This window comes from Primulina eburnea, chromosome 12, assembly GCF_022965805.1.
Source record: "Primulina eburnea isolate SZY01 chromosome 12, ASM2296580v1, whole genome shotgun sequence".
In the NCBI taxonomy this organism is placed as follows: domain Eukaryota; kingdom Viridiplantae; phylum Streptophyta; class Magnoliopsida; order Lamiales; family Gesneriaceae; genus Primulina; species Primulina eburnea.
Window position 1 is genome coordinate 11,992,366 of NC_133112.1, and position 72,089 is coordinate 12,064,454.

The following is a 72,089-nucleotide window of genomic DNA, read 5'->3' on the forward strand; positions in this document are numbered from 1 at the left end:
TTTGCTAAAAGTATTTCGGTTGAAATCTGAAGTCTGCTTGTTCTTGCTACTGGTTTCTGCTGCTCGAAAATCAGCACTCTCTTAGCTCAAATATTTCAAGTGACAACTCAAGATTTTGGTAAACCAATTCAGGTGTTTGAGGGTGATATTTATAGGCAACGTTTCTGACTGTTAGACTCCCAATTAATGGCCATAATCTGCCATTAACAGCCTTTATTCCATGTTAATGCTTCAGTTACAAGTCTAAGCTGAATCAGTAACTGTCTGCTGGAATCTTGCGCTGCTGAATTCTTCTGCTGCTGGATTCTATATGTTGGAATTCTGTCGGCTGGAATTGTGTCTGCTGAAAAATATCATCTTCTGAATTATTGACTGCTGCTGGAATTGTTAGCTTCTACTGAAATTTTCCATTGCTACTGAATAATGCTAGCTGCTGGAAATTTCAGGTTCTCACAGACCGTATGGATGTTTTTATTTAAGAAAATTTTTAATTTTTCCGCATATTTTAAGTATGAGAAGTACGGTTCGTTACAGTTGGTATCAGAGCGGTGTTCTTGTAAAGGGTCACGCCTACTGCCAGTCGCAAGAAGCTCACGAAGTCACACCTCAAGTCTGTAAGTTTAAAGTTTTGCATTATGTTATGTAGTAAGCATCAAGTTATGATTTCAGTATGTGCATGTTTTAAGTTTGATTTACGTGCATCATAAAATATGGATATATGTTCATGCATAATGGGTTTACGTGTTGGGTGAATTATTGGAACAGTATGCCTCCTAGACGTTTGGTTAACCGGGAAACAAGGGATGAGAACAGGGAGCATCGAGTTGAGGACAGAGAACATCGAGATGAGGAGAGGGCCAATCCTCCACCACCTCCACCACCAGATATGCAGGCACAGATGCTTGCTGGTATGACGCAGTTCTTCGCACAGTTTGCGGGGGACCAGGCAGCAGCAATGGGTGCAGGGGCGAGGCCCCAACCAGAGGCAGTATATGAGAGGTTCCGGAGGATGAGTCCGAAGGAGTTTTCGGGTACCACTGACCCGATGATAGCTGAGAGATGGATCAAATCCATCGAAGTAATTTTCGACTTTATGGAGCTGACGGATGCTGACAGAGTCCATTGTGCCACCTTCTTATTAACTAGAGACGCTAGGCTATGGTGGGAGAGTGCGTCAGTGGCAGTCAATTTACAGGTGCTGCCTTGGAATGGTTTTAAGGAAGTTTTCTACTCCAAGTACTTCACTGAGGAAGTACGAACCAGACTCACCAACGAGTTAATGACGTTGCGGCAGGGGGACAGTAGCGAGGCAGATTTTGTTAGGAAGTTTGAGAGGGGATGTCACTTCGTGCCCCTCATTGCTAATGATGTCCAGGCGAAGTTGAGGCACTTCTTAAATGGTTTTCGGCCGATCTTGCGCCGTGACGTGAGGGTAGCTGGCCCTACTTCTTATGCAGTTGCTGTCTCTAGAGCTCTGGCTGCAGAGCAAGACCAGCGGGATATTGAGGCGGACAGGCAGGGCAAGAGGCCCTATCAGGCTCCACCGCAGCCACACCATCAGCAGCAGAATCAGCGACCCCACTTTAAGAAACCGTTTCAGGGGCCGCCAGGAAAGAAACTTTTTCAGGGACCGCCGAAGGGCAAGGGTCCCGTTCAGCAGCAAGGGGCGCCGCAGAGGCCCGTTGTTTACCCAGTGTGCCAGAAGTGCAACCGCCAGCATCCCGGACAGTGCCTATGGGGATCCGGGAAATGTTTTAAATGTGGGGCTACAGATCACGTGCTGAAAGAGTGCCCACAGTGGAAACAACCAACCCAGGGCAGAGTATTCGCCATGCATGCACAGGAGGCGGACCCAGACACCACCCTACTGACTGGTAAACTTTTCTACCTAAACTCAGTATTATATTGCCTTGCATGTAGAATTTTTCTTCTTGGGATTATTAACGTGCTATTCATATTTTGTGTACCTAAGGTTATTGAGTTCTATTGTGCTTAAGGTTTACGTTAGAAATTTTGGGAATATAAGTTGTGTTGTGCTAACGCATCTCAGGAAACATTTTTATTAAGAGATTATCCACAACTGCACTGATAGACTAATGAGCCACTCACTCCTTCATATCAGAATCGTTTGCTAATCATTTGGACCTCAAGTCCATCGGCCTAGACGTGAACTTCTCGGTGACAGTCCCGTCAGGGGAAAAACTGTTGGCTACCAGTGTGATCAGAGACATTGATCTAGAACTACATGGCCACCTGGTATATGCAGATTTGATCCTATTGTTGATTCCAGAATTCGACATTATCTTGGGCATGGACTGGCTAACTAAGAATAGAGTTCTGATAGATTTTCAAAAGAGGTCATTTTTGGTTAGACCGCCGGGCATGGAACAGTTTCTTTTTGAACCAGCCAGATGGAGAAGCTTCCCTCGCATGGTCTCGTGCATGCAGGCGAGGAGGTTGATTTCCAAGGGGTGTCAGGCCTTCTTGGCTAGCATTATTTCAGCGCCTGACGTGCCCACTCCATCTTTATCAGATGTGCCAGTAGTCAGAGACTTCCCAGACGTCTTTCCTGATGACGTCACAGGCCTTCCACCAGAGAGAGAGGTGGAGTTCGCAATCGATCTCGTGCATGGCACAGCGCCAATCTCTAAGGCACCATACAGATTAGCTCCAGCCGAGATGTTAGAGCTCAAACAGCAGATCCAGGAGCTCCTCGACAAAGGATTTATCCGCCCTAGTTTCTCACCGTGGGGCGCACCAGTGCTCTTTTTAAAGAAGAAAGACGGGAGCATGAGACTGTGCATCGATTACCGAGAGCTGAACAAGGTAACGATCAAGAATAAGTACCCACTTCCAAGAATCGAAGACTTGTTTGATCAATTGCAGGGAGCTACAGTTTTCTCTAAGATAGATCTTCGATCAGGGTATCACCAGCTGAAGGTTAAGGAAGCAGATGTTCACAAGACGGCCTTCAGGACCAGGTATGGGCATTTCGAGTTCTTAGTAATGCCATTCGGTCTGACGAATGCTCCAGCAATTTTCATGGACCTCATGAATCGAGTATTTCAGCCCTACCTTGATCAGTTCGTCATAGTGTTCATTGACGACATTCTCATATACTCGAAGAGCCATGAGGAGCATAACCAGCATTTGAGGACAGTTTTACAGACCTTACAGAGCCGTAAGTTGTTTGCAAAGTTCAGTAAGTGTGAATTTTGGCTGCAGAAAGTTGCATTTTTGGGGCATATAGTATCTAGCAGTGGCATTGAGGTGGATCCAGCGAAGGTAGCAGCCGTTAAGGAATGGGTTGAGCCAAAGAACGCATCAGAAATCCGCAGCTTTTTGGGTTTAGCCGGTTACTACCGTAAGTTCATTAAGGGATTTTCGTCCATAGCAGTGCCGCTCATTTCACTAACCAAGAAAAATGCTAAGTTTGTGTGGAGTGAGGAATGCCAGAAGAGCTTCGACACCTTGAAGCAAGCTCTTATTTCAGCTCCAGTGCTAGCCATGTCGACAGGAGAAGGTGAGTTTGTGCTTTATACCGATGCATCTAAGCTCGGATTAGGCGCAGTGTTGATGCAGCTAGGTCGGGTAATAGCTTATGCTTCCAGACAGTTAAAGGTGCACGAGAAGAACTACCCAACGCACGATCTTGAGTTAGCCGCCGTCGTCTTCGCACTGAAAATTTGGAGACACTACCTATACGGCAAGAAATGTCAGATTTTCACCGACCACAAGAGTCTCAAATATTTCTTCACACAGAAAGAGCTGAATATGAGACATAGACGGTGGTTGGAACTCGTGAAAGATTACGGCTGCGAAATTAGCTACCATCCGGGAAAAGCTAATGTTGTCGCAGACGCTTTGAGCAGAAAAGTGGCAGTGATAGCTCAGTTGTCAGCTCAGAGACCGCTACATTCGGAGATTCAGAGATTTGGTCTAGAGATTTATCGTGAGGGCAGAGCTCCTAGACTGTCTAATCTGACAGTCAAATCTGATTTGCTAGACCGAATCCGAGCAGGTCAGTCTTCAGATGAGCAGTTACAGAAATAGAGACTGAAAGATGAGGCCAAGGGCAATGTTCTTTATACAGTGTCAGATGGTATTGTGAGATACAGAGGTAGAATGTGGGTGCCTAGTGTTGGTTCGATCAGACAGGATATTTTGACAGAGGCGTACGCATCTCTGTATTCTATCCATCCGGGAGGTACCAAGATGTATAAGGACCTCCAGATCTTGTATTGGTGGCCAGGGATGAAGCGAGACATCCGTAGATTCGTATCAGAATGTCTCACTTGTCAGCAAGTAAAAGCTGAACACCAGAGACCAGCAGGGTTGGTTAAGCCACTCCCCATTCCCGAGTGGAAGTGGGAGAACATTACTATGGATTTCGTGGTTGGGTTGCCTAGATAAGTCAGAGGTTTTAATACTATTTGGGTTATAGTGGACCGACTCACCAAGTCAGCGCATTTCTTGCCAGTGAAGACGACTTTCTCCATGACGCAGTATGCGGAACTTTATCTCAGGGAGATCGTTCGTTTACATGGATTCCCAGTTTCAATTGTGTCCGACAGGGACCCAAGGTTTACGTCGTCCTTCTGGAAGAGCTTACATGCGGCCATGGGGACGAAGTTGATTTTTAGTACAGCTTTTCACCCGCAGACAGATGGCCAGTCTGAGCGAGTGATACAGATTTTAGAAGACTTGCTAAGAGCTTGCATGATTGATTTTCAGGGAACATGGGAGTCTAGACTACCTCTAGTGGAGTTCACATACAACAACAGCTTCCAAGCATCTATTGGTATGGCTTCCTATGAGGCGTTGTATGGTCGGAAGTGCAGATCACCAGTTCATTGGGATGAAGTGGGTGAGAGATCAGATCTAGGTCCAGAGATAGTTCAACAGACTGCAGACGTGGTGGTCAAGATTCGTGAGAGAATGAAGACTGCCCAAAGTCGTCAAAAGAGCTATGCTGATAAAAGGAGAAGAGATCTCGAGTTTGCCGTAGGAGATCACGTTTTAATCAAGATAGCACCTATGAAGGGTGTTATGAGATTTGGAAAGAGAGGCAAACTGAGTCCGAGGTTCATTGGGCCATTCGAGATTTTGGACAGAGTTGGAACACTAGCCTACCGTGTTGCCCTTCCGCCGAATCTGGCCGGGGTGCACAATGTGTTCCATGTCTCGATGCTGAGGAAATATTTGGCTAATCCTTCGCACTTTCTGAGTTATGAGCCTTTGCAGCTTGCTCCAGATTTGTCTTATGAGGAAAGACTGACTCAAATCCTCGACAGACAGGAGCGCAGACTCCGGAACAAAGTGACTAAGCTAGTCAAAGTTCAGTGGCTGAATCAATCAGTGGAAGAGGCCACTTGGGAGTCAGAGGCAGATATGAGACTTCGCTACCCGGAGTTGTTCGGTAAGACTTAATTTCGAGGACGAAATTTTTATAAGTAGGGGAGGAACTGTAGTGCCCAAATTCAGTACACGTATAACCCATGCATTCATTTAATTATTAGATCATTTAATTATTTTTAAATGAGTTTTAGCCATGCATAATTTATGAAAATGCATTATTTTAAATTAGTCAAGTTTATGAGATGCACGTTAAAATGTCTTTTTCAAGTTTCATGATTCAGGCGATTATTCGAGGCGGGATCGAGGAAGAGACCGGTGACGATTGTGACAATTTAAAACATGGTATTTTATTCCAAGTTGAGGATGAGGCATTTTAATAAGTTATTAAGTTTTAATATTTTAAAGCCTTATTTATGTGTTTAGTGAATTAAGAGTTTAAAACTTTTAAAATTAGTAATTGGTGTGTGTTATTTTAATTAAGGAGTTTATTTAAAATTAGTGTTTTAATTGGTGACTAATTATTTAATTAAGCAAAGTTTTAATCCCCTAAGCTAGCCAAACACACACACTACACGATTTACACGCTTTTACACACACCTGTACATGACTAAACACACACACTCACCTTACGTTTCAGATTTAATTATTTTGAAAGATAGAAACCTAGGGTTCTCCTTCCCTAGAAGCAGCCGCCCCCTTCCCCTTCTTTTCCAGCACGTTTTCGTTAGTTTTCTTCAAGGAATTCAGAGCCACGTTCGTCCCGGATCAACCTCGCTTCTATCTCCGCTTCGGTAACGTCGTTCGGTAACGTTTAAGATTCAAAAGGCACGTATATTCTGTTATTTCTGCATCGATCTTGTCATAGTATGCATTGTGTATTTTTATGCGTGAAAATCCATGTGTGACGTTCGTCGTTTGAGCGGAAAATGGTTTGAATGCGTTTGAAATACTTTTTAGATCTGAAATCTCGTAACTTACTGTCCTGATGAAAACTGCGATTTTACTGTCGGGATTTTGAGAAAACTTTCAACTAGAAAATTGTAGAACTTTTCGATACCTTCGATTTGATATAAAATTCGAGAATGTTGGATGAAAATTGAGTGAGTTAAGATGTTTTTCGTGGGACTGCTCAAACTGCGACTTTTACGAAAATTGTGTTCTTGAAGTTTTGTTGCAGGCTTCGTTGGGGATCGACGGGTGATCGTTGCTGCGTCTAGGTATGATTAGTATGATGTTGGGATGTTATTTGATACGTCGTATAATGTCGATAGGCACTCGAATGCGTTAGGAGTCGTAGGAAACGAATTGGTGTCATTTGCTATGCTTTGAATTGTATGTGTTGTAAGGTGAACTCATTGCTTTGGGTGTTTGTACGAATTTAGTTGATGTTATGGCATGCTAAGGTGAGTCTCGAGGTGTCGTTTCATAGTCCATGCAACCGAGTCTAGAAAGTTGAGCGAAGCATGTACATAATTTTCGTAAGTTCGCAATTACAGTGGGTATACGGACCCGCACACGGACCCAGTCACGGGGTCCGTTCCTTTGTTTCTTCTCGACGTCTTTTTTCAGTATCTACACGGACCCCTACACGGATGAGGGCACGGGGTCCGTGCCTTTGGGTTCCACTTAGTGTATATTTCCAGTACCTACACGGACCCTCACCCGGACCCTGACACGGGGTCCGTGCCTTTGCTTTCCTTCGGTGTCAATTTCCAGAGCCTACACGGATGTAGGTATGGGTCCGTGTCCTTCATTTTTGGGGAAAAATAATTTAGTATGCTTTGAGGTTAGACGTCATGGGTTAGTACAATGATTTACAAAGTCGAGTCATGGGAATTGTAGAACGTCCTAAGGAATTGAATGAACTCGTAAGTGAGCATGATTACCTACGTCTAAGTATGCAAGTTAAGCATGTCAATTCATGATCAGTATGTGCAGCAACGGCCCCGATCGAAGTCCAACGAATCCCTCAACGCCAAGTAAGTATGTATGACGTGCAAAGAAAATATGTTTAAGTTTTGAGGTATGCTAATTGACTTGTGACCAAATTATGAAGGGGTTTGGAAGTCGGTGAACGTGGCCGAGGACCTCTCCGCCCCGTTAAATTATGAACGGGTTAGATCGTGGTTGGAAAGCGTTAAATTATGAACGGGGACCAACCAGCCCGTTAAATTATGAACGGGGATCTCATGTATGCGACAGTGGACACGTCCCTGTCAGCCCAGTACTGTGGTGTGTCTGATCAGGCATTTATTATGTATGGGTCACTTGCTTTGAAACATCCTCTATGCAAAATGAAGTCATGTATGTTTTAGTATGCTCAAGTATTCAGTTATGATCATGAAAGTTTCACGTTATGGCACGTCTATATATGTATGCAAGTTCAAGTTATTATGCAAGCTCAAGTTTCAAATTATGTACGTTCTATTTTTAAGATGCATGCGATTTTATTATTACAGTACTCGTTATCCCAGTTTATACGTGTTGAGTCTTTAGACTCACTAGACTTGATCGATGCATGTGACTATGTTGAGGAGACAGGAGGTGATGACCAAGGGGCAGGCTTGGGCTGAGTGGCAGGCTAGACCCGAGGACCGCAATGTTTATGTTTTTATGCAAGTTTAAAATACTCTGATTTTTAAATATTTGGATGCGAAATATTTGGAGACAGTTTCTTTTAGCAAAGTTTTATTGGTGACGGATGATTGTGAGATTTATTTTATGAATGTTGAGTGACGACCGTATGGATGTTTTTATTTAAGAAAATTTATAATTTTTCCGCAAATTTTAAGTATGAGAAGTACGGTTCGTTACACTCATGATCTTGAGCTAGCAGCGGTAGTATTTTCATTGAAGATTTGGAGACATTACCTATATGGGGAGAAGTGCAAGATTTTCGCCGACCATAAAAGTTTGAAATATTTCTTCCCCTAAAAAGAGATAAAGAAGGATAGAACTCTTGAGAAGACACAGACAAAACAAGCCTGGCATTTGAAGTGGGAATAAAAACCTTGTGGTACCATTTCGATGTATTTCGATTCTTGTTCGGAAGAATCGAAACATGAATATGAGACAACGAAGATGGCTTGAATTGGTGAAAGACTATGACTGTGAGATTAGCTACTATCCGGGAAAAGCTAATGTAGTGGCAGACACATTGAGTCGAAATGCAGTAGTTATTACTCAATTATCGCTTCAAATACCACTGCAGTCCAAGATTCAGTGGTTTTAGCTCACAGTATATGCTTGGGACGAGGCCCGTAATCTTGCCACCTTGACAGTACAGTCGACTTTGAGAGATAGGATCTGTGTGGGATAGTCTACTGATGAACAATTGCAAAAGTGGAGATTGACGAATGGAGCCAAGGGCCGGAAGTTATATTCTGAGGTGGATGGTATATTTCGATATCGAGATCGTTTATGTGTTCCTAGTGATAACTCTTTGAGGGAGTTCATTATGAAGGAAGCTCATGACATGCCATATTCCATTCATTCTGGAAGCACGAAGATGTAAAAAGATCTGCAGTTGTTATATTGGTGGCCGAGCATGAAGAGAGATATCCTGCGATTTGTATCCGAGTGTTTGACATGTAAACAAGTAAAAGCAGTGCATTAAAGGCCAGCAGGAAAGCTTAAGCCACTTCCTATTCCAGAGTGGAAATGGGAAAATATCATTATGGATTTTATTGTGGGATTATCGAGGACTATAAAAGGGTTTAATGCAATATGGGTGATAGTGGGTCGTCTTACGAAATCAGCGCATTTTCTACATGTTAAGACGACATTCACCATGACACTCTATGCAGGGTTATATATTCAAGAGATAGTTCATCTGCATGGGATTCCTGTATCTATTGTATCTGACAGAGATCGGAGATTTACATCATCTTTCTGGAAGAGTATGCATGCAGCGATGGGGACTAAATTGTTATTCCGCACAACACTCCATCCTCAAACCGATGGTCAGTCAAAGAGAGTTATTCAAATTTTAGAGGTTTACTTTGAGCTTGCGTTATTATTTTCAAGGAAGCTGGGAATAAAAATTACCTCTAGTTGAGTTTACCTATAATAATAGTTATCAATCATCCATAGGAATGGCTCCTTACGAGGCACTATATAGAAGAAAATATAGATCACCTATTCATTGGGACGAGATTGGTGAAAGAAAGAAAATTGGTCCTGGCGTGATCGAGCAGACAGCCGAGCTAGTAGTCAAAATTCGGGATAGAATGAAGACTGCACAAAGCCGACATCAAAGTTATGCCGACAAGCGACGAAGAGAGCTAGAGTTTTCAATAGGCAACCACATGTTTGTGAAAATAGCACATCTGAAGGGTGTTGTGCGATTTGGAAAGAAAGGAAAACTCAGTCCAGGATTTATAGGCCTGTTTGAGATTTTGGAGAGGATTGGAACACTAGCCTATAGATTGGTACTGCCACCGATGCTATCGGGAGTACACAATGTGTATCATATCTCAATGCTGCGAAAGTACATGTCGAACCCATCACATGTACTAAATCATGTACCTCTGCAATTTACTCCAAATATGACTAATGAAGAAAGACCTGTCCAAATATTGGGTATGCAAGAAAGAAGACTCCGAAACAAAGTCATTCCAATGGTCAAGGTCAAGTGGCTGAATCACTCGGAGGAAGAAGCTACTTAGGAAACCGAGAGGGACTTAAGGAGTTGCTATCCGGAGCTATTCGGTAAATTGTAATTTCGAGGACGAAATTTTATTTAAGGGAGGGAGGAATTGTAAGGTCCAAAATAAGACGACATAATCCAACTTCATGCAAATCTAGTGAAAATGGGAAATAGCTAATTAAATTATTTTAATTGCTTAAATTGATTATGTTTGTTATGTATACATGATTTTAAAGTAGATTTTTTGTTGGAAACTTAATTCCGGCGTTTGACAAAAGACTCAACTGAATTCAGCAACTAAAAGCTACCAGCTGATCGACTTAACTGAACCTAGCTTAACTGATATTTCAGCAGATATTCTCGCCAGTTCATTCTCGCCAACTGATTTGTTATCAGCTGATCTTTCAGCTGTACACGTCATAAAGTGAAAACGACAACCGACAAATAGTACAGTCTTCTGCGAACTGGTAGTGGATCGCCGCATTTCAGAAGTTGCAGTGTACGATCTATCAGGGAATATTGACGTGGCAAACAACGGCTGTTATTCAAATAAATGTTACCGTTGACAGAAGCCTATAAATAGTCGAAGAGAGCAGCTGAAGAACTACCGATTCTGAACTACTCATTTTACTTGCTGTTACTCTGCGAAAATATTCTCTCAACTTCGTCAAATCAAAGCTCAAGCTTATCAGTTTTATCAGTAGCATTCAGGCTACGTTTTGAGCTAGAAAAAGCACTTTGTAATCTTTGATAAATTGTACAAGTTGTGCTAAGATCAGTTGTGATCTGTAAAAGAGTTGTTAACTAAGAGTTTCAGTTTTGGCAATAGATAAGTCCAAACTGAAGTGGGTCAGTACACGTTATTGTATTTGATCAAAGTCTTTTAGTGAATATCCTATCTTTGTGATAGAAGGGGTGACGTAGGAGTTATTCAAGTCTCCGAACATCCAGAAACATTTCCTGTGTTATTTACTTTCAGTTATTCATTCTATCTTTCAGTCAGTTAGTTTTCCGCAACTGTTTTATTCAGTTTAACTGATTGTTATCGACCGACGAGATACTTGAGTCAGTTTGTAACAAAACTGTACCCAACCTTTCGAAGAAGTTTTAATCTAGCAAGTGTTTATTCAACCCCCCCCTTCTAAACACTTTCACGTTGAGTTAACCGATCCTATCAAGTGGTATCAGAGCGAAGTTTATCTTGTCGTAGAACATATTCTCTCAACTGATTCAGTATGTCTTCTTTCAACAAAATTCCTATGTTTTCCAGGGAAGACTTTGATGACTGGAAAATCAGAATGCAGGCTCATTTAGCTGCACAAGATGATGATATGTGGTACGTCATAACTGACGGGCCAATGAAAATTTTGAAAGCAAACACAGCAGTTGCCATCACCGAAGGGGCACCTCATAGAATTGAAAAACCCAGAGATGAGTGGACTGCTGAAGATAAAAGAAAAGCAAACCTTGACAATGTAGCCAAGGACATACGGTATAAAACACTGGACAAGATAACGTTCAGTAAGATCAAGATGTGCAAGACAGGAAAAGAGATATGGGAAAAGCTGATTCAGTTATGCGAGGGAAATGAGCAAACAAAGGAAAACAAACTTTCTGTTGCTGTACAGAAGTTTGACAACATCAAAATGAAAGCTGGAGAATCAATGCTTGAATATGATGAAAGAACCAGTGGAATCATAAATGAACTGAATGCACTTGGAAAAGTGTATACAAATAAAGAAGTGGCTCTCAAGATTATCAGAGGACTTCCCAGGGAATGGGATGTCAAGACAATGGCCATGAGGGAATCAAAAGACTTGAACAAAGTTGAAATTCATGATTTTTTTGCTGATCTGAAAGCTTATGAGTTTGAGTTACAAACTCGAGGAGAAGCAGAACCATCAACACCTTCATCAACTACTGCTCTAACTGCTATAAGAACAGAACCAACTGGTTCAGTTGAAAAAGCTGCAGATCAATTGAGCAATGATGCTATGTCATTGTTTATCAGAAAGTTTGGTAGATTCATGAGGAAGAATCAGGGAAATTTTCAGAAGAGCTACCAAAGAAATAACTCCAGAAAAGATTCAAACGCTTGCTATAACTGTGGAAAGCCAGGACATTTCATTGCTGACTGCCCAAAACCAAAGAAGGACAGTCAAGTCTCAACTGAACGGAAAAAGAAATCATATGAGCACAAAAGGAGACCTAAGGATGAAAGGAAAACCTATAAAAAGAAGCATGAAGTGCTAGTAGCTGAAGAAAGCAAAGCCAAATGGGCAGAGACTGACAGTGATGAGTCAGAAGCTGAAACTTCATACAGTTCTAGTGAAGAAGAGGAAGAAGTCAAGTGTCTGATGGCTGATGAGACAGAAGATCAATCAGACAATCAGCAGGTATTCGACTTTAGCTCAACTGATTTCACTAGAGAAGAGCTTATTTCGACTCTTCATGACATGGTCAGCGAGTATCAAAAGCTTGCTCTATCATTTGATAAAGCCAGAGCAAAGCAAGATGATCCCTTGGACAACAATACTAAAACTGATCAGTCAGTTGATATGTTGAGTCTAAAAAGGGAAATTGCTGAGCTCAATGCTGAAAAGAGCAGGAATCAATTGTTGATTCAAAAATTGATGCTTGAAAATGCAAAGCACAACGAGCTCATTTAGGCTTGGAATAAATCTTCAGCAGCTCTAACTGATATTCAGAATTCGCAAAAATCAGTTGCTGACAAGACTGGACTAGGGTTCAGTAGTCAAAGTGAGATGTCTTCCAATGATACTCAGCCACAACTGAATATGGACAAAGGAAAATTCATTCGCTTTGTCAAATCAGTCGTGGAACAAGAACAGCTTGAACCAAGTAAACTGATTGAACCGCCCTTTGAGAACAAGAACAAGGCAAATAGATATGGTATTGGATATAGTCCAAAAATTTCAACTGACTCTCGTGGTCAAACATCGAAAAGAATTTCAAAACGATTTTCAAATGAATACTCCAACTACTATAACTGTAAGCCTGTTCAGAAACGATATCGGCCGAACAATCAGTTGGGAAAGGCAAAATCACATATTGATTCACCTATGCATCACACACAAAGCACACACAAAACGAGAAAGACCATATGGAATACAGCAACTGGACGGTCAGTCAGACTGATCCAAGTTTGGATTCCTAAAGGACTAATCAACTTTGGACCCAAATAAACAAAGGGTACCACAATCTTATTTTGTATGTGAATGCAGGTAACAGGTACAACTGAAGATTCAGTTTGGTATCTGGACAGTGGATGCTCGAGACACATGACAGGTGATTCAAAACTGCTATCCAAACTGATCAAATACGATGGTCCAAAGATTAGTTTTGGAGACAACTCGAAAGGTACAACTGTGGGTAAGGGTAAGCTTATCCATGGTAATTTTATCATTAATGATGTTTTATTAGTTGAAAATCTCAAGTATAATCTGATAAGCATCAGTCAGTTATGCGATAATGGATTTTCAGTTCAATTTGACAAACTTATTTGCTCAGTCAAAAACTCAACTGATGAGGTCATTCTAACTGGCAAAAGATGTGGAAACACATACAAAGTCAGCTGGAATGATCAACCTTATGCACCAGTATGTCTTATTGCCTCAAAATCTTCGAAAAACTGGTTATGGCATAAGAGGTTAAACCACTTGAATTTCAAATCTATTGCATATTTGAGTAAACATGATCTTGTGACTGGGCTGCCCAAAATGGATTTTACAAAAGACAAAATTTGCTCAGCATGTCAGTTTGGCAAACAAATAAAATCTTCTTTTAAGAACAAGGGTCGTAAATCTTCTTCCCGATGCTTAGAACTATTACATATGGATCTCTTTGGTCCAATACCGGTGATGAGCTTAGGGGGAATGAAATACACCTTGGTGGTTGTAGATGATTTTTCTAGATTCACTTGGGTCATTTTTCTCAAGACCAAAGACCAAACTGCTGCTCAACTGATCAAGCTTTTCAAAAGATTATCAAATGAAAAATCAGTTGGAATTGAAAGAATCAGATCCGATCGAGGAACTGAATTTATCAATAAAATTCTTTCAAACTATTTAGAGAATACTGGAATCAAACATGAGCTCTCAGCAGCAAGAACTCCTCAGCAAAATGGTGTAGCTGAAAGGAGAAATCGAACACTTAAGGAAGCTGCTAGAACAATGCTTGCTGATTCTAGTATCTCTCAAAGGTTTTGGGCAGAAGCAGTGAACACTGCGTGTTACACTCAAAACAGATCAATGATTAATAAGAATCATTTGAAAACACCGTATGAGATCTGGCATGGAAGAAAAAGTGTGGTTTCTTACTTTAAAATATTCGGCTGCAGATGTTTTATACTCGACAATGGTAAAACTCATTTAAAAGCTTTTGATGCTAAATCTGCAGAAGGAATATTTCTTGGTTATTCATCAGTAAGTAAAGCTTACAGAGTCTTCAACAAAAACACTTTAAATGTTGAAGAATCTATTCATGTTGTTTTTGATGAAACTGTACTAACTGATAAGCCAACTGATACAGTTGAGCTAGCTGACAGATTTACAGATATCAGTTTGGAGGATGATGATGAAGAAGATACTCATATTAATCAAAGCAATCTCCAAACACCTGAACCTGAGATATTAGATCAGGCTGTTGAATTGGAAGCTAATCAGTTAGTAGAACAAACAAATGAGATTCAGTTGCCAACTGAAACAGCTCCAACTGAAACTGAAACCAATCAGTTACCTACTGAAGCAGTTACCAATTTGGAATCAACAAATGCTGAACTCAGATGGAAGAAATCACATCCTCCAGAATTGGTGATAGGTAATCCATCTGATCCGGTAAGAACGAGAAATCAAATGCTTAACTTATTCATTCATTCAGCTTTTGTATCTCAACTGGAACCAAAGAAAACTGATGAAGCTCTTGCTGATCCTAACTGGATAAATGCTATGCAAGAAGAGCTAAATCAGTTTATCCATAATAATGTCTGGAACTTAGTTCCAAGACCAATTTCCAAAACTGTTATAGGTACAAAATGGGTATACAGGAACAAACTGAACGAGGATGGTTCAGTTGTGCGCAACAAAGCAAGGCTATTTGCACAAGGATACAGGCAGGAAGAAGGAATTGATTATGATGAGACATATGCACCAGTTGCAAGACTGGAAGCAATAAGAATATTCCTGGCCTATGCATCATTCAAAAATTTCAAAGTGTACCAGATGGATGTTAAAAGCGCATTTCTGAATGGACAGTTGCAGGAAGAAGTCTTTGTTGAACAACCTCCAGGATTTGTTAATCATCACCTTCCTGATCATGTCTATCATTTGAACAAAGCCTTATATGGTCTTAAACAAGCTCCAAGAGCTTGGTACGAAACTCTTTCAAAATTTCTAACTGATCATGATTTTTCTGTTGGATCAGTTGATAAGACGTTGTTCAAATTTTCTAAGAATGATCATATCTTACTTGTTCAAATTTATGTTGATGATATCATATTTGGGTCAACTAACCCCAAATTATGTGAGAAATTTGCTAAGTTGATGCAGGAAAAATTCGAATTGAGCATGATGGGTGAACTGACATTCTTTCTTGGATTACAAGTGAAACAATTGGATTCAGGCACCTTCATCAGTCAAACAAAATATACAAAGGAATTACTAAAGAAATTTGGCATGGAATCGTGTTCAGCTGCAAGCACTCCCATGAGCTCATCAGTTAAACTAGACACTGATCAAGGGGGAATATCAGTTGAGACGACGCTTTACAGAGGTTTAATAGAGGTATCATATCCGGTCTGACTGCCACTCAAGAACTCATTAATCAACGCGTCAACAATGTGGAATCGCTTATGTCTCGGAAATTTGATCTACTGCAAGTCACACTGTCTACTGCTATTGAAAATATGTCATGCTCTGTCACGGTTCTTTCTTCTCACGTTCGCAAGCTATCTGACAAGATGGAGCAGTTTGACAAAAAGGGGGAAGAGCAGAAGAATTCTTAGTAGTACAGCAGTATTGATTGTATCAGATTTCTATTATTTCAGTTGTTGATCTTATTTTATCTACTATGCAGAATTCAGTTATTTATTCCAAGTTTTGTCAAAACACCATAAAGGGGGAAATTGTTGGAAACTTAATTCCGGCGTTTGACAAAAGACTCAACTGAATTCAGCAACTAAAAGCTACCAACTGATCGACTTAACTGAACCTAGCTTAACTGATATTTCAGCAGATATTCTCGCCAGTTCATTCTCGCCAACTGATTTGTTATCAGCTGATCTTTCAGCTGTACACGTCATAAAGTAAAAACGACAACCGACAAATAGTACAGTCTTCTGCGAACTGGTAGTGGATCGCCGCATTTCAGAAGTTGCAGTGTACGATCTATCAGGGAATATTGACGTGGCAAACAACGGCTGTTATTCAAATAAATGTTACCGTTGACAGAAGCCTATAAATAGTCGAAGAGAGCAGCTGAAGAACTACCGATTCTGAACTACTCATTTTACTTGCTGTTACTCTGCGAAAATATTCTCTCAACTTCGTCAAATCAAAGCTCAAGCTTATCAGTTTTATCAGTAGCATTCAGGCTACGTTTTGAGCTAGAAAAAGCACTTTGTAATCTTTGATAAATTGTACAAGTTGTGCTAAGATCAGTTGTGATCTGTAAAAGAGTTGTTAACTAAGAGTTTCAGTTTTGGCAATAGATAAGTCCAAACTGAAGTGGGTCAGTACACGTTATTGTATTTGATCAAAGTCTTTTAGTGAATATCCTATCTTTGTGATAGAAGGGGTGACGTAGGAGTTATTCAAGTCTCCGAACATCCAGAAACATTTCCTGTGTTATTTACTTTCAGTTATTCATTCTATCTTTCAGTCAGTTAGTTTTCCGCAACTGTTTTATTCAGTTTAACTGATTGTTATCGACCGACGAGATACTTGAGTCAGTTTGTAACAAAACTGTACCCAACCTTTCGAAGAAGTTTTAATCTAGCAAGTGTTTATTCAACCCCCCCCCCCCTTCTAAACACTTTCACGTTGAGTTAACCGATCCTATCATTTTTTCTACTTGAATGCAATAAATTGTATTTTTAAATGTTATTCGAGATGCGATCGAGGAACGGAGACCGAGGGCTGAAAAATGGAAAATATTTTTATTAAATAATTGTTTTAAATTATTTAAAATAAGGTTGATGCTTTTTGTTATCTTTTAAATAAGGATTTCTGATGTGATTTTATACGCCGAGACGTAATTTTTATCGATATTGAATTTTCAAAAAAAAAATACGAACTTTTTGGCAAATCGGGTAATAATTTCATGAACTTTGCTAAACGAAATAATTTTTAAATACACTATTGGGCATATTGGGCCTATCATAGGTTGTTAACGGGCCCAAGCTTTCACACAAGTTATTTACCAAACAATTAAGCCTAAGCACTACCTTATTATTTTAAAAACAGCCGCCTCCCTCACCCCTAACCACACAAGACTCCTAGCATCCCCTCAAACACACGCACACATGAATATTTTGCAAGGAGAAGGCATCGATTTTGTGAGGAAAATTCAGCCTAGAGTTCTCGTCGTCGTTTTTCGCATCGTCAATGTGTTTTCGTGTGTTATATACGCAAAGGCACGTCATAATTCTTCTTTTTCTCATCTATCACATCCTAATATGTGTTTAATTATGATTTGCATGAAAAACAAGTTTTCCTTTTAATTTATTTCGTTTTATGCATATACATGTGTTTAAAGTATGATTCTTTCACCAAAACATGATGTTTACTTGCGTGAAGGGGCTGCCATGATTAGGAAATGTTTATGGAACATTTTTACACGAGTTAAGGGTCCTAGGATGCATGTTGATAGGCTGCACACTAATTGAAAATAGCTGGAACCATGGATGCACTTTTTATTGTCAAGGGCTCGATTTTGAGGGAACAACTATGATACCCTTGTCCCACATCTGAAAAATTAAAGATTTAAAATGAGTTTATAATGGCTTACAATGGACTTCTATAGCAACTTGGGTTAATCATTTTCGTAAAGCGAGGACGGACACGAAGTAGTTGCTATAGGGGCCCATTGTACAGTCATGCAGCCGCGGGCCCGGGCTCGCGGCGTGACAACAACCATGCATGGCCTGCCTTTGGCGCAACCAGGGCTGGGCTGGGACATGGTTGGGTCAGGAGAGGAGTCCTAGCCACACTAGGACTCGAGCACAATGGTTGGGAAGGAGTCCTAGCAAGCTATGACTCTTTCCAAGCCATCGCGCGGGTTGTGCAGCTGTATGAAATGGGACAGGGCTTGGCCAGGGTGGTCAGGTCTGGGCTAGGCTAGGTCTCTAAGGTCCTGAGAGGGTTCACGAGGGGCTAGGTCAGGGTCTGGCTCAGTGGTTAGAGTCGTAGCAGGTAAATCAAAGAGTCCTAGTGGCTCTACTTCTCGCGCGGCTAGGGTCCTTCGCACCAGGGGATGTAGCGAGCTAGGGTTGGTCAAGTGGGTCCAAGAGGGTTCCTAGAGGGTCTGATCAGGGGTTGGCACAAGGTGGCTCGGGCTTGGCTCGTGGAAAACGTAAGACGGCTCGTGGGTTTTATCTTAGGGTTCGAGAATTAGGTTTAAATTGGTTAAGGTTTGGATCGTGGTTCAACGAAGGGCGAATCATGGTTCACGAGGGTAAATTAAATATAAAAAGTCTATGTTTTAAATTTGAGAATTTTATATTAAAGTTCAAATTTAATTCGGGATTAAACGTATTACGAATTTATAATTAAAGAATAAATAAAAATCCAGGAATTTAAGCTAAATAAAAATATAAAAAAATTTATCTAAGCTTAAATAATTGTTTGGGATGGAATAGAGTCAACGGAAATAAAAAAAAAAAAGTCCAAATCGTGAAATTTTACGTCTAGAGGTAAAACGGTCATTTTATACCAGAAAAATAGTAAATGTCATGGCAGTTTCCTGAATGCTGTAAAATATGTTAATATGATTATTTTAAATTTTTATGGAATTTTATGATGAAACGTTAACGCTAAAAAAAATGTTGCATGTTTGGTTTAAAAGAAAAAATATTTATGTATGGTTAATTTTATAAAGTGATGAGAATATGGAATGTTGAAGGAAGTGAAATAATTGTGACCAATACGATGATACGATAATACGTAGGGACAAGGCTCAGTTTACAGGTGAGAGTGTCGATGATGTCCCTGCCGCCCAGTATTGTGGTTACATGTAGATGGATCCATCGACCCTTAATACGAAAGTCATAATTAACGATCTGAATTCAACAAAAGGAAACCGTATACGTATATGATGAATATGAATATGTTTATAATGATATGAAAAATAGTTATGTTTATGCATGATTATGAAATGTTATTTTAAGTATAAAGTATTTTCACTGTTGCATGTGATTTTATATGTATTATTTGTTATCAAGATTATGGTTTGCTGAGTCTTTAGACTCACAAGGTGTGATCGATGCAGGTGAGAATGATGTTGATGGTAGTGGAGGTTTTGATGGTTGATCTTGCTGGATTGAAGGTGCACATAACCCGAGGATCAACGCCAGATTTTCCGCATTAAGGTTATGACTTATGATTTTAAGTTTTTTTAAAGATAATTTTACGAATTTTATTATGTTGTTGAGTGATTTTTGAGAAGTTGTTAGTTTTAGCTTTGTTGCTAAGTGAGGATTTGCAAATGTTTGATGATTTTATGCTTTGAACTATTTCCTTTGAATTTTCAAATATAGTTGGTTGTTTATTTTTAAAATGGTATCAAAAATATATTTAGTGTATGTAATTAGGCATTTTAAAATTCGGCCGATACTAGGAAATGTTCCAACAATGGTTCTTTCTAACTGCACATTAGATAAATTTGTTAGAAACAAAATAACAAGTTTTGTTAACATCAAAATCAAGATTGCGAACATGAAATGTTCCAACAATGGTTCTATCTATGATAGGATTCACTAAATTGCAGCATTTTTTGGGGATTTGCACTTGAGACTACGACAGTATTGTTGAACCAAGTCCATCAAAAGACAGACAATAAAAATTCATATGAGATATGAATGAGAAGTGTGGGGACCCAGACGCTAATCAAAATCATAATCGTCATTGGGACTAATTAATCAATTAAAACAGGGTCTAAATTTTTTTATTTTTATTTTTAAATGCGGAACGTAGTGAAATCAAACTAAGATACAACTCAGTATATAATAAAGTACAAGTCCTGTACCGTCTACAAATCAGTACAAACTAAGGTTCAACAACTACTATCAAGTGTTCAAACCCTATATACAATCCAAGTCCGGAGCCTCCACTCTAATCACGATCTCTCCTCATCTCCTGGACCCTGAACCTGTCCCACCTGTTGTCAAGTACACATACAAACAAGACAACAGCCGGATAACTCCGGTGAGAATAAATCCCAGTATAAATCAAAGAACATGCAGTCATATGTTCAATACAAAGCATGAAACAGATAACAGTAATACATATCAAAATCAGAAATGTAAACAATATCAATCTGTCAACAATACTCGTGACTCCACGATTCAGACTAGACTCAATCCTAGCCTAGGGATCCCGGTGTCCAGATGTAGCATTCCTATATCGACAAACAGTAATAGAAAAGACTCCAGTTCTATCCAAGTCGATATAACCAACATCCAGTGTCCAGACGCATCCGTCATAGACTATGGTCTATCACCATATCTTGTGACATCGTGCAATGTACCCGTGGTTACCTGCCACTATCAGGTACTTCTGTCACAAGATTACTCGTCTAATGCATGCTCCTATAACTCCATAGAACAAGCATTTAAATCAAATCATTAAATACAATGATAAACAAATAATAAGTATGTGATTTAGGGAAACTCAAGTACATCCAACTTGAGTCGATGTCCCAATACACATTGACTTATACCTTTCGTTGCAGTTTAGGTCTGGAATCCAAACTCTGTCAATCCCTCAATCTGACAATGGCAATACCAATAATCTCATATCAATATACCTTTCAAATTGCTAACAATCTGATTATTCTGGATTTAATTCAAAATCAACGGCATAACGGTACAATCTCAGTATCCCCGTCAATACCAATTCAACAGACATCAATTACAAATCATAACTCCTATCCATTACAATCTGTAATTCAATCACAATTCAAATCTGTCTGGTATAAATCAATATACCCTAAAAATTCATAACAATTCCATAATCAGTTCGTTTCTCAATCTGACTTCGATTCTACGATGTCTAATATGTCAAGAACATCATATATGAATTCCATTCAATTCTGACAACATCATAATTTCAAAGCATGTCAAAATGTAGTAAAACTTACGTCAAGTTGTAGTCTACGTTGCTAGGAACTCGGTACCGAAGTCGGATTAAGACGGGCGGATTTTGTACAATCGCAACTTGAATCACAAGAAGCTAACTTTCCCTTCGGCTTTCGATTTCCTTTCCCAGAGAACTGAAATGCATGTATATATATATATATATATATATACATTTCGCACATGCATAATGGCAAATGGCTCACTCTTGTCCAAACACGTCTCGCGCATATGCGCGACCACCTTCCGCACATATGCGCGAGACATTCTGTCTCGGCGCGGGGACTCGCGCATATGCGCGACACTCTTCCGCGCATATGCGCGAGGATTTCTTCACAACTCTCGGGTTGTGTCGCGCATATGTGCGGATACACGCCGCGCATATGCGCGAGGCCTACTGTCTGCTTGGCGCATGTGCGCGTGTTCTGTCGCGCATGTGCGCCAATGCTACTGTCCTCGCACATACATTTCCACACGTATTCTTATTTCGTGTCCCGATTAATCCTCTCATAATCATATCAAATTATAATTCAATAATTACAGATTATTAGGATTAAATTTCCGGACATTACATTTCTCCCCCCCTAAGATACGATTTCGTCCTCGAAATCACAGACATTTTATTCGTATTAACAAGGAGGATATATACAAGAACTATATAAGAAAATTTACATCAGTGAAATAATGCTGGGAATTCTTGTCTCATATCAGACTCAGTCTCCCAAGTAGCTTCTTCGATACCATGACGAGTCCATTGAACTTTCACAAGAGGAATCGTCTTTGTTCTGAGCTGTTTTTCTTTACGATCGATAATCCGAATCGATTTCTCGACATAACTCAATGTCTCGTCCAGCTCGGTCTCGTCTGGTTGAATAACATGAGAATCATCGGGGAGATATTTCCGCAGCATTGATACATGAAAGACATCATGTATTCCAGATAAAGAAGGCGGTAATGCTAGTCGATAGGCACGATCTCCTATCTTCTCGAGAATCTCATAAGGACCGACGTATCGTGGAGACAACTTCCATTTCTTTCCAAATCGGACAACACCCCTGAAAGGTGAAATCTTCAGGAACACTCGGTCTCCTGCCTCAAATACCAACGGTCTACGTCGAAGGTTGGCATATTTGGCTTGTCTGTCCTGGGCTGCCTTCATTTTCTTCTGAATCAATTTCACTTTTTCAGTCATATCTCTGATCATATCAGGTCCAGTCTCAGGAACTTCAGAGATATCATCCCAGTAAAGATGCGATCGACACTTCTTTCCGTACAACGCTTCAAATGGTGCCATTTCAATACTCGTCTGATAGTTGTTGTTGTACGAGAATTCAAAAAGAGGTAATGCATCTTGCCAATTAATGCTAAAATCAAGTACTACTGCTCTCAGCATATCTTCCAATGTCTGAATTGTCCGTTCTAACTGTCCGTCAGTCTGTGGATGATATGCAGTACTAAGATGCAATTTCGTACCTAGAGCTTGCTGCAAACTTTGCCAAAAGTGCGATGTAAACCGAGGATCACGGTCTGAAACAATTGACTTCGGCACTCCGTGCAGTCTAACCACTTCCTTAACATAGATATCGGCCATCTGATCATATCTATATGTCATCTTGTATGGAATAAAACATGCGGATTTGGTCAATCGATCAATCACGACCCAAATCGCATCATAACCTCGGGAGGATCTCGGTAATTGTGTCACAAAATCCATGGAAATGTGATCCCATTTCCATTCAGGAATAGACAAACTCTGTAACAATCCTCCTGGTTTCTTCCTCTCAGCTTTCACCTGTTGGCAATTGAGACACTTTGATACAAATGTAGCAATGTCCGCTTTCATTTGTTTCCACCAATACTGTGTCTTTAAATCATTATACATTTTCCTGCCTCCAGGATGAATGCTAAATCGACTGTTGTGAGCTTCTGTCAGTATTTGCTGTCTCAAATCCGAAACATTCGGCACAACCAAACGATTATTCACATACAAAATACCATTTTGAACCTGATATTCCGATCGATGTCCAGCTCTAACCATAGCAATCGACTTCTGTATATTCTGATCACCTTTCTGAGCCGCTTTAATTTTCACAATCAGCTCTGGTTCCGCTTGAATAGTATATAATCTCATTGGTCTCTTATCTGTCTCTAATACTAGTCCAGACAAACAGCAGTCCTCAATCAAATTCGAGACTCCCATAGTCGATAAGGATAGAGAACATACATTTCGACTTAGTGCATCTGCTGCTGCATTAGATTTCCCCGGATAGTATTTGATTTCACAATCAAAATCTTTCAATAAATCCAGCCATCTCCGCTGTCTCATATTCAATCCTGACTGTGAAAAGAGATATTTCAAACTTTTATGATCAGAATAAATCTCGAACTTCTCACCGTACAGATAGTGTCTTCATATTTTCAACGCAAATACTATAGCTGCCAATTCAAGATCATGAATTGGATATCGAGATTCATGGGGTTTCAGTTGTCTTGAGGCATAAGCGATCACATGCCCTCGCTGCATCAAAACACAACCCAATCCTCGGTGAGATGCATCACAATAAACAACAAAATCACCAGTACCTGACGGGATAGTCAACACCGGTGCACTGGTTAATCTCTTTTTCAATTCGAGGAAACTGGTCTCACATTCCTCAGACCAAACAAATGGAGCATTTTTCTGAGTCAACTGCGTAATCGGTTTGGCAATGCTCGAGAAATCTTTAATAAATCGGCAATAATATCCTGCCAAACCCATAAAGCTGCGAATCTCTGGCACAGATGTAGGTCTTGGCCAACTAATCACGGCTTCAACCTTACTTGGATCAACTGATATCCCGTCTCCTGATATAATATGTCCCAGAAATATCACATGTTTCAACCAGAACTCGCATTTCGACAGTTTAGCATACAGTTTCTCCGTCCTCAAAGTTCGCAACACAATCCTCAGATGATTAGCATGTTCAATCATATTCTTTGAATAAATCAATATATCATCAATGAATATGATAACAAAATCATCCAAATATTTCTGGAAGATGCGGTTCATCAATCCCATAAATACCGCTGGCGCATTAGTCAAACCAAATGTCATGACAATAAATTCATAGTGTCCATACCTGGTTCTGAATGCAGTCTTAGAGATATCAGAGTCCCTGACTCTCAGTTGATGGTATCCAGATCTCAAATCGATCTTGGAATACACCGAAGAACCCTGCAACTGATCAAATAAATCATCAATACGAGGCAATGGATATTTATTCTTTACCGTTGCCTTGTTCAGTTGCCGGTAGTCGATACAAAGTCTCATCGACCCATCCTTCTTTCTCACGAACAGTACTGGAGCACCCCAAGGAGAAACACTCGGTCTGATATACCCCTTGGCCAGTAAATTCTCCAACTATTCTTTCAATTCTTTTAATTCGATCGGTGTCATCCTGTAAGGAGCTCTCGAAATCGGAACTGTTCCTGGCATTAACTCAATGCTGAAGTCTATTTCTCGAATCGGAGGCAATCCAGGAATCTCATCTGGAAAGACATCAGCAAACTCACACACCACTGGCAAGTCCGCCAATGATGGGATCGATTTCAGTAAATCAACTGAATATACCAGGAATCCATCCGCTCCTTTCTGCAATAATCGAGTCATATTTATTGCAGATATCAAAGAAATTCGAGCTCGAGAACCCTTACCATAAAATTTCCACTCCTCAGCCATCTCAGGTCTGAATCTCACTATCTTGTGGAAACAATCGACTGTAGCCCTGTACTTGGTCAATGTATCAATACCGATAATACAATCAAAGTCGGATATCCCAAGCACAATATAGTCCAACTCCATCGTATGTCCATCGTACTGCAGTATACAAGGTTTCACAGACTTCAGTGATATCAAACCTGTCCCTAACGGGGAAGAAACAGACACTACCGCAGATAATGACTCAATTGGTAATGCACGACTCAATGCAAACCTCTCAGAAATAAATGTATGTGATGCACCAGTATCAATCAATACGTACGCAGGATAACCAAAAATAAAACAGTTACCTGCTACAACGTCATCAGGTGCATCCTGTGCCTGCTCCTCAGTCAGAGCAAACACTCGGGCCTGCTGTCTTGGAGGCTGGCTCACTGTCTAGCTTCCACCTGGCCTCTGCTGTGACTGGGTAGACGGTGATGGCTGAAAAGAATGAACAGCAGATGGTCGTCTACCTGCCTGAGCCGCTGATCCAGATGACTCAGCTGCCTGGAATCCCTGGGCACCTCTCTGGGGACACACTCGAGCAAAGTGTCCCTGTTTCTTGCAAATACGGCAGCTGCCAAACACTCCTCGGCACTGCTCAGTGGGATGCTTCCCTCCACAAGTATTGCAAATAGGTCCAGTATAGCTCTGGCTCTGTCGAGGACTCCCAGAACTAGAAGAACTGCTCCCTGACTTCTTGAACTGCTTTCCTCTCATCTTCAAGAAGTCCCTCTTTCCGCCACTACTGCTGCCACCTTCAAATCGAGGAGGTGGTTGCTGTGATCCCGGTGCTGGAAGCATAAACGAAGCTCCTCTCTGTCTCATCAGACCGGCTTCGGCTCCTTTGGCTCTATTCAAAGCATCGGTAAAGTTGTTCGGTCTTCCCGTGTTCACCAACGTAAATATTTCCGGATTCAGGCCGTTAATGAACTGATCCGCCACAGCCTCGTCATGATCCGCCACATGTGGAGCAAAGCGCAACAGTGAAGAAAACTTGGCCACGTATTCCTCGATGTTAAGTTGGCCCTGTCTCAAGTTCGCAAACTCGGCTCCCTTGTCCTTCTTGTATGACACTGGAAAGAACCTCTGATAGAATTCAGTTCTAAATACACTCCAGGTAATAATCGTACCTCGGTGTTCCAATGCCCTTTTTGTGTTGATCCACCAGTTCTTGGCAATGTCATGCAATTGGTGTCCTATCAGTTTCACCCTCTTCTCATCAGTATATTCCAACGAATCAAACATCATTTCAATATCATCCAGCCAACTTTCACAATCCACTGAGTTTTCGGTTCCTTTCAAAGTAGGTGGATGGAAAGACTGAAATCTTTTCAAAAGTGTCTCCATGGGTGTCGTTGTCACATCCATGGGAGGGTTCGATGTACTACCCTGCTCCGGTACTCTTCTCGGAGGCATATCTGAAACTCAAAAGGGTTAGCAATCCCAAACAAAATCCGGTTTCAATCCTCTTCCGATCATCTTACTGCTGATCCAGAATTAGTTCCAATTCATATTCAATAATACAGGTTTTCTAATCAAATCAGATAAACAGATAAACATGTATTATAAAGCAGTAAATCATGCTAGCAATCAAAAGTAAGGAAAGAAAACACAGTCTACCCCGCTCACTAGCTCCTATCTCAATCTTAAGGATCTATCGCTCTGATACCACTTGTTGTGGGGACCCGGACGCTAATCAAAATCATAATCGTCATTGGGACTAATTAATCAATTAAAACAGGGTCTAAATTTAATTTTTTTAAAAAAAATGCGGAACGTAGTGAAATCAAACTAAAATACAACTCAGTATATAATAAAGTACAAGTCCTGTACCGTCTACAAATCAGTACAAACTAAGGTTCAACAACTACTATCAAGTGTTCAACCCTATATACAATCCAAGTCCGGAGCCTCCACTCTAATCACGATCTCTCCTCATCTCCTGGACCCTGAACCTGTCCCACCTGTTGTCAAGTACACATACAAACAAGACAACAGCCGGATAACTCCGGTGAGAATAAATCCCAGTATAAATCAAAGAACATGCAGTCATATGTTCAATACAAAGCATGAAACAGATAACAGTAATACATATCAAAATCAGAAATGTAAACAATATCAATCTGTCAACAATACTCGTGACTCCACGATTCAGACTAGACTCAATCCTAGCCTAGGGATCCCGGTGTCCAGATGTGGCATTCCTATATCGACAAACAGTAATAGAAAAGACTCCAGTTCTATCCAAGTCGATATAACCAACATCCAGTGTCCAGACGCATCCGTCATAGACTATGGTCTATCACCATATCTTGTGACATCGTGCAATGTACCCGTGGTTACCTGCCACTATCAGGTACTTCTGTCACAAGATTACTCGTCTAATGCATGCTCCTATAACTCCATAGAACAAGCATTTAAATCAAATCATTAAATACAATGATAAACAAATAATAAGTATGTGATTTAGGGAAACTCAAGTACATCCGACTTGAGTCGATGTCCCAATACACATTGAATTATACCTTTCGTTGCAGTTTAGGTCTGGAATCCAAACTCTGTCGATCCCTCAATCTGACAATGGCAATACCAATAATCTCATATCAATATACCTTTCAAATTGCTAACAATCTGATTAATCTGGATTTAATTCAAAATCAACGGCATAACGGTACAATCTCAGTATCCCCGTCAATACCAATTCAACAAACATCAATTACAAATCATAACTCCTATCCATTACAATCTGTAATTCAATCACAATTCAAATCTGTCTGGTATAAATCAATATACCCTAAAAATTCATAACAATTCCATAATCAGTCCGTTTCTCAATCTGACTTCGATTCTACGATGTCTAATATGTCAAGAACATCATATATGAATTCCATTCAATTCTGACAACATCATAATTTCAAAGCATGTCAAAACGTAGTAAAACTTACGTCAAGTTGTAGTCTACGTTGCTAGGAACTCGGTACCGAAGTCGGATTACAATTCAGACGGGCGGATTTTGTACAATCGCAACTTGAATCACAAGAAGCTAACTTTCCCTTCGGCTTTCAATTTCCTTTCCCGGAGAACTGAAATGCATGTATATATATATATATATATATATATATATACATCTCGCACATGCATAATGGCAAATGGCTCACTCTTGGCCAAACACGTCTCGCGCATATGCGCGACCACCTTCCGCGCATATGCGCGAGACATTCTGTCTCGGCGCGGGGACTCGCGCATATGCGCGACACTCTTCCGCGCATATGCGCGAGGATTTCTTCACAACTCTCGAGTTGTGTCGCGCATATGCGCGGATACACGCCGCGCATATGCGCGAGGCCTACTGTCTGCTTGGCGCATGTGCGTGTGTTCTGTCGCGCATGTGCGCCGATGCTACTGTCCTCGCACATACATTTTCACGCGTATTCTTATTTTGTGTCCCGATTAATCCTCTCATAATCATATCAAATTATAATTCAATAATTACAGATTATTAGGATTAAATTTCTGGGCATTACAAGAAGGCCTCCCAAATATTCTTTTTTAGGAATATAAAAATGTCCTGTTTATGTGAAACAGACAATGTGAGACAAATTGGATAATAGAGACAATTTGTACTAATTTGTTGGATATCTTAAGAATTCTATTGTCTACTATTTCTATTATCCCAATTAAACGAAAGTGTTTTTTTTCTAGGAGTATCACTTTTTTGGAAGATTATCTTTTAGATAGAAAAGACATGATAATAGAACTCAATGAGATATGAGACATCCACTCCTGAAATAGTAGAATCCACACTCTAATAGCCAGTAAAAGAGATACAAGCTCCCATCTAAGAGGATTAACCTGCTTCTTGAAGAGGATGAGATGAGCTCATTTCTGGATTTGACCCAAGAAACTTTAAAGAAGCATTATCATATGTCAATTCATCCAAATGGCTTGAAATCATGCAGTCTGAGATTGACTCCATGTATTCTAACCAAGTATGGTCCATAATAGATATACTTGGAGAAATTTTTCCAATAAGATGCATATGAATTGACAGAAAGAAACTTAGGACGGATGGAAATATAATTACCTTTGAAACAAGATTGGTAGCAAAAAGATATACTCAAAGGAAAGATATTTCATTATGAGGAAAACTTTTCTCCATTATAATGTTCAAGTCTATTAAAATGTTGCTAACTATAGCAGCATTATATGACTATAAAATATGGTAGATGGACGTGAAAACACAGTTACTCAATGTCACCTAAAAGATTCACAACAACAGGAAGTGAGCATAAAGTATGTAAACTTCAAATATTCATTTATGCGCTCAAACAGACATCGAGAAGTTGGAACATCATATTTTACAACACTATCAAATAGTTTGACTTTGTTAAAAATCTTGAGGAACCTTGTGTGTACAAAAAAGTAGGTGAGAGTGTAATAAAATTTCTAATAATTAATGTTGATGACATACTACTAATTAGGAATTATGTAGGGATGTTGCAATCAAGTAAAGTGTGGTTAGCTAGTAAATTCTCCATGAAGGATATAGATGAATCATCATTTATATTAAGAATACAGATCTATAGGATATATCAAAAAAGATGTAAAGGCTCATCCAATCTATTTATATCGATATCATACTGAGAATATTTTGTGTGGAAGAGTCCAAGAGAGGATATCTCCAATGTGCCATGGTGTGACTCTATCTAAGTCTATGTGTCATAAGACCGACAATGATATAGAAACCATTAGATGCATCGCATATGCTTCTGCTCTAGGCAGTATTATGTATGATATGATATCTACTCGATTGCACTGAGTGTTGCAAGCTGATATCAGTTGAGTGAAAGATATTATTAAGTACTTAAGAAGAACTAAGAATTTGTTCATGATTTATGGAAGTTGAAATATAAAATTGGAAGACGACTACACTTATTCTATGTTCCAATCAGATGTCGATGATTTGAAATCAACATCTTAATTTTTATTCAAACTCAATGGTCTCGTGGAAAAGTTCCAAGAAAAATACCACAGCAGGCAGGACCGAATACATAGCTGCATTAGCTGCAACAAAGAAGGCTTTTTGGATGAGCAATTTCGTGGGTGTCATTCCTCAAAGAGTTTATCCATTCCCTCTATACTACGACAACACCGGTGCCGTTGCGCAAGCAAATCAGTTGAGGTCTCATCATCTTTCCAAACATATGCTTAGGAAGTTCTTCATGATCCAAAAGATTGTGGGAAGATGATACATATCAGTAGAGAAAGTCGTCTCTGCAGATAACGTTGTTGATTTACTGACGAAGCCCTTGTCAGGACCATTGTTTGAGAAGTATCGTGAAACAATGGGTTCAAGATCTATGAGTAGTTGGCTATAGGGCAAGCGAGAGATTGTTAGAGTAGGTGATCAGTAAGTCAACTTGTGGCTTGAGCTTTATTGACTATTATTTAAAATTAATCTTTATTTTAATAATATTTTACGTTTTTATCCTATTATGTCATTTACTTTAAGTGTATACTAATGGAATCTTTGTTTAAAGGCTTTGAATATACCATATGTATCATGAGGTTTGTCTCTCAATGTAAAAACATTAAACTCATTAAAAAGCGTAATATATATTCTAAACATGTTCCTAGTCGATTCAACCATATAAAATAAGGAGTTTGAGACTAGAACATGTGATATAAACGTAATGTTTCATTGTTAAGAACATGGAGATGTTCATTCGTACATATGGAGGATCATTTGATTGGTGCACTGAACAACTCTCGCTTGGACATTCTATGTGATTATCACGTATCAAGTGAAATAGTACGCGGCTATGGTTGTACACCATTACTCCTTCTATCCGAGACAACATGGAGGCTCTCGTAATAGCACTGCACTTTGACTCGTTTACTGACCCCAAAAGAGTCATCAGGTGATGAGATTGATTGTAGTCATGACATACATAAGATCCATTGTTTCGTAGTCGGGGATTGTGGATGTTATTAAGGAGGCTGAAGAAAGTTCGCAGAGATATATAAAAAGAGCTACTACTGCCTCAACAACAGGATGCACAAAGGTAAAAGTGTTTAATATACGACGCTCAAGAACGTTTTGAAAGTCGAAACAAAAATTTAAAACTTTCATTATATCTTCAATACGAGAAAACGGTACACCAACACATATCACTTTCAAATATATGCATTTGTTTATACATATTAAATTAAATATGATAGGTGAGGACGATAAGATGGGATGGGGATGCAATAAAAATACTATTTATATTTTATTATCTGTATCTTTTTGTATAAATTTCTGGTAGAAAAAATGGAATTGGGCTCTTGCATAAGCTCCATACTCCCTAGGGTAAACCATACAAATGAAATTATTCTTGAAAGCATAATTTGATTAAGCCAAAACGCTAATTAAAGAAACAACCTGGGCAATTTGGGAATGGCAGAAATAACGAACTTGAGAGACAAGAAATGTAGATAATTTGCTAATTATTGGAGTTGACAAATTCAAAGGCCAACCACTTGCAGTGCGTGCTTATTTGTACAAAATTAACTCCAGAGAGGTGCAACAAGGACATTTCAATTCTTCTTTAGCCAGATTCAAATAATATGGTCTCGTCATATACCAAAAGAAACACAATTAAAGGTATAGCCCCACCCATGAAATTAGGTCGACCCTACAACACATTTACGTATACTTTTTAAAACTTACATTTCCAGATGGTAAATAAGATACTAGAAAGGGACAACAAACAATTTTAATGTGCCAAGCTTACATCAAAAGGCAAGTAACATATTACAATTTAAGAATTCCCATGCCCCTTAAAACATATTATATGCCTTTTATATAGCTTCTAAAAATGCCGTCTATCTTTAGAATGAACATAAGTTCTCAGGACAAAGAAGAGTTTCTTGTATAAAATTTCAGCCTTCCGTGGTTTCCACGTGAATTGGTAATAACTTCGTCAACTCCATAGTACGCCGCGGGGTTCAGCTACATCCTTCCTATCACTTTAACTACATCGCCCATGGAGATTTGTAAAAATGCAAAGCATGCGTAGAGAGGGTCATTGAAGCTATTCAGAATACCATGGCAAGTGTGTGGGCTGATTTATGGTTTTCAATGTAACATGTAACTAAGACAGAAAAATGCTACTGCATAATGCACAATGACGACTTCAACTAATGCTACGAAGGAACATTAAGGAGAGAGAATAATATGTTCATGCTAAAACTCGCATTACGCAATTGAGGTATAAAGATGGAAGCACAATAACAGGAAAAAAAACTGCAATATATGTTGCCCATGTCCATATGTCTGACAGAAGATTTGCGCTTGTTCAGAATTCTTACTCGTTTCAGCTAATTTGGGATATTTTGGTTATCCATGACTGCCTTTTTCCCACCGTCGGACATAGACATTTCCGATGGAGGTGGCTCAGAACATGCCCTCAAAACAGCCTCATTCTGAGAGGAAAACATTTCATTCAAGAAATTTAGCATCATAAGACATACACCAGACACACATAAATGTAGAGAGAGATTAAATTTCATGGCAGACACACGAAGATTATGTTAGTACCTACATAGCAATTGACATATAAATGATTGAATAATGCTTGTTGAAATAAAACTTGTCAAGACAATCTTAATAGAGCCGAATGAATCAATCTTTTAACACATTCAAGCTGAAGCATGAGCTCAAGTTTTTAACCATTCCGCACTTCCGTCACTTTTGATATGTACAACACAAATTTAAAGAAGTTTGAATTCATTAAGAGAACTACTACCTGGAATCATGACACCATATTCTTGATGAATAATAAGTTAAGCCAACATGCAGAATCATATAACACGAATGAAAACACACAACTGGAGTGAATATGCAAACTTTGTTGTGGTTGATCATTGACATGGAATAAAACGTTTATTGGAGGACTAATCCATTAATATATACCTATTGTTTTCATTCATTCTCATTTTGTAATTCAAGTTTTCAGTGGCCAATAATACCTTTCATGTTTTCTAATTAGATCCAATTACTTTAATTCCAATTTTACCATTGTTTTCTATTTTTATTTACTTTTTATAGATCCGAGTACATGACGTTACGCCTATCGAACCTGTCTAAAGACATAAAGCTATGCAAAGTTTCTACTATAGATCTATTTTAATGGTCCATCATGCTTCCTTAAATAAATAAATCTTATACTTTCCTGACAAAAATGTTGCATGGTCGTGTCCACCGGATTTCATAGAATTCTCCTCGCAGCCCACAACTTATGGTTCCTGAGGTAGAGTCCTTCAGCAACACCTAACATAACTTGTTTCGTTTTCTATCTAAAAAAGTGTATAGTAATTAACTTAATATTGAAAATAATACATGAGAGGCAAAAGCCTAGTAATTTTATTCAGACATACTAAATATTATTACAATATTAACCTGATGTACATGACAAGAAACTTGTTTAGCTACTTATAGGAGCTGGAAATACAACACATAAATTAGAAAGAGAAATATCCCAAATTAATTTGAAAGAAAATTGAAGAAACGGTCAACGACTTCAACTTCATTATGCCTTGTATTTATAGAAGTCCCCTCGGATTTGAAACTCGGACTTCAAACTTGTGAATAACCTTTTGAATTATCGTTGCCAGCTATGGACGGCAGCATCTTGTAGTGGGTTTCAATCCACCATTCAGTAGAGTAGTTGGATCATGTCTCTTTAACTTTGTCGAGGAACTTTGGTTTTTATGCGGTCTACGAGGAAAACGTGACTTATGTGGTTCTTTACCACGTCTTAGAATTGTCTCCACATTATGTTTTCAGTCATATCTGGGCCGAAAACCCTTGCCGAATTCTGGATCTTTCTGGTTAGGACATTCTAGATAGATACCTTCTGAGCTATGTAGCACGGATATTCCTAAACAAAATTTCCAGAAATATCGGACACGAATACGACACGTCGATACGCGTGTCGGATACGAAAAAATGTGTCGTTGACTTTTTGTAGGTTTGAATAGTCGGACCAGGATACGACATGGACACAGAGGGGATATGTTTCTTGCTTTTTCTTCTTATTTTTTGTTTTTGCTTTTTCTTCTTATACCACTCCTATAAAGTTGTACATTGTTTATATTTACATAAATAAATAGTGTATAATATATTTTATATAAATATATATATCTCTATAAATTTTAATTTTTAATACTAAATTTATATAAATATAGTATTATATTTTCAAAATTTGCCGCATCATCATATCCATATCGTATTTGATACGATACCCGTACCCGTATCCAAGCAACACAGCTTCTGACCATCTTCCCACATAAGCCATATTACATAATTTCTGGCTAGTTTCTTTACTCCCTGACAGCTTGCTGTCCACAAAAGATTACTTTTCTTTTCAGATATATCTTCTGCAAAACTTGTAGTTTTTCATGTCATAGTGATCAACAAAAAATATTCATTTACATAATTTTGATAAAACTTAAATGGAAACTCGATTTTGTCCATCTCTATGAGATAAACCCATAATTCACATGTTCTTCTAGTGGAGATGTCATTAAAGAGTGATGAAACAAGAGGTGTTTCATTTTCTAGAGGGTCCTTGATGAACTTCTAAATATTCATGTTTGGTCTCTTTAGATTGATGAAGTGCAAAGCTTCTTGTGAGCCTTTCCCGACTAGTTCTGGTGTTGCACTGAAAAAGTAGAGCTCCAGAATGTCTCATTTGGACAAATAATCGTTGTTTGCCCATGTTTCACGAAGAGCTTCCTGGATCTCTCTAAGAAAATGGGTGACGTGGTATAGAGTGAGACAAGAGCTCCAAAATCATACCATGACTTGTCTTCCTTAGGATAGGCATTGAGTTTCATCCATATCCTGGGAAATATTCCTGCTATGTCAACCCGAGCTATAGCTAAGGTAATTCTTATTCTTCTTTTCAAGTTCTCCCAATTCTGCTGATATACCTGAAATGGAGAAACTACAAACTCATTAGTATCAATCTTAGATTTTCTTTTGTCATATTTGAGGTCTATGGTTAATTTTTCCCTCTTCAATCCATGGGGCAAATGATTAACTTGAAGGCTCGAGATAAGGATTTGGATCTTCAATTTTTGCTTGAGCCGGCTCATCTAACGATGATCCCAACTTAGCACTTGTGCTAAGACTACTTGAATCCCCTGCTACAGGTCTAGAGCTTTGTACTCGAAAACTCTCATTTTGAGAAGCCAGTGGTTTCTCAATAGCCTGGATGATAGGCTTTTGTACTACAGACTATGTCTGAGTATATGCGTGTAAACAACCTATAATATTATCAGAGACAGTGCTCTTATCAACTTGTTGTAGCCTACTCACAACTTTTGCATTTAGGGCAAGTTTGTTGAACTCGTTTTGAAACATTTCAAGTTGTTCCCTCAAATGCCTCTGCATTTCATGATGGCATCGACATCAGTCTTGTCAATCTCTTGTTAAGAAATCTGGAAGAATATTTTCATGAAATTTAATGACGACAATATTAAAAATATAATTTTGACATTAAACTTGTCATCTTAATAATCTTGTCTTTACGGATTTAGATTCAATTTTATTTTTCAATAAAGCTTTTACCTTTGTATTATCAACTTTCAAAATTAATTTCTTAGCAAGTGGTGGTCATTTCTGAAAAGCTCGTTTTAATTCATAGAATTTTTTTTCGTTAATATCTCTAATAACTTCTGCATATGAGAAGAATCTATTGCAATATCTGCATGATTGTTCTCCTTCTGGTGTGAGCTTTGTAAGAATTGCTGCCAACCAATTATCACTGACATTTATTTATAATATCAGTTCATCGTCGTCTTGAGGAATAGCCATTTTTGGAAAAAATTTGCGAATTTATTTTCGTTAGCTAAATCCCTCAATATGTTCTTCTGCCAACATGAATCTTGTATCTTTCTTTAGTAACGGACTAAACATTTTCCTATGTTTTGCTAGATTTTTTATGAACATTTTGGAAAAAATAACAACTCTTAAAAACTTTGTAGCTATTTCTTGTCTACAAGTTTATCTGCAAAATTCTGCACCTTCTCCACATTGTGTTCTTGCATAATAATTTTTGTTCCGACTTTCTGAAGAATTCAATCTTCCTTGTTGCAATAATAGTTTTCTTTTCAGATAAGACTAGTCCCTCTTTTTTACAAACTTTAGAAAAAATCAATAAATGTTCAATATGTTCCTCCATAATTTTAGATTTTATTAAAACCTCATCAACATAAACAAACATAAATTTAAAATAATCTTTTTTTCGAAATATTTGGGGTGCATTAGCCAATCCCATAGATAGCACTTCCCAAATATAATGATCTTGTAGTATGTAGCAAGCTGTGAATTACTTGTTTCTTTTTTCATCCAAATCAAATGAAATCCACACTTACAATTAAATTTAGAGAACATTTTTGTGTTGCGTATACAACTAATTAAACTCCATTAGGTATCAAATATTCCTCACACTCCAGAATTTTATTCATTTATTGAGAATTAATTAGTAATCTAGGTTTATTACTTTTGATTTCACCATGATTATTTGCAAGAAAACCTGGACTGTTTTATAGTGATATTCATACTTTGATTAAACCAAAGTTCAAATGTCCTTGAAATAATCTACATATCCTTTTGATCAAGTATGTTCATGGTAATAAACTTGCATCTGACGAACTCATATTCCTTGTCATCCTTAATTTTAAGGGTAGCTTGGAGTTGGTTCATTTCCCACCATGTCCAAAGATCTACGTTGTAGTTTTTTTTATCATTCTCTTAACTTCTTCTATACATACTTTTGCTTCAAACTTTATATCGTTCTAGTGAAGTTATTTTGAGGAATCCTATTACTTCTAATTGGAAGTTTTGCCGTGCTCTCAATTGGAGTATTGTTTCTCCAAACCGTCTAGAATCTAGCGTTCTAATTGGCAGTCGAGGCCGCCGCCTAGGCGGTAGGCGGTCCTCGACCGCACCTCCTATGCATGAAGCGGGTGTTTTAGGCGGCCCAAGCTATACGGCGTTGGGGAGGCGGGTCGAGACGGCGAGCAGGCGGACTAGGCGGGCGAGGCAGCGAGTAGGCGGGCGAGGCGGACAGTTAGGATTTTTAAGTTATAGTCAACAATTTTAAAAACCTAGTCAACAATTTTAAAAATTTATTCAAAATAAACTAATTTTAAATATCAAACCCTAGCATACCTCACTTTCTTTATTCTATTTTTGGTTTTCACTCTCAACTCTCAAGTCTCAACCACCACACACAGTCCGCCGCCCACTGCCCGCCACCGCCAGAAGTCAGAATTTTTAGGTTAGGCATTGCATATTTATTATTTATCATACTTTTTTTATAATATTTCAGATTTTGTGATTTCAAAAATCAATTTTTTTTCTTATTATTGATTTATTGTTGAAGATTAATGGCGGAAAAAGATAAACAACTGGAGTTGGAATTTAAGCTAAAGTCTCATGATATTGTTTGAGAATATGGGATGTTGTATAATAAAGAGAAAAAGAATTGGATCACATGCAAGTTGTGTAAGGCTTATTAAAGGAGGAGTTTATAGGATGAAGCATCATATTGCGGGTAGTGTAGGACAAATTGAAGCATGTCCTAAAGCATCCGATGAGGACAAAAAAAGATTGAGAGACTACTTGTTTTAATGATGGAGATAATTGATTCAAACTTTAAATTTTTTGGTAAAACCATAAAAGTTATTATATTACTTTGTTAGCATAATAGCATTAATTTGATGATGATCTTTATTAATTGCACATTATCTAGATAATATTACATTGTATGATGTTTCTTTGTGCTTAAACATTATTTAATTGCATATTTTACATAAAAAATGATGACTATTTGTGATTATTTTGCACAATTATCTATTATTATTTATAAAAAATTACTTAAAACGGCCGAGGCAGCCGAGGCGGTAGGCGGTCACCGAACGCCCCGCCACCGCCTCCCGCCATTTACAACCTTGCTAGAATCCATCATTTTTGGGTGTAGAAATTTTCATTCATCACCACGCTTGTTGCAAAACTGGATTGGCATTTTTCTGAAAAAAAATGTTTGTCTTAGTCTCTGGACTATGAACTTGTGATCACATGGTGTTGTGAGCACTGGTTTTCTAGTCTAATTTTCTTGTGTAAAAGATTTAATCATTTGTAAGAAATTATTTCCTACCAATATATCTGCTTCCGTATCATGAAAATAAATCGGCGGTGTTTTCACCTTGTAACAATGTGTTTGTCCTACACCTCCGATTGGTATTTCTGCTTTCTTATTCCATTTGCATAAGATTAAGATACGTTTTAAGAAATCTGATCCAACTATTTGAGGAAATTCTTCCTCTAATTCTTTTGGAATGACTCATCTTTTTGCCGTACAGATTTCAGTTAATGAACCAATACAAGCAGTAAAGTATTTTGATTTATATTGTTCGTGTAACATCTCTATATCGAGAATGGACTCTTGTTCATTGAATTTTCTACATCAGATCCTCTCTGCAATGAATTTCATTTCGTTCTCTAGTCATTTTCAAGGTTTGTATTCCTCGGAAAACTCGTCCAAGAACGAATTGATCAGGTTTTTTTTTGTAATTCCTTTTGTATGAACTTTTAATTCTCCGATATTTACCATTCCTTAATAAGTTCTTACAATATGTTGTTTCAAATAGTATATAGTATTACAAGTAAATTGATTTTTTTGTCTTGTAATATCAAATATTATTTCGACTTCTCTCCATCCAACCGGACATCTAAGATTTCCTACTGCTGAAAAAAAAAATTGTTACCTATTTCAGTTTTCTAGACAGGTGGACCACATGTGACTTGTAATCATATCTTCTGGAAAAGGATCTTTTTTGTTCTAGTCTAAGACATTGATTATTTTGTAAAATCGGTTTGTTTTTTATCTGGATATTTGTTTCAGGTATTAAAAAAAACTCGAATTTTTCTGGATTAATTGTCTCCCAACTTTTCCGATTATTCGTGAAATTTTTATAAGCTCAATTCTAATAAAAAACGTTGAATGATGTGTATTACAGAAAGCATATGAAATTTGATAGGTAATAGAGTATGACATATTATTTTCTTACATCGGTCTTTTTGCCTTGATATTTTAATGCAAAGTCAAGGCTTGGATATAATCTCGATCTGTCAGGTTGTATGAATTTTTTTGATAAATTAATCCTACGATTTTTCCTGCACAGAAATTTCCTGAGATAGTTCTCAGTATCGAATTGATTACTCATTCTTTTATTGCATGTAATAGTATCAATGGGTGAATCAATTTCTTCTTTAAAAGTAGTTTGTATCATTGTATGAACTGGTCCAAGATTATATTATTTTTTCTATTTCTTAGGCCAAGATTTCATAACAATTTTTCTACATGTCCTATAGAGAATTTTTGATATCTATGTAGGCTAGAGTTCTCTCATCATCTTTTGGAATATATTATGAGATATGATTGTCTACATAAAAAAACCAGAAAAAACTTCATGTGCTTTGTATCGAAACACTTCACCTTCAATCAGATTTTGATCATGTTCAAGACTTCTTGTTCTTCGTATATACTCTTGTCTAAAGGAATATCCTCAAACTGATATATTTGAACTAAATATTGGTAATGAACCGCTTTTTTAATATCTGGAGTTGGTTGGAACGACTTTACTCCCTTATTTTCATTATTTAGACAGTTGATCGAAATATGACATTTTGCTCCACATATCCCCCAATTGCAATCTTTAAAAGTTTCATTAGCTCTGGGGTGAACTATTCTGAAAGTTTTCTTTGTTGGTGTCGTCCCGTGCTTCAAGATAAGTTCGATGCTTGGGAGATATCCTACTCCTTGATTATCAACTTCTTTATCCAGATTTATAAAATCTGGCTTTCTTTCAAGAACTATTTTCACTTTTTCCACTTCTAGCGTAAGGATGAGATCTAAAGCTCTTCATCTTCCTCCTTTTTCATTTACTTCCAATAATTGTTGAAAGATCATTTATTTTTACAACATAAAGGAGTATGTTTATTAATACCCGTTAATCTTTTGTATTTCTTTAGTGATGCAGCCAAATGACATCATTCTGCCAATTTTCCTTTGGTTAGCCATACACTTCACATGTTTCTAGTAAGAACCAGAGTATCTGGATAGCCAAGGATGTCTTCCTTTATTAGCATTTTCCTTCGGGGACTTGACAATTTGGCGAAGAAAAGTTGCATTCCGGTGTTTTTTCGACTCCTGAATTCCATCTATATTTAATGAATATCATGATGTATTCATCCACTTAAGATGTCATGTAATTCAAGAATAAACAGAGCTTGAGTATTTCTTTTTCTCTGAGCATGAGTATTTCGTTTTCTCTATATCCTGACTATTGAAATAATTCACCCCTATAAATTTAGCTTTAAATACAGTAGTCATTCTTCTGAATATCTCGTTGAGAGATTCTCCAGCTATGACCGGTTCTTTTGTCTCTGTCGAAGTCATGTCGCAGGCCATTTTAACTGACCCCATAAGACTCAATTTTAAAAGTAAAATAAATTATTATCTGTTGAGATCAAGTGTTCTTGTTGCAATTCTCATAGCCGATGTCCAACTATCTATGAGATCTTCTCTGTTTTTTAAGTTCAATACATCAAGGTTAATCATAACCCCATAAGGATGTAGTCATTCTACAACAGTTTTCTCATAGGCTGTTTGGTGAAAAGGATTTGATTCTTTCTTGAACTTGTTCCTGGTGGGTGTGCTTATCCACCAACCTGGAAATTACTTCGGAGTGGGTCCTCTCATGTTCATATCATAGGATCTCACACTTTCCCCTTGTGGTTCTTGAGAAATTATTCTACTAACTAGGGGTTATTCGCCACCGGTTGTGTTCATTTTCATATCTATGACCTTGAGGCTTACGAAGGACTTCGCAAGCTCTTGGCGATCATCAAAAACAATCATTTCTATTGTTGTCATTAGATTATTTTTTTTAGATAGTTTTTATTAGATTGATTATTTTCTCGTAATCGGTTAAAGGTTTTTCCTCTACTTTGGCATTTTCTCTTTGATGTAATAATGGTTTAGCATCAAAGGATGATGGTAACCTTCCTCTTGAAATCCTATTTTTAGAACTGAGTTGTTGTTCTAGCGTTTGGATTCTTGTTTGAATATCGTTTAAAGTTCCAAGAATTTCTTCTTGTTTTTCAAGGATTTCTTCAATTTTTCGTGGTACACAGCATAGATTATTGTCATAATTTGTACCGTCTTTTGGATTTGTCTAAGATCTCCTGAGAGTTTAGAGGAATTCGGGACTATTTCTAGAAATCTATTACTTTGAATAATAATTTTACCACAATAATCTTATCCATTCATAGTTGTTTCTGGCATTTAACCTTGATTAAATGTTCTTGTTTAAGTATTCCAAAATATTGGAATAAAACTGAAAATAATAAATCTCGAACATATGCTCGGATGCATAATTATTTGAGAATTATCTCATCCTCAAACATTTAAGTTACACTGTAATAATAATAAAGTATGTCTGAACTGTTCAACCTGGACTCTGATACCATTTTCGCTCTTGTCCCCAACTCAGAGCCCAAACTTCTCCATGATGGGCCGAGGGATCAAAATGATCAATCACAGTGCGACACATGAAAGGGTACCTATCAGTTTGCTAGCTCAGAACTCTTTATGAGAACCTAGGTTGTCCCCTACAGAGAGTCGTGCTTTGTGTCAGAACATACGACAGAGGCTCGGGGCCCTTTATAAGCTCTGATACCAATCTCATGGCTCGGTTTATCATTTAGTAGAGCAGGGTTATTTTGGGAATAAATTGAAAATATTTGGTTCTTAAGGACAAAATTGGGTCATAATTCGAAAGTAGAGACATTTTTAGCATGAAAAGAAAAGGGCATAATTGAGAATCAAGGAAAACTACAAAGATATTTGAAAGTATTATCCCTTTACTGGACACAATAGATACATATCTGTTGCCTCGCAATCAGCAACAACTGGAGCAAAAAACTTGTACGAAGCCTCATTTCTTGACCCACTCAGAGACCATATGGAACCAAGGGATTGTTTATTTACCTCAGTTTATTGACTGCTGTATGGGTACATGAATAAATGATGGGCAGCAAAACATAGCAAGACAAATAAAATCAATTAGTAGTAATTAAGGAGAAATCATCAATGCCCTCTTTCTCTACCGCTCTCATCATTTGTACAAATGATGGATGACAGATGAAACCAAAAAAATCTAGAGATTTGCCACTACACCTTTCTTTTGAGACAGCTAGCAAGCACAAGAAATGGGAATTTCCAAACAGGGCGATGAAGATATATCAAGTTACCAAAAGCCCGTGATTTTCCAAAAAAGTTTAAGATTTATCTCCATATGGCGACCAAAGTGCTGTAACTTCACGCGCGTTAACTATATTCACAAGTCACCTCAAACTCAATTCAACTTCGTACGAAGAAGATAGCAACAGCCAAAAACATGGACACATTTCACTACGCAGTTATCACTCAAACGTTGCTTAGAAAGCCATTGCAAGAGAAAACATGCTTCGGGCAGGCAGATTTACCATTCAATTTTCCACTGTAGGCACCAGCAGCAAAAAAAAAAATCAAGAAACCAGAAGAAAATATAAGAACGTAAAGCAAACGCATAAAAGGCTAATTTATAATCCTAATTCAGAATCAAATCCACAGAGTTCATCCTCATGGACTCCTAGTGAAGGACCCGAATCAAACTAATGGTGGTGCACACTATATAAATGGCTTAATAACAGCCGCGAAATCATTCTTTCTAGTCAGGTAGAAACCACATCAATAGTAGCCTGAGAAAAGAAAATCCTTTTTTTATGTTGCAGATGGAAAGATTCATTTTTTCAACCAGGAAAAGCAAAATTGAAAAAAAAAAATATACGGGGAAGCGCGGAGTCTAAGTTGAAGACTTTCAACAAGCAGTTGGCATGCAGTCAGACTCGAGGCTTAAAAACACACCCAAACAAAAAAAAAAATTCCCATTTCATCTCTGGAACACCAATACGATCACAACCCGTAAATATTTCCAAACTCGAAAAGAGAAAGAACGCACCGAAAACAAGACAATTGTAGTACCTGCCAAACACGGCGGAGGCGTTTCTTGGCGTTGGCTTTGCGTGTGGAAGTGAGCTTAATTCTCTTCCAAACAAGGCCTCCCGAGTCATGTTTTTTCACAATCTCCAAAACTCTTGTTCCCCAGAACGCGCCCCATGCCGTCGCCATGATTTCCTCCCCGGGAAAATGAGGTAAATGGGAGTGACGGAAGCTTTTTATGAAGAAAAAGGGGGTGAATGTAATTTATTTTTTTTATTTTTTGTTTAAAAATTAATTTTTTTATTGGTGTATTTAAATTTAAATTTTAATTTAATTTTATATTTACTCGACTCAATTTTTCTATCTTTCCCGACTCAACCCTAGTTCTCATTTCATTCCTTATTTTCACAAAAAATCTTTTTCTTCTCAACCTTCCATCTTCTCAACTTTCCATACTATATACATTGTTCTGATTTTTTGACTAACAATTAACCATGAATCTACAAGATATTCTTCTACAACAAATCCAAAGAGAAAAGCACGTATTGATAAGAAATTTATTTTGAGATATGAAATATTCAGTTTGTACCCAAGGTCGTGAAGCACAAGGTCGTGAAGACTTGTGCTTCACGACCTTCACGACCCCTGGGTCGCGACCCACACGACCCTGTCAGGACCCAATTTAAAATAACAAAACGAACTAATAACCTTTTTTGTTTTAAATTTTTACAATTAATAATCTTTTTGTTTGTTTTTTTTTTACAGGTTTACTTCCCCACTAAACTCGGAAGGAATAAATTTTTTGAATGCAAATTAACTTTAGGATAAAGATACATTGAAATCTGTAAGAAGATCATATCATTTTTAAATGAGAAAGAGATAGAATATTTGATGCAGTATACTCAATTTGGTAATTTAATTTATGTGCTAAGGATTATAACAATTCCAATCAATTGTTATGATTTTTGATTAGTAGGCAAATTTATGACAGTGAAAGTGATGAATTTTGGATGATATATCATAAACGACCTTTACGATTTTCATTGTTAGAGTATTGTTTGTTAACTGGCCTAAATTGTTCAAACTTTTATCCTATCATACCTCAAGAAGATGAATTTAGGGAGAGACATTTTGGTGGATATTACTGTATACGTTTGGGAGATTTGATAGATAGAATTGATGAATTTGAGAATAATTTAGGAGAAGAAATAGACATTGAGAATGTGAAATTGGCATATCTTATGTTCGTGATAGGTGTATTAGGCCGACAAAGAAAAAATAAAAATGATACCGTGGATTTAGAATAAATTATAATAGTAAATAACTTTGATAGTTTTATAAGACATCTTTTATAATGGCCCGAAAATTCGTGTTTGAAAATTTGCGGAAAAATTAAAAATTTTCTTTTGAAATAATTAAAATGCCTCATTCATAAAATAAACCGATAAATAAAGTTTAATGTTCAAAATAGCAGCGGAAGTAAATATTTGTTTGCAAAATAACAATTTAAAATAATCCAACAAAGATAAAAATGTTTGAGCATAAAATGGTAAATGCTGAAAATGAGGTCCTCGGGTTCTACTACTGCCGACCCAAGCTAGCTCACTGGTCCCCGTCCTCAGTCCCGACCTCATCAGTACCTACAACAATCAAGTCTAGTGAGTTTAAAGACTCATCATGCATATGTCGTAAATAACAAGTAATAACAATAAAATCGCATGCAAGGTGAAAATATCATGTCATGAGTAATTACAATACGTGCATAATTTTCTGAAACTGAACTGAACTGAAAAGCGTATCATGAATAATTATAAATACATGCAAAACTGAACTGAAAGTCGTAAGTCAAATGTTTGCTCCGCAGAGCCCTGTCATAAAATAGCATGTAATGATTTTCTATAGACATTATGTTCCACTTGCACATGAACTGAACTGAACCGGTAAGTGACCACCGGGTGATGTAATAATCGTCTGATCAGACTAATGCCACAGTATACTGGGTGGAACTAAACTGAACTGAACCGGTAAGTGACCACCGGGTGATGTAATAATCCCATGATAGTTAAGTGGCCACAAGCAATATCGCATAAATCTAAAAAATCAATATTTTATATGTTTGCGCGTAATATAATTAAATAACATAATTAAATATCCTGTATTATTTTACCAAATGGGTTGAATCGTTCTCAGGCTCGCAGCGACTTAAATCTAATATGAAAAATATGCAAATGATTTAACTTGACCAAACTTTGTAATTGAATCCAAAAACGAGACAATTACGCCCAATGACTTGGTATTTAATCATGACTCCGTGCCAAACCGAACCAACACCGAACCATCGTTTAGTCATGATTAAAACACACTTAAAATGATGAAATAATGTTCCTAACTTTTCATTACTTCGAAATTTGGTGAATGGAGGCCAAAAACATGAAACGCTCTTTCGAGAGTCACTTTGGCACATTGCACCGTAAATTCTCGTACGACCTCTAAACTTGACCAAATCACGAACGGCCAAAAACATGATCTTCCTAACTCAATGGGGTACTGTCCAGTCCAAGGCCATAGGCTAAAAGCCAACCAGGAACTCGAAACACCCCTCTGAACCAAAGCACGACTCGCTGTCCAAAAATTACAGCAGCTGTGTTAGCGTTTCCTTGCGTCGTTTTCGAGACTATTGGCCATTGGGGCTTGAACCACCGACCAGAGTCTCTTATCAACATCCCAAGGTGTGGTTTGAACCATGGCTAAGGACGCTATGCCAGCCACAATTCGAACAACACCAGCAACCACTCGCAGCTCTCACCCGAGAACGCATGTGCACGCGTGGAGGAAATTGCTTCTTTTGTTGTCCCGTGTCATTCCAGTGGCCATTTGATTGACCATGGCATGATCTAGACATCAATAGGAATGGTATAAACTGTGGCTAAGGGCTAAAAAGCCAACCAAGATCCACACCAATCACCAGGAAGCCGAAATACACATGCAGAAAATGAAGGGGGCCGAAGGGGCTGTTCTTGTTTTTATTTGAAAACCGATTCCGTCATGGACCAAGCCTCAAAAGGCCGACTTGGTCACGTCTTAGACATAATAAGGAGATGTTCTAACCATGACTATAGCCCCTAGGGCAGCAAGATCAGATTCATCTCCCTTGACAGCAAGAACAGAATTTTCGAACTCAAAATGGCTTTATGGGAGAGTTGCTGTATTTTCTAAATTCCAGCATGCATGGGGCTTGAACTAATGGACCAACATGGTCTTGACACACCCTAACGTGCCTAGGTGCAGACTTGGGAGCCTATAGTCGAGCCAATCACCTGTACTCACAAAACAAGGAAACCGTGAAGCATGAAAGGAGAGGCCGAAAATCTGCACTTCATTTTTTTGAAAAAATAGTCATTTATTTCGGTTTTGTGCTTAAACAAATCATGAGTGTGATGTTTTAAAATACTAATATGGCTTTATTGAAGATTAAATGGAAACATATACATGCCTTGGATTTGTTTGGAACGAAACAAATCAAACGAATACGATGACGTGGCGCGGCGGAGATGGAATTCTTTCTTACTTCTCTTGTTTTCTCTCTTAATTCTCTCAAGGCATTCACGATTTTTCTTGCTGAAAGAGACTGAAATTTCGAGATTATGGAGTGGGAGGGAGTCTAGGGAATGAATGAGAAGTTTACTAATTAAATGGAATTTGAAAGGCAAGATAAGAAATCTTTCTATCCTAGAGTTTGGGAGATAAGGAAAGATATATTATATTATGGGATTTGAGGGTTGATTGGGAGTTGAGATGGCCGAGAATCTCTAGTCAATTAAGGGTAGGAAAATTGCTTAATTGTGAATTATTGAGGATTAAATGTGATGGAATTATCTCCCAAGGAAAGATGAAATGAATTAAAGATGGAGAGTTGACAAATCTTTTTAAATTAATCATAGGAGTGGCCGAAATCTACAAATAAAAATGAAGGGAGATATTGCCTAATTCAATAATTATTGGTGATTAAAATGAAGGGATTATCTACCAAGAATGGATAAGGAAAGAATCAAACGAAATGAGTTGTCAACTTTTTAAATCTTCTAATGGTGAATGGCCGAATTTTTGCTTAATCAAGGAGGGAAAATATTGCTTAAATATTTTATTTTAAATCTTTAGAGTTTTATCTAGCCATTAAGTATTTTAGTGAATAAATAAATTAATTTAGGAAAGGCATTATCTTGCATGCATGGATAATTCTTTAAATTAAATTACTAACATGTTAAGTTGAAATTCCTTAATTAAAACAAGTCTAGATTAACTTATCTCAATTAGTCACATATTTTAATTTAGGCTTTTAATTAAATTCTTGGACACAAAAGAATTATTTACTACTTATCTCAAGTTAATTAAATAAATTCTTAAACATTATTTTATATTAAAATAAATTATTATTTATCTTAAATAAATTCTAGGAATATTTTCTCATTATTAAAATTTATTTCAAAACTCAACCTCCAGTCCGGCCTCGCTTATTTAACTGAAAAGATAATAACTAAAATACTGCATAAAATAACTCAACAATTTAAAGAAAAGAATTTAAATCCTCATGCACGAAAAATCATTTGAATTTAAATAATAGTAATTATGCATGGCTTATACGTAGTCTAATTTACGGGTTCTACATCTCTGTGGTAGAATAGCTTTCGAAAAAGTAGTTTATGGACTTAGAAAAGATCTTGAAATTAAATTCAGAAGCTATGAAAATTTGGTAGCACGCCGTGAGAATGATCTAGATTTCAACGGGTTCGGTAGCTTCCATATAAGTAGATTTAATCATCCTTTACAGGTCACTTAATATTGTTCACTAAATGAAATATCCTTGTTATTTTATATCATACTAATAATGTGTTTATTTTTCTGTGCTAGATTTTTGCCTATGAATATTTTCCAGCAATTGCTGAAGTGTTCGCCAGACATCGAGAAGGTCCCAATGTACCGATACCTCGGATGTGTCATTGGGTGACTAGAAAATGGAGTAAAAATCATTTCCTTTCCATGGATGATGAACAAAGCATTTAAAAATGTATATAACAAGGTACATACAAAAAATTCATTTTATTTATTTTTCCTATTATCTAATATATTTTTGTTAACCGTTATTTCATGTTTATTGTTAATGATTAATATAGGATATTTTGGGGATGCTCATTCCCACCACGGAGGAGCTGGTGTCTGTACATTATATGACTGGCAATTTTGTTGATTCTAATAATGTGATAATCAATCACATTACGGAGTTAAATTGCCAAGGTATCAAAGTAGTTTACACCCAAGATCCTTTGGAAGACCCAGAGGATGAAGTGGGTGTACAGACTGAGACTGAGAATCGACCGTTTCTCCAACCATTCACACATACATACTCCAGATCATCACGAGATAAAGTCAGAAATTTTCTCGGCCATCTCATAGTCCTTCACACATGAATCAACCGTCTCCTCCATTGACTCACATTAGACATAAACATATGCATAGAGATCATACATCTCTTGCAGATATGTATGAACTTCGTTTCACAAGTTTGGAGGATATAGTTGAGACGATACTAAAGGACCAAGCCGATATCAAAAATCAATTGAAAAATATGCATGACGATATCTCGAGTTTGAAGGATATAATTGGGAGATTACCTTCGATGAATGTCAATGTTGGAAAGTTTTATCAATATTTATATGATTTTTAATTTTGAGTATGAAAAATGACAAATTGTATGTATTATTCTTTCAGATCAAGGCGAGACATCAAGGCATAGAGTTGAAGATATTCCATTTGTTGGAAACTTAATTCCGGTGTTTTGACAAAAAGACTTACCAACTGAACTCAGCAACTGAACTGATCATCAACTGAACACGTCATCTGCTGAACATTAGTCAACTGTTCTATTCAACTGAAGTTCATTCTCGGCAACTGATTCGTTACCAGCTGATCTCTCAGCTGTACACGTCATCAGTTGAAAGCGACAACAGACAAAATAGTACATATACCTGCAACTAGTAGTGGAACGCCGCATTGCAGAATGAACAGTGTACGATTGTCAGAATATATCGACGTGGCAATCAACGGTTAGAATATTCAAACATTCTTTAATGTTACCGTTGAGAGGAAAGCCTATAAATAGTCGAAGGCAGCAACTGAAGAACCACCGACTTTCAGTTATCTCATTCTACTTGATGTTACGCTGCAAAAAATATCTACTCACAATAAGAAATCAAAGCTCACGCTTATTAGTCATATCAGTAGTATTCAAGACTACATTCTCGAGCTTAAAAAGCACTTTGTAATTGTTGATAGATTTTCTAAGTTGTGCTAAAGATCAGTTACGATCTATAAAAGTGTTGTATGCTAAGAGTTTCAGTTTTGGCAAAGTGATAAGTCCAAACTGAAGTGGGTCAGTACAGTGTCGTGTATTTGATCAAAGTCTTTTAGTGGATATCCTATCTTCGTGATAGAAGGGGTGGTGACGTAGGAGTTATTCAATTCTCCGAACATCCAGAAACAAATTGTGGTGTCATTACTTTAGTTACCATTTTCAGTTAGATACTCTATCTTTCAGTCAGTTAGTTTTCCGCAACTTTTTTATTCAGTTTAACTTATTGTTATTGACCGACGGGATATTCAGTTTCAGTTTGTAACAAAACTGAATTTATATTGTCGAAGAATATTTTAAATTCGAGCAGTGTTTATTCAACCCCCCTTCTAAACACTCTTTATTCGATTAACCGATCCTATCAAGTGGTATCAGAGCGAGTCATATCCTAACAAAGATTATCTATACTTAAATTGTTCACTGTGTCTTCATTCAACAAGATTCTATGTTCTCAAGAGAAGACTTTGACGATTGGAAGATCATGATGCAGGCTCACCTAGCTGCACAAGATGATGATATGTGGTACGTTATAACTGACGGACCCATGAAGATTTTGAAAGCCAATACAGCTGTTGCTATTACTGATGGGGCACCTCATCGTATAGAAAAGCCAAGAGATGAGTGGACTACTGAGGAAAAGAGGAAAGCAAATCTAGATAATGTAGCAAAGGATATATTGTACAAAACACTGGACAAAGAACGTTCAGTAAAATCAAAATGTGCAAGACAACCAAAGAGATTTGGGAGAAGTTAATTCAGCTTTGCGAAGGCAACGAACAAACCAAAGAAAACAAACTTTCTGTTGTCGTGCAGAAGTTCGACAACATCAGAATGAAAGTTGGAGAAACAATGCATGAATATGATGAAAGAACCAGCTGCATCATCAACGAACTAAATGCACTTAGAAAGGGGTATTCAAACAAAGAAGTTGCATTGAAGATAATCAGAGGTCTTCCCAAGGAGTGGGACGTGAAGACCATGGCCATGAGGGAATCCAATGATTTGAACAAAGTTGAGCTTCATGACCTATTTGCTGATTTGAAAGCATACGAGTTCGAACTACAAACTCAAGAAGGAGAACCATCTACTCCAGCAGCTACTACTGCCTTAACTGCTGTAAGAACAGAACCAACTGGTTCAGTTGAGAAAGCTGCTGATCAACTAAGCAATGATGCTGTGTCATTGTTCTTTAAGAAATTTGGAAGATTTATGAGGAAAAATCAAGGGAACTTTCAAAAGCAATATCAAAGAAAAAACTCCAGAGAAGAATCAAATGCATGCTACAACTGTGGAAAACCAGGTCATTATATTGCTTACTGTCCCAAACCTAAGAAGGACAGTCCAGTTTCAACTGAAAGAAAGAAGAAGGTGTATGAGCACAAGAGGAGATCTAAGGATGACAAGAAGCCTTACAGAAAGAAACATGAAGTACTCCTAGCTGAAGATAGCAAAGCCAAATGGGCAGACACTGACAGCGAGGAATCAGAACCAGAAATTTCATGCAGTTCTAGTGACAATGAAGAAGAAGTAAAATGTCTGATGGCTGCTGATACAGAACTAGAGTCCAGCAGTCAACAGGTATTTGATTTTAGTTCAACTGATTTTACCAGAGAAGAACTTATTTCGACATTGCATGACATGGTTAATGAGTATCAAAAGCTTGCTTTATCGTTTGAAAAAGCCAGAGCGAAGCAAAATGATCCCAAAGACGATAAAACAAAAACTGATGAATCAGTTGATATGTTGAGTCTGAAAAGGGAAATTGCTGAGCTCAGAAATGAAAGAAGCAGGGATCAATTAATGATTCAAAAGTTGTTGCTTGAAAATTCAAAGCCCACTGAGCTTATTCAGGCTTGGAACAAATCGTCTGATGCTTTAACTGATATACAGAATTCTCATAAATTAGTTACTGATAAAACTGGTTTAGGATTCTGTAGTAAGGATGATTCGTCTTTCAAAGATACTCAGCCAAGACTAAATATAAACAAAGGGAAATACATTCACTTTGTGAAATCAGTTATGGTGCAAGAACAAGCTGAGCCGAGTAAACTGATTGAACAGCCAACTCAAAGTATGAACAAGGGCAAAAGATGTGGAATTGGTCATAGCCCAAAAGTTGTGACTGACTCTCGAAGTCAGCAACCAAAAATTTTCAGCAAAAATTACTCAAATGGCTACTCAAATTACTACAATAGTAAGCCAGTTCAGAAAAGATACTGGTTGAACAATCAGTTGAAAAAGGACAAATCACATGTTGCATCTCCTGCACACCATATATCAAGCACACACAAACAGGGAAAGGCCATATGGAATACAGCAACTGGACGGCAGTTAGACTGATCCAAGTCTGGATTCCTAAAGGACTAATCAACTTTGGACCCAAATAGAGAAAGGGGTACCAGAATCTTATCTTATGTGTGATTGCAGGTAACAGGTACAAGCATTGAATCTATATGGTACTTGGATAGTGGATGTTCACGCCACATGACAGGAGATTCAAATTTATTATCTCAACTGGTCAAATACACTGGACCAAACATCAGTTTTGGAGATAATTCTAAAGATATAAGCTTGGATGATGATGATGAAGAAGATATCCATATCAATCAAAGCAACCTCCAAACACCCGAACCAGAAGTATTGGATCAACCAGAAGAACCAGAAGCTGTTCCTAATGATCAGTTAATAGAGCAACCAAATGACATTCAGTTACCAACTGAAACTGCTCCAACTGAAACTGAAAATGTTCAGTTACCCACAGAAGCAGTTGCTGATTCAGAAGCAATAAATGCTGAACTCAGATGGAAGAAATCACATCCTCCAGAGTTGGTAATAGGTAAACCATCTGATCCAGTAAGAACAAGAAATCAGATGCTCAATCTATTTATTCATTCAGCTTTCGTATCACAATTAGAACCCAAAAAGACTGATGAAGCTCTTGCTGATCCAAACTGGATAAATGCAATGCAAGAAGAGCTAAATCAGTTTATCCATAACAATGTCTGGAACTTAGTTCCAAGACCAATTTCGAAAACTGTTATAAGTACAAAATGGGTGTACAGGAACAAACTGAACGAAGATGGTTCAGTTGTGCGTAACAAAGCAAGGCTAGCGGCACAAGGCTATAGGCAGGATGAAGGAATTGATTATGATGAGACATATGCACCAGTTGCAAGACTGGAGGCAATCAGGATATTCCTCACCTATGCTTCATTCAAAAATTTCAAAGTCTATCAAATAGATGTGAAGAGTGCATTTCTGAATGGCCCGTTGCAGGAAGAAGTCTACGTTGAACAACCTCCAGGTTTTATCAATCATCACCTTCCTGATCATGTATAACATTTGAACAAAGCCTTATATGGTCTTAAACAAGCTCCAAGAGCTTGGTACGAAACTCTTTCAAAATTTCTAACTGATCACGATTTTTCTGTTGGATCAGTTGATAAGACCTTGTTCAAATTTTCCAAGAATGATCATATTCTACTCGTTCAAATTTATGTTGATGACATTATTTTTAGGTCAACTAACCCCAAATTATGTGAGAAGTTTGCTAAGTTAATGCAGGATAAGTTCGAAATGATCATGATGGGTGAACTGACATTCTTCCTTGGTTTACAAGTGAAGCAACTGGATTCAGGAACTTTTATCAGTCAAACTAAATACACTAAGGAATTGCTGAAGAAATTTGGTATGGAATCATGTTCAGCTGCAAGCACTCCCATGAGCTCATCAGTTAAATTAGACACTAATCAAGGGGGAATATCAGTTGAGACGACACTTTACAGAGGTATAATAGGTTCATTATTGTACCTAACTGCTAGTCGTCCTGATATTGTATTTGCTGTATGCATGTGTGCTAGATTTCAAACAAATCCTATGCAATCACATTTTACTGCTGCCAAGCGTAATTTGAAATATCTTAAGGGCACACAAAATGTGGGATTATGGTATTCTAAAGATTCATCTTTCAATTTAGTTGGATATTCAGATGTAGATTATGCAGGATGCAAGCTTGATCGAAAAAGTACAAGTGGATCATATCAGTTTCTAAGAGACAGACTGATTTCTTGGTTCAGTAAGAAGCAAACATCCATAGAAACTTCCACAACTAAAGCAGAATATCTTGCTGCTGGAAGCTGCTGTGCTCAACTGCTCTGGATTCAACAACAACTGAAAGATTATGGTGTTGATGCAAAGGAATCTCCTATATTTTGTGACAACACAAGCACAATTGCCATTACCTATAATCCAGTTCTTCACTCCAGGACTAAGCACATAGATGTCAGGCATCACTTCATCAGAGATCATGCCCTGAAGAAGAACATCATACTGGAATACGTATCAACTGAGCAGCAAGCAACCAATATCTTCAACAAACCATTGGCTGAGACTAATTTTTCTCATTTTCGCAATATACTAGGATTAATTGATTTATCATAATCAGTTGTTATTTCTGTCTTGGTTCTTAATTCATTTTTCAGTTTTGTTGTCACTTACTGACTCTTCAGTTAATTGTTTATTTTATGACTCTCAACTGATGTCAGTTAATCTTCTATGAGTTAGCGTTTCATCAACTCACATGTTTGTATAGTATCTCACAAAGCTCATTACGTGCAGGAACAAGAAAAACGACGATAAAACAAAATAAACATTATATTTAACCATAAATATTGGCCAGGACTACATTTTCATATATTGCTTCTACATCAGCTATCCACATCCTCAACCTAACAGCTAGAGCTGAGGAAGATGTCTTGCAGAAGCTGTGCGAAGAAGCTATGCGATTGAGAGTCCCTAGCTCCTTTCGAAGCATCAGCTGGTGGAGATGACCATCTTTGAAGACGTCCACCCCCACAGAAATGGTTAAGTGCTCCCGCACTTCTCTTAGCTGTGCCATCCGTTTGAAGGTGGTAGCCTTTCCAGAGTTGTATAGGAGCTCAAGCTCCTGTAACTCTTCCCAGTAGGGAAGACTAGCATAGAAGACCTCGTCTTCAATGGCAGATTTTCTGGCCTGCAGAGAGAATGGAGAAACGTTTGAGCTACTTGCACCTTCCATTTTTTTTATCTGCTGATATACTTGTGACTAACTCTTTAACTCTTATTTATAGACCAGGTCGAGGAAGATGAAAGGACAATTTTTAATGACGATTACTCTACCAAGCATCAGGATTTCCTTAATTAATCTTGCTTATATTATCATCATTTTCTTTAATGCATTTATTAAGGAGGAATATCGGTTTTTAAGAGGTTAACTGAGAAGACAACTGATTAGTCAGCTCTCAACTGAAACGACACAGTCTGACAACTGATCGTTCAGTTGAGCGTCTCACTAATCTTCTCATATACGTTAACTAATTAAACCTATTATATTCAAAATCAAGCGACGTGACTGTCTTTCAAGCATTAAATGTTGTTTTTCAGTAAATGATTAGTGTCAACGTGGACACCTTTGAAACCGTTCAAATACACACGCATTTGGCACACGTACACACATTGTAATTCAGAATTTCTATGGACTGACACGTGTCCAGAATTTGAATAGTCACGTACATATGTACCATTTCCTGCTCCATTTCAGTTTTACTTTGCGTTTATCCACAGATTTTTGAGAGCAAGAACAAGTCTCATCCTTCAACTTTTCTTTCAGGAATTCAATCAGTTCGAAATGGCAACTTAAATTCTCGCTTACATGCTAAATGCTATGGCTATCAATTTTGGGTCAATCCTATCTTTCGGTGATAATGATGTCAAGAAAGTTTTTCAAAAACTTGAGACTGCTAGATTAAGGACGTTTTTGGGTACATCATCTCAAGAAATCTACCCAAAAGAACTTCAGGATTTCTATTCCACCGGTAAGGTCGACTCTGATGGCAACATAATTTCTACTGTCAATGATCAGTCTCTGACCATTTCTGAAGACTCCTTTGGAGAAATTTTCTCTCTTCCTTCTGATAGATTGGCACAACTCTCGGATGTTAAGGCGTCTGATATTGAAGAGATGCAAACCGCACTCTCTGCTGATGGACGGAAGATCAAAGTCTCCGATCCAAAGAAATAACTGAAGTATGAAGTTCAGTTACTTGCTGATGTTGTAGCCAAAGGGCTTTTGGCAAAAGCTGGATCATTTGCTGCCCTTACTTTGGAGAAATTTCAAGCCATTTCTGTTATTATGGCTGATTGTCAATTCAACTGGAAGCACGTTATATTTAATGTTCTGAAGAATATGTTCCTGTCTTCTAAACAATCCAAGGGATTTGCTGTGCAACTTAGTTATCTGCTGAAATTGAAAGGATTAGTGGCTGATGACTCAGAAAGATCATTAAGGTTTAAAGTTTTTAATGCGAAGAACACTATGCCATTGAGAACCAAACTGGACATTTCTCCTGCTCAGTTTTTCAAGATCAAACAGGAGATGGGACTGAGAAAGCAGCCCCAAAATCAGTGAAGAAGGCCAAAACTTTGGCTCAACTGAAAATGGCTGAGAGGAAATTAATTTTGAGTACTTCTGACTCAGAGAAAACTCCATCTCTTCAGATTGCCAAGAAACCAAAAACCCAAAGGGTTAAATAAAAAACTGCCGAGGTATCTATTCCTACTGATACAATTATTTCTTCGGATGCTCAGCAACCAATATAAGCAGTTCCTTTGAAAATCATTCCACCAGAAGCTTCAGTTGGTGCCAAAAAGGAATCAGTTAGGACCAAAGCACCTCTGATTCAAATCTCTCGCCCTGCCACTGTGGCACCTGCTCGACCCAAAGGGAAAAAAATTTATAGAGGTGGTGGAATCAACTCGAACGGGATTGGAAATCCCTCACATTCTGAGCATTGATAAAGGCAAGGGTAACCTGATTGAAGAGCCCAGACCTTCAAATGCCATTCAGACACATATTGACCTTGTTTGGGCAAAGGTTAATAGCTATGCAGCTTCAAAAATTCAGTCCTATGATGCTTGGACAGCCTTTCGCACACAAGTTTTCGCCAAGAAACTGAAGAAGAAATCTCGGCTGAACACCTTCATCAAATTGGAAGCTTATGTTCTAAGAACGGTGAAAGCTGCAACAATTGCTCAGGCGATGGAAAGGAAATCTTATTTGTTTGATCAGGTGAGAGCCAAGAAGTTGGCTCAAATTGTCAGCAAATTGAAAGACAACTACGTTCCAACAAATCCTACTGCATTTGCTGATCAAGCAGTAATTACTCAGCTTGATACTGATTTGCTTGGGTTACAATCTCAAATCAAATTTTGGGAAATGGATCAGGAGTTGGTTCTTCATCAAGGAAATTCAGATAATGATGAAGAGGATACATTTGAACAAACATCCTCAGAACAGGCTTTGGTTCCAACTGAAAAGTCAGTTCAGGATATGCCTCAACCATCTCCTGCTGAACAACAACTCTACACTGAAGCCGAGCTTTCCTTTGCAAACATTGAGGAAATTATCCAAGCAGTGGTGCAGGATACTAAATTGAGAGACCCTATGACTAATCCAGTTGATCACTCTGCTGATCAAATTCATCCAGAGGTCACCATCTCTTCAGAAGAACCAGTTCAGCAAGATCCAGTTGCTGACCAAGCTGTTTCGATTGATGTGCCAATTTGATTCTCACGTTCACTCTTTAGAGGCACCAGTTCTGGTTTCATCCCCTACTTCCTTTGATCAGGCCGTTTTTTTTGCTGATCAGAATCCACCATCACCGCCTCCAGTCCAAGGAGAAATTATTGTAACCGATGTTCCATTTCAGAATGTTGCTGATACAGTTTCAACTGAACAAGCTTTAGTCATTTCTGAACAGACAACAAGAGAACCAGGAACATCTCATCAGTCTCCTCCTCCATCTTCATCAGATATTGATCTCATTTTTGAGGAAGTTCTGCACATGCAGGAAAGTATGCAACAGATACTCACTGCCATATCGAAGATTCAGAACACTCATCTGTCACACACTCTGAAGTTGGACTCTTCCCATCAGTTCAACTTAGAAAAACTAAACGCCATACAAGAGCTGTTACCTCTCTGACCTTTGCAGTCGACGATATACAGAAAAACAGAGGGATATTTTCCAGTCTCACTGCCACTCAAGACTCTATCAACAAACGAGTCGACAGTGTAGAATCTCTTGTTTCAAGAAAAATCTACTTGCTTCAAGTTGCAATGACTACTGCTATAAGCAATATTTTCGACTCTGTTAAGCTCCTATCTATTGATGTTCGGAAATTATCTTCTAAGATGGAGCTGTTTGACAAAAAGGGGGAAGAGACTTAAACTGATTTTAGAAAAAGCAGAAGTAATCTTAAATTCTTGTATCTATGAAGAATATGAGTTCAGTTGAATCTACATCTTATTTTATCTACAAGAGTTCAGTTATTCAGTTATATTTTATTCTGAGTTTTTTCAAACACCATAAAGGGGGAAATTGTTGGAAACTTAATTCCGGTGTTTTGACAAAAAGACTTACCAACTAAACTCAGCAACTGAACTGATCATCAACTGAACACGTCATCTGCTGAACATTAGTCAACTGTTCTATTCAACTGAAGTTCATTCTCGGCAACTGATTCGTTACCAGCTGATCTCTCAGCTGTACACGTCATCAGTTGAAAGCGACAACAGAAAAAATAGTACATATACCTGCAACTAGTAGTGGAATGCCGCATTGCAGAATGAACAATGTATGATTGTCAGAATATATCGACGTGGCAATCAACGGTTAGAATATTCAAACATTCTTTAATGTTACCGTTGAGAGGAAAGCCTATAAATAGTCGAAGGCAGCAACTAAAGAACCACTGAATTTCAGTTATCTCATTCTACTTGCTGTTACGCTGCAAAAATATCTACTCACAATCAGAAATCAAAGCTCACGCTTATTAGTCATATCAAGAGTATTTAAGACTACATTCTCGAGCTTAAAAAGCACTTTGTAATTGTTGATAGATTTTCTAAGTTGTGCTAAAGATCAGTTACGATATATAAAAGTGTTGTATGCTAAGAGTTTCAGTTTTGGCAAAGTGATAAGTCCAAACTGAAGTGGGTCAGTACAGTGTCGTGTATTTGATCAAAGTCTTTTAGTGGATATCCTATCTTCGTGATAGAAGGGGTGACGTAGGAGTTATTCAATTCTCCGAACATCCAGAAACAAATTGTGGTGTCATTACTTCAGTTACCATTTTCAGTTAGATACTCTATCTTTCAGTCAGTTAGTTTTCCGCAACTGTTTTATTCAGTTTAACTGATTGTTATTGACCGACGGGATATTCACTTTCAGTTTGTAACAAAACTGAATTTATATTGTCGAAGAATATTTTAAATTCGAGCAGTGTTTATTCAACCCCCTTCTAAACACTTTTTATTCGATTAACCGATCCTATCACCATTTATGAGAGCAGATGAGGTGGATCCAAATATTCAACTTGTGAGCGATCCGTCTTTGACTCGAGCTTTTGAAAAAACTTCGGGCCATAAGTTAAGATTGTTCACAGTGGAGGAAGGGCCTATGACAGAAGAGGAACTGCATCATCTTGTTATGAATGATATGATGTCTTCGACTTTTGAGAAAAGAGGTAGAATGTTCGCCAATAGATCGTGGCCACGAGCAAGTGCTGAGATTAATTGTTGTATGGAAAATACGAGGATACATGGGATGTGTTTGTCCTATGATAGCTCGTGGTTTCGTGTATTGGGGACACCTGCTTCTTGGCTGACCGAGACAGTAAGTTTTTTCTTATTTTGTTTTTCACGTTGAGTTATTAATTAACATATTTCACTTTATCACTTTCAGCATATTCAAGAATGTTGTCGAGGTTTGCTCCAATTACAAAGGACGTACTCACATTTAATGTCACATGAGGTGTCATTGATGGACGTCGATTTTCATCAGCTGGTTTCGAGTGCTTTCAATGAGGGTGGAGAGAATAATATAGAATATTTGATGCCCTATGTGAGAGAAGAAATTGGTAAGTGGTCGGCTATTCCATGGAACAAAGCCAAAATAATTTCAATACCCTTTCATCTTCCCGGACATTGGGTTTTGTCGAAGGTTTTGCCTAGCCGTAAGATTATCACAATCATGGATTCAGACCGCAGCGTAGATAGGTCAGGCAAGACATTGCTTAAACCTATTAACTCTTTGTCCATTATGCTTCCACATATGTTGGGTGTTGATGCTTCAGAAGATGGAGTACAGTTAGGCCAGAAAATTTTCCTACTCAAAAGACCAGGTTAAAATTTTTTATTTTAAAAATTATGTATATTTAATGTTTGTTTTTTCTTGCAGCGGTGAATGTGGAGTTTACTGTTTAGCGGCAGCAGCTTATACCATATTTAGGGAAAATGCCTATCAAATTAACGATGAGAAGATTGAAGAATTTAGGCATTATTGTTGTTGTTGTATTTGGGATAAATTCTCGTCGTTGGATTAACACATTTATGTGATACATTATATTGATTTTTGGTTACATTATATTGATTTTTAGTTGATGTATGTGATCCATATACTCAATATATTTTAAACAATGAAAATTAATTCGATTCATTGGATCGTGTAGGTATCTATTTTAAACCATGAAACATGAAACCAATTTGCTAAAGGTTTGTGGCAATCTTTGGATTACAAGATACAACTACAACTTTGTTGAAGAAGGAAGAAGAAAAATATGCAAAATGATATAATGTGTGTGTTTTTTGATATAGCTGATATAATGTGTTTTTGATATAATGTGTATGCAAATTTATGTGTTTTTTGATATAACTGATATAATGTGTATGCAAAATGAAATCATCAAACAATGGCATTAAATGAAAAAATACGAAAAATAACAGAAAAATCCGAAGGGACACGAAATCATCAAACAATGTCAAGGAAATGAAAAAATACATGAAAAAATACCATAAAAATCCGAAGAGACAAGAAAAAACGCGAAGGAACGCGTGCAGGCGCCCGCGCGCTACGCTCGGCTTTATGGTCGAGAAGCATATCCATAAAACTAGATGCACGTAAAGTCCTCGACTCATTTATATACAATAAACATTAATTAATGCTTATATATTATTAAAGTGAATATGTAATGAAATTTGTTATGAATATTTTTAGTTCTATTATTATAAAATTTGTTAAAATTTTTAGTAAAATTATAAAATTTGTTAATGTTCATATGTTTCGAATACATTCATTAAAGTGAATATGTAAGAATTTTTTTAGTTCTATTATAATAAAAAATTTGTTAAGAATTTTAGTGTAATTATAAAATTTGTTAAGAATCTTAGTTGAGTTTAAATTCAACCTACATTGTTAGAATAAGAGATACATTTTTCTACTTGATATGAATTTTTTAACTAACACACTTAAATTATAATATATAACTCATATTAAAATGTTTACACAAATAAATTATATATATATTTACATTCTAATCATATAAAAAGTGAATTATATATTATAAAATGATCAAAACTCAAAATCTCCTACCCACTCGACCCATCTCGACCCAAACGCGACCCAAACCCTAAACAAAACCCTAACCAAACCTTAACATTATCACTCGACCCACGCGACCCAAAATTGAAACAATTTACCACCCGCGCGACCCACCCTAAACCAAACCCCTAACATTATCACTCGACCCATGCGACCCAAAATTGTAACAATTTACCACCCACGCGACCCAAACTTAAAAATCTACCGCACACATTACAATCTTGTCCACTCGTCCAACTGACCACCCCTCGAACAAAATTAAAAATTCGCCACAAACGTATTACATATTAATAAAATCAAATCGATTGTCTTTAAATTCAAACAAATTACATATCATTCAATCGCATTACATATTAATAAAATCAAATTGATTGTCTTTAAATTCAAACAAATTACATATCATTCAATCTTATCTTCTACCAAATTCTCATACGGATGGAAATCTGTTTTGTTTTTTCCTTTCACGTCTTCTCTTGATAACAGGTGGCAGTACTAACATATCATCAAGTGGCCACTCGTTCTGATTCAGAACAGGTTAAATTGGTTCAGAATAGGCTAAATACCATATCATAATAAAATAATACTCTGAGCACAAGGAATAAAAATTAACATCACAAAAGTAACTCGCTGTAATTGCATGAGAACATGGAATCTTGTCAATATCAAATTCTCTACAGGTACATCTCTTCGATTCCAAATCCACAATGTCACTATTTGTAGCACTTCAAACATCGAATTCAAGACGGCCCAGCTCATAAACTTGATATCCCCGACCAATATTAAACCTTTCATGCAGAATTGACTCAATAGTTGGAGTGAAATTTGTTGTTGATGCGATGGATGCATTTTGATACCTTGAAAACCAAGATATAGTCAAAGTCTGCAAAGAGTTTAGTAGTGCAATGATTGGAAGTTGTCTTTCTTCACGCAATCTTGCATTTATTGATTCAACACCATTAGTTGTCATAATGTTATACCGAGATCTTGGGCTATATGCTCGCTCGAGTCCATCGATCCAATGTATCACTTTCATTCAAAAACTTTGCAGCATCGGGATATATTTTATTAAACTTTTCGTACTCCAAGTCAAAGTCGTTTTGCTTGTAAATTTTTGCTAACCACATAAACATTTCGGTACAAACCTTCTTTTTGCAACGAATTTTCATATTTTGTGACAAGTACCATATACAATGACCATGATGTGCATTTTTGTAAACGTTGGCAACTGCAGCAATGATGCCTGGATGTCTGTCTGAGATTCACCAACTCTTCCTCATCAACCACTACTTCCAAGAGCTTCGTCAAAAACCAACTCCACGAAGCAATGGATTCTACATCAACAACATCCCAAGCCAAAGGATATTGATGAAAATCTCTATCTTGTGCTGAGGCCACAAGTAAAGTACCGTCGTACTTTCCTTTCAACCATGTACCATCAATAGGTACGACATTTCTCATGCATCTATATCCTCTTGCACATGCGCCATATGCTAAAAAAAATACTTTAATCTATTATGCTCATCTACTACTAAATCTATTATACTACCAGGATTCATTCTCTCGACCATTTTCAAATATGAAGGTAGAAGATCAAAACTTCTTTCAGGATCACCTCTGAAGATATCATGAGCCAGTTGTTTGCCTTTCAAGGCTTTGTAATAGGTAATGTCAACCCCCTTATTCCTCATCATTGTCATAATAGATTTTGGTTGAGGTGTTTTTTGTTGTCCTCGAAAGTTCTCTACCAACATATCACAAACGATAGATGAGCTGGCTTGTCGATGCTTTTTACGCATTCAAGTCAAGTCACATTTGTGTGTGTTGCAGTATGTACGAATCACAAAATCTATTAAGTTCTCGTGTTTTAGAGTCCAAATTCTCCAGGTGCAACCTTTATTCAAACAATGAACCGAATAGATATTTCGAGAAGATTTGACAGTTTTAAACTCAAAAGACGAGTTCAAAGAAATTTTGGATAGCACTTTCTTCACTTCGGTCTTGCTTGAAAATCTTTGACCAATAAATAAACTTGAACCATCAGTAAATGAATATGTATCAGCTTGAACATGAGTCTCAGTATCATGAGCTACACTAATGTGGTGTTAACATCGTTATCATCCACATGTACCGCATTTATATCCTCCATATCATTTTATGTACTTCTCACATCATTCTCTTGCATATTTTCAGTTGATGTATTTATATCTTCTATTACATCATTATTGGTACAATGGTCATTTGAGACAAAAGTTCTATCAAAATAGTGATCGTACATATTTGTTTCATCATCGACATACTCATCATCCAAATGAGTCAAATTTAAATCCGGTGACATGATATTTTCACTTTCAACAATATCAAGAGAAACAACACTTAGTTCAAATTCGACATGAAGTACTGCTCTTTCAAGTGCACATACAAGATATAAGTATGCTTTCAAATCATTATCATCCTCAATATAAATTGGACGAATATTGCAATGCTTCACATCAGGAAGACAACTTAATTTCAATTTTTCTGTACCACCTTGATTCATAAGTCTGTATATCTCACTTTCTGTATATTCCATTGAACAAATATCAGAATCCAAAGGAATAGCTGTCCACTTACCACTCGGCCATGAACACCATTTAAATATATTATCTTCATTAATTTCCCATTCTTCGTTGTACTCAAACAGAATAACGGTTGGCATAACCTACAAAACATAAATAAGAATATTAATTTGCCAAAATTTCGTGTTACATTTAAATCCATTTTCAATTTAGTTATTCTTGCAAACAAAACTTTTAATTGATTATTCTAAATAAAGTCAAGACTATTTTAATCACAAGAACTTATATACTTTTATATACACACACTCCTTGTGGGATCGACACTTGTACTCAAAAATTCATTTTACTATAACTTGACGTCGTGTACTTGCGAGCAATCAAGAAAACATGCAACGAGTTTTTGGCACCGTTACCGGGGAGTGTTTATTTTAAATTTATATTATTATTGTTACAAATTAGTCTAGATTTTAATTTAGAACTGCTTTTATTGTATTACATTAAACATTGATTTGTTTCTTATCTTTGTTTGACAGTGTATGCGAATATCACAAAATCTTGACTTCCTTACCTTTTATCCTGAGATCTAAAGAAACGCAAAAATATTAAGAAAGGCGAGAAGAGAAGGGATTCAATCAATGACTGACAACAGAGATAATGAAAATCCACCCCCTGCAATACCCATCAAGATCATTTTAGGCATGTACTAAATGCTCATTATTCGTGCATCGCACGAGGGACTATTAATGCAAAAACTTTGAGCTCAAGCCCGCATTGATAAACATGGTTCAACAGAACCAGTTTGGGGGAGCCGCTACTGCAGATCCTCATCTACATCTCAGAACATTCCTTGAAATCACTGACACAGTAAAAATAAATGGTATTTCTGATGATATAATTCGATTGCGCTTGTTTCCTTTTTCTTTTAGGGACCAAGCAAGAGGATGGCCCCAATCGCTTCCTTTGGGGAGTATCACTACATGGCAGGAGTTAGCAACTAAGTTCCTTGCTAAATATTTTCCACATGCGAAGTCTGCACAGTTGAAATTGAGATAAGTACTTTTAGGCAGACTGACTTTGAGCAATTATATGAGGGATGAGAACAGTATAAGGAGTTATTGCGGAGGTGTCCAAACCATGGTTTTGAAGATTGGGTATGATCGAGCAAAACTTGCACAGTGAAATCCCCAATAAAATATTATTTTGTATGCTCAAAAATTGATCGCAAGTGCACGATGTCAAGTTATAATATAGTGTACGTGAGTACGAGTATCGTTCTGCTGAAGACTGTGTTTAACAATTATATTTTCAGTTATTTAACATTTAGCAACGAAAATTGATTTGTGTGATTATTCCTACTATACTCAATTAAATATGCAATTAAAATGACTCAACAAGTAATGAATGAGAATTTTATATCTAAAATGATTGAATTAAACTCAATGAGAAATGGATTTGCTGGGAATCTCGGTTCACCTACCCCTCGTTAATCAATTAATTCGTTCGATCGTGATCTACGCTTCCGACAGGATTTCCTAATCTATTGAACACACTCTCTCGAGCTATGCCAAACTAATTCACTTAATGAAGTAATTAAATGTCTTTAATTATTTATCAAGAATGAATCGCATTTCGATTGATGAAATCCCCTAGTTTTCGACCCTAAGGACTATGACTATCGGCACGTATCCAATTTCATATATTTATGTAAATTGTAGATCCGCGAATTCTACTACTCGATCCTATCACTCGTTATTCTCTCGAACTCACTCGTGATATAAAAACGTCGTTAAAGTTAGCTATTCTTTAATGACACGATAAAACAGTAGTAAAATCAAGAGTAACGCACAATCAAAATATAAATTAATTCGATTCAACGTTCGGGGTAGGATCCCCTTTAATCCCAACAAATATGAAATTTTAGCTACTAGAATTCATAATTAAAATAAGCAAAACAATATTTAAATAAAGGAAAATAAACTAGAAATACGAGACGTGACGAAATCTGCGAAGAACGATGCCCGGAAACCGTCGAATCTTCAATCCAAGTGCAAAAGCTCTCCAAAAACTCCTTGTGCTCCTTCAATAATGTCTGAATATCCCTCAAAAACGTGCAATAGCCTTACCATATCAACCACACCTCCAAAATAAGGTAGAGAATCGCGCACAATAATTTCCAAAAATAGGCGGTGCTCGGGCGGTAGAAAAGTACCGCTCGAGCGCCAACTTTCTGTGATGTCCCTCGGCTGGTGCGGCATTCGCGCTCGGGCGGTAGAAAGGTACCGCTCGGGCGCCAACTTTCTGTAAGGCTTGCTCAATTAGTCATCTTTCGTGCCCGGGCGGTAAAATTCTACCGCTCGAGCGCCGAGTATTCTGTCCGAATTCTTCAACTTTGCACACTTTGCTATATTTTCCGTTTTCCGACCATTTTTCCTGCAAATTCATCACCCAACAGTGAGATATGATAAAATGCAAATGATTACTCTAAAATGAACAAAATGTAAATGAAATGCATGCATGCACAATGCAAACACAAATAAAACTAATGCAATAAACACGTAAAAACACCACCTATCAACCCCCTCATACTAACCTTTTGCTTGCCCTCAAGCAAAATAGGTTAAAGCACGAGACTCTAAATAAACACAACAAAAATAAAAGACTCAACCAAGAACTAACCAACACAATTAAATGTCAATGGTGAGTTGACAACTTTTATGAACATGCCTCAGTGAACTTCCGCACATACAAATCATAATCAAGTCAAATCACAAACGAGTACTCATTCTCATCTACACATAAATCTTGACACTAATTTGAACGTTTGTGTGTGTCATGATGGGTCTAGTCATTCGTACGTCAAATAGATCAAGCATCAAATCATGCGAGTCACTCAATTAACACTTCAATACAAGTCTCACTAGCATGCACCCCGTGTCCATTTATCACTAACCATAAGTTGAACTTTATTAAATTCTTAAGTGCAGATAAGGGTGTCGAAAAGAAGGAAAATAAGCTCAAGTGGCTAAAAGTTGGGAGTACACCGATCATTGTCATTGTGCAATTGTCAAGACTTTTCGTCTGACTTTCCTCGTCTCCTTACATCTCCAACTTTTAGCCTAGGAATAGAATTTCATTCCCTTTATTTCGGCTTCCCCCTCACCTTACATCTCCCTTTTTTTTCTCAAAGTTCTTTTTGCAAGAAACTTTGTTATTTCAACATGTTGATGCACAATTTTCACACATGTACTCCCTAGGCTAAGAATATATGACTTTGGATTATAGCTGGTTAGGAGTATGATATTTGAATTCAGTGCATTGAAAAGGAGGTATATGTGAAGTTCAAGGCAAATCGAATTCTCTATTCAAGGTTCCAATCAGTGACTTATTTCCACGGGTTTACATGCTAAATCAACTCATAAATGATGTTTTTCAAGTTAACCACACAAGACCTTCAAATATCACCATTTTTCCTGCAAAATTCTAGTCCCCACACATATGTGCTCAAAAAGTTCAAAATTTGTACCAAAATTCATGTTTCAACAATCAAGAGTATCATTCATGAAGTGACCCAATTAATGCTTTTCAATTCAACATCATCATCATCATTGGCTCATAAACCATGTTTTCTCACCATAAACGACTTCAAATAACATAAATGCAACGACTTAAAAACCAATTAACTAAACACACAAAACAACCTAACAAAACAATCTACCCCCCCCCCCCCCCCCCCCCATACTAGAGTTGTGCAATGCCCTCATTGCACAAAACGAAACAAAAACTAAGAACAAAAAGAACCATGAATGCAAATGCAAGAGAGTATGCAAAATAAAAAGGAAAGGGGAAACAGTAAACTCCCCTGATCAAGGCTGATCCTCGTCATGTTCCGGCGGTTGCACTCCGGCGGCATCCCCTTGCTGGTAATAATCATACTGGAACTGGAATGGGGGAGGAGGTAGCGGAGACGGCGGCACGGTCCCTGGTTCAGTGCCCCCTTGCACAAGCAGCGAGCGCATCATGGAGTCAATGTGAGACAGATGGTCGGTGACATACGAGTTGAATTGACCCTGATAAGTTTGGAAAGCGAGATTCTCAGCCATCATATCGGTGTGAGTTCGCCGGCGGGGTGGTGGTGGACGGCGGAGTGGAGCGGCGGCGCTAGAGCCACCTAAATTTTCCTCCTCAGTGGGGAAGTCAATCTGTCGCTTGGCATACTTTCGCTTATCGTCTTTGATGGAAATCGGCTTCATGGGTTGAATCCACTCCTCGTCGTCCCGGAATAGAACTCCCGCACGGGCACACAACTCGGACATAATTGTCGGGAAGAACAGACCGACGTGACTGTTGCGAGCACACAACATGATTTGAGAGTGGATAAGTGTGCCCACATTCACGTCGTAGCCGTGAGTTAACGCAAAAAGGAGAACCGCTCGTTCCTTTTGGACCTCGCTCTTATGCGAGACCGGCATCATCCGTCGGGCCACAAATAAGTACCACATGGCAGCGTCAACGGTCAAGAATTTCTCATCGAAACAGCTCGGCGGTCCGCCCACTGGTTTCCACATCGCACCCGCACCCGGATGGCATAGCGCGGTGATAATCAAGTCATATTTCGGGTCAGCAGCTAAAGCCTCAAAACGAGAGTTGTCGACCTCCGCCGTTTCCAACAAAGCATTGATAGTTGCCAAGTCACACGGGACATGTACACCCCGAACAAACACCGTCCCATTTCTCCCCTCCATAGCATTCGCGTAAAATTCACGCACCACCGAAACTACCGCCGCCTTAGGATGATTGGAAAAAGTTTCCCATCCGCGCCGTTCCAATTCTATCCGAGTTCCTAGGTGCCTATCGGCAGATTCTTTTCGGAATCCCCTCTCTACTATCGGATTTCTATTCATCTTGGCATGCTCATACCTAGCCCGCTCTTCCTCACTAACAAATCGATGCCTATCAAAAGTCTAAGAGGAGGAAGAGTCGGAAGTACCTCTTTGTTTCTTCTTTGGAGCCATAGTAGCGGATGAGAGATTTTGGGGGAATCGGAGAAGATGACGCTTGAATTCCGCAGGAGGCGCTTGCCCACGATGCTTGAATCTTGATGGTTGGAGTGATTCCCTGCAAGAAGATGAGAGGAGAGTGGAAGTGAGTTAGGGATTTGAATGAGTGAAAGGGGAAAAATTTCGTGCAGAATGAAGAAGGGAAAGGGGATCTCGCTTATTAAAGCGGTCGCGCTCGAGCGGTAAAAAGTTACCGCTCGAGCGCCAACCTTTTGTAATGTAATAGTCATAGGTAAGCAGGCGCGCTCGAGCGGTAAGATATTACCGCCCGAGCGCCAACTTTCTGTATGCCAAGGGAAGTTTCGCGCTCGAGCGCCAACTTTCTGCCCAGAATCGAAATAAATTATTATTTTTTTTTAAATAATACAACTGGAAAATAAAATAAACTGACACGAAATAAAAAGAGAATTAAATTAAATACAAGAGAAGGGAAAAGAAAGAGTTCTCAATTTATAGTTGAGAGCTTGACCGTCGGTCCGTCTCAGTTCGGATTCTCTTGGAACCGTGTGATTCCAAGTTGTGGCTCAACTATGCCACCCATGTAGTGCTTTAGGCGCTGGGCATTGACCGTAAATATCCCATCTTTCCCATCTTTCAATTCCACAGCTCCCGATGGATAAACTTTCGAGATCACGAATGGACCGGACCATCGCGACTTCAATTTACCGGGAAACAAGCGCAACCGGGAGTTGTAGAGCAGAACACTTTCACCCTCCTTAAATTCTCTCTCGATGATTCTTTAGTCATGAGCCATTTTGGTTTTCTCCTTGTAAGACAGTGCAAGATCATAAGCCAAATTCCGGAACTCCTCCAATTGGTCCAATTGAAGCAAACGCTGTTCACCTGCATCAGTAAAATTAAAGTTCAGCGCTTTTGTTGCCCAATATGCCCGATGCTCCAACTCGACAGGTAAATGACATGCTTTACCAAATAACAACCTATACGGTATAGTGCCTATAGGTGTTTTAAAAGCAGTCCTATATGCCCATAGAGCATCATCTAACCTCACCGACCAGTCTTTCCTACTGACGCCTACCACTTTCTCCAGAATTCTCTTTATCTCTCGGTTCGACACTTCCACTTGACCACTCGTCTGGGGGTGATAAGGGGTAGAGATTTTATGTGTGACACCATATTTGCTTAAAAGTTTTTCAAAGAGTTTGTTGCAGAAATGAGTGCCACCATCACTAATGATTGCTCGTGGTGTTCCAAAGCGGTAAAAAATGTTTTTCTTCAAAAATTTTAGAACCACTTGAGCATCATTAGTGGCGTATGCTTCCGCCTTTACCCACTTAGACACATAATCCACCGCCACCAAAATGTATTTTTTCGTGAAAGAACTGGGAAACGGTCCCATGAAATCTATTTCCCACACATCAAAAACCTCACACTCAATGATATTATTTAAAGGCATTTCGTGACGGTTAGAGATGTTACCTGTCCGTTGGCATTTATCACATGCTATCACATAAGAACGAGCATCTTTAAAGAGGGTTGGCCAATAAAAGCCACATTCGAGTACCTTAGATGCCGTCCTCGTTGGTCCAAAGTGACCACCTACCTCACGGTCATGGCAATGAGTAAGAATCGATCCCATCTCTTCCTCCGCCACACATCTCCGAATCATAGAATCTGCACAAATCTTAAACAAGAAAGGTTCCGCCCAAAAATAATATTTCACGTCCGAAAAGAATTTCTTTCTTTGGTGAAATGTTAGATTTGGGGGAGGTGAGCCTGTAACAAGAAAATTCGCAAAATTTGCATACCATGGACAATTTTTCACCTCAAACAACTGCTCATCCGGAAACCAATCATTAATCGCATCAGTCACACAGTCATTACTGATAAATTCTAATCTAGACAAATAATCTACAACCACATTCTCAACACCCTTCTTATCTTTTATTTCCACATCAAATTCTTGCAATAATAAAATCCACCGAAGTAAGTGTGGCTTTGCATCTTTCTTTGCAAGTAAATATTTAAGGGCAGAGTGATCAGTAAACACAATTACTTTCGACAAAACAAGATAAGCATGAAACTTGTCAAGTGCAAACACTACTGCAAGTAACTCTTTTTCGGTGGTGGCATAATTCAACTGTGCTTCATCTAGAGTCCTACTTGCATAGTATATGGTGTGAAATACCTTGTTTTGTCTTTGTCCGAGGACAGCACCTACCGCAGTATCGCTAGCATCGCACATGATCTCGAAGGGTAGATCCCAATCCGGTGCCACCAAGACAGGAGCCGTCACTAAGCGCTCTTTCAACTTCTCGTATGCCTGCAAACAATCAGAATTGAAATCAAAAGGCACATCTTTCATGAGTAAAGAAGATAAAGGTTTTGCAACTTTAGAAAAATCTTTGATGTAACGTCGGTAAAAACCGGCGTGGCCTAGAAAACTTCTAACTCTCTTTATGGACGCCGGAGGTGGTAAGTTCTTGATAACTTCAACTTTCGCCTTATCCACCTCTATTCCGTGCCCCGAAACCTTGTGCCCTAGGACAATTCCCTCTTGTACCATAAAGTGGCATTTTTCCCAATTAAGCACCAAGTTTGTCTCCTCACATCTCCTCAACACTACCTGCAAGTTCTGCAAACAATCATTAAAAGACGAGCCAAAAATCGAGAAGTCATCCATAAATATCTCAAGAAAAGTCTCAATCATATCATGGAATATAGCAGTCATGCATCGCTGAAAAGTGGCAGGGGCATTACACAAACCAAATGGCATCCGTCTAAAAGCAAAAGTGCCATAAGGACAAGTGAAAGTGGTTTTCTCTTGGTCCTCGGGCGCAATCATGATTTGGTTATACCCATAATACCCATCTAAAAAACAATAGAACTCATGACCCTTTAACCTCTCAAGCATTTGATCAATAAAGGGAAGGGGAAAGTGATCTTTAAGGGTAGCATCATTCAATTTCCTATAATCAATGCACACACGCCATCCCGTAACAGTCCTAGTGGGTATTAATTCATTATTTTCATTTGTGATAACGGTAATCCCACCTTTCTTTGGCACACACTGAACAGGACTTACCCATGCACTATCAGATATAGGATAGATAATACCTGCGTCGAGAAGCTTAATTGTTTCAGCCTTTACTACCTCTTGCATATTTGGATTTAATCGTCTTTGAGGTTGCACAAGAGGTGAGTACTTCTCTTCCATCAAGATCTTGTGCATGCAGACGGATGGACTTATTCCTTTGATATCTGCCACCTTCCACGCAAATGCACCCTTGTGCGCTTTCAAAACTTCCAACAGCTTGTCCTCCATCACATCTGTCAAAGCAGCAGAAATAATGACAGGTAAAGTGTTATTCTCACTTAAGTATACGTACTTGAGGTGTGGGGGCAACGGCTTTAGCTCA

General features: G+C 38.0%; 1 protein-coding gene and 1 long non-coding RNA gene across 3 annotated transcripts; one reads left to right on the top strand and one right to left on the bottom strand.

Annotated features, from left to right (window-relative positions):
• Positions 1-31,856: 31,856 nt before the first annotated feature.
• LOC140807660 (uncharacterized) lies at positions 31,857-43,470 on the bottom strand. 2 transcript variants are annotated; one of them, XR_012112734.1, is made up of 3 exons: positions 43,260-43,460; positions 32,470-32,583; positions 31,857-32,133 (listed from the first exon to the last, which is right to left on the bottom strand). It is a non-coding gene; the product is annotated as an uncharacterized lncRNA (long non-coding RNA). The 2 variants fall into 2 exon arrangements; XR_012112733.1 differs by lacking the exon at positions 31,857-32,133 and having other exon boundaries at positions 32,279-32,583; positions 43,260-43,470.
• Positions 43,471-59,003: 15,533 nt separating this feature from the next.
• Positions 59,004-60,154, top strand: LOC140808163 (uncharacterized). The gene is made up of 2 exons (XM_073165210.1): positions 59,004-59,336; positions 59,406-60,154. The coding sequence occupies exons 1-2, from the start codon at positions 59,004-59,006 to the stop codon at positions 59,847-59,849; spliced, it is 777 nt and encodes a 258-aa protein (XP_073021311.1). The 3' UTR covers positions 59,850-60,154.
• Positions 60,155-72,089: the final 11,935 nt, after the last annotated feature.

Coding starts and splice junctions, on each gene's coding strand:
- LOC140808163 (XM_073165210.1), top strand. CDS start 59,004: ATGAGAGCAGATGAGGTGGATCCAAATATTCAACTTGTGAGCGATCCG. Junction 59,337..59,405: donor CTTCTTGGCTGACCGAGACA/GTAAGTTTTTTC, acceptor TATCACTTTCAG/CATATTCAAGAATGTTGTCG.